We start from the raw sequence: 72,089 nt of genomic DNA, 5'->3' as shown, positions 1-72,089 counted from the left end.
GAAGTCTGATAAGGTATAGACCCCAAAAGGCTTCTAGAATGAAACTAAAAATTTAAATTCCTAAAATTTTAGAGTATGAGTAGTACTACCACTAACACTATGTGGTATTACCATTGCAACCAATAGCTTAGGTGGTTCTACCACCACCCTAGGTGGTACTACCATAGTATAGATGGTACCATTGTCGAAAATACCAAAATAACATAAATAGTGCATTTCGATTATCTCATGTGGTCTTACAACCTAGGCTTGGCGGTACCACTACCCAAGCCTAATTTAGGCCACTAATTTAACTTTCTAATGGGTATAATTATGCCCTAGTTCAAGCCCAATGAATTCATTAACAAGTTAGCATGGTTTTGACCCAAGACTAACTTAAATTAACTCAAAATAATCTTAATCAATACTATAACAAATCAACCACATATTTGACATTTACATAGCTTTTATCATATTATATGCTCTTCTGATATGTCATCTGATCTTTCGACACTTCGTCCAAACCTTTAGTACATCACCATTTCCTTCGGCATATTGTCAATTCAATTGGCATGTTGACTTTCCCATAATATCCAATCTTTCAATGCAATATTCGATCCTTCCGGCATGATGTCCAAACCTATAGCATAAAATTCGATCTTCAATACATCGACCAATCCTTCAGCTCGATGTCTAAGTTTTAGCATGATAATATTTTAGTGCAACATTCGACTCTCCTGCTCAATAGTTAGACCTTTGGTGATCAAGTCTGTGATCAAAATATTTTCTGTGTTACTTATCTCAAAAACATATTTAGTCCAATAAAATTATTAATTGATTTTATCATTAAAAAAATCTGAGATGGAGGATACATCATTTTTAGAAATAACAATAAAGGAAAAACCATTGACATCGAAAAATTGGCAATACATCCAACTTTATAACATAGAATAATTGGATATATAAAAACCAAGTATGTTGTATGGAGATTTGTCTAAGTATGATTTCATAAAAATAATTAATAATACATTAATAAAGAGTTGTTAGTTTATACAACATAAATAATTTGATTACATAAAAAATGATATAAACTTGTCATAGACAAGTGTATCAAATGTGAGAACATATTATTTTATCAATTTTTACAAATATTTTAAAAAATATCCTACATTAAAAATGTTTATGTGCATAAAGTTACTAATATTACTTTTGATGGATTTATTAAGCATAATTTCTTTATTTATGGATTCTCAGATATATCATACCTCAAAGTATTTGAATATTTTATGCTTAAGACTATGTTAAAAGTTTATATGCTCAATCTTAAGAAAATTATGATCCTAAAAGAAATGATTCATTCTTTTGATAAGCATTTTGATGATAAAATAAGTGAAAATTACAATATGGAGAAATTATCACTCAATGTCAATGATTTTGGGGGAGTATAGTATTTGGCATAATCATTTTATACTTTGTTTTTTATTTTTCTTTTAGCTAATAGCAAAAAGGGGGAAGTATCTTGATGATGATTTAAATCCTTCATAGTTTGAGTTTTCTTGATATCTAACTTGAATTGACTATTTTGGTTACAATGATAGCTTATTTACAATTATTGGGTCTTTTAGCTTACTTTATAAGTATTTTAAAAAGTAAATATCATATTTGAAAGATTGATGAAAATGATTTATCATTTGATGAAATAAAAGTTAAAAATTTTGTATCATTTGTGTGCTCCTCATTTGCTAATGATAAAGGGAAAGAAATATCCAAAGACTTGTGATTTATTAATCTTCTTTGTATTCATAACTTATGTTTGATTTCATGACTTCTTGATGTTTATAGCTTGTGACTTATGTTTCTCTCGACTTTATGATTTGAATGACCTGTGACTTATGACTTATGTTTTTCTTGAATTTATGGTGCTCATGGCTTGTGATCTATGATTTTTTTCTCTTATGATATTTTAATATTTATGACTAATGATTTCTTGATCATCATGACTTGAATTTATCTTTGATAACTTAATATTGAGATCTTTCATATACCATAATATCAAAATAATTTTTATTTTCACATAATGGATTATTGATATACTCTATTCTCTTTGCTAATGAAAAAGGGAGAGAAGTAATAACTCATGCTTTTTGTTGATGACTAAGGGAGAGCCTTATCCGGATCATGATCTATACTAGATTTTATGACTTATCGGTGTTCATGGCTTATGATTTGTCTTTATTTGTAACTCTTTTATATTTATGATTTGTATATTTCCTTCTTTTTTTTATGATAAAGGAGAAGAATATATGTCACTAAATACAATGAATGCAATGATGAACAAATAATATGATCTTTAAATATTAGGATACTTGCAAGTGTTCAAGTTATATTTCACTCGATATACCTTTTACTTAATACAATTTGAAAGTTTGTGATATCATTGAACTAAATATTATATTTTTATAACATGTAAATAAGGAGAGTTTGATTAAGACTCCATCATAATACCATAATATCATAATTGTAATCTTTTATGTTATCATGATTCTTGTGTTTCATTAATTATTTCTTTAATTTGATGTATTTTGATACTCATGATATAATTTATATGTATGATATATAGATATAGAGAGTTATATTAAGACCTCATTATCAATTGGTTATCATCATAAAAAAGAGAGATTATTAAATCCTAAATCTTAATGAATAAATCAATTGATGAATTTAATGAACTAATGTACTTTTGAGATAAGTGACCTAGGAAATACTTTGATCATAAACTTAAACCATCAAATGGCTATATGTCAAACTAGAGAGTTGGATGTTGTGTCAAGAGATCATCTTTCTAGAATTGGACATTGAGCTAGAGGATTAGTCGACATTTCAGAGGTCAAACTTTGTGCTATAGGTTCAAGTATTGTGTTGAAAAAAATGGATATTGTATTGAAAGATTAGATATTATGAGAAAGTCAACATATCAATAAAACAGGTGATATGCTGAAGGATAGGGCAATATGCTAGAGGTTTCGACGAAGTGTCAAAAGATCATATAATATGTTGAAAGAGTGTACAATGTGTCAAAAGCTTCAAAGATATGTTTGATGAGTAGTTGATGAATTAAAGTCTTGATCGAGGTTCTTTTGGGTCAGTATTAGGTGAAAATAAAGCTCATTAGTCATGAAAGTTATTGGGCCTGAAGCAATGTCGAATTGATCTTGTTAGAAGGCCAAATAAATGGCTTAAACTAGGCTTATGTAGTAGTACCTCTAGGCCCAAGCAGTAATACTAGTTAAGTTAGTTGATAAACACAAATAATGCTTTGTCAACCTTTCTAGTGGTAGTATCATTTATGATAGTACCACCTAGGGTGAAGGTAATACCATCCAAATTTTAAATTTTATGATAATGGAATGCTAGAGTCCAGGTTTGTGACTCATCATATGTTGCAATGGTAATACCACCCGATGTTAATGGTAGTACCACACGTATCTTAATATTTTAAAGATTTAAATTTTTAACTCTATTTTAAAAACCTTTTAGGGCATATAAATTCACTTAAGCTTGGTTGATTGAGCATATATTCTCAAGTTTGTGAAATATTATAGCTCAATTTTTAGTATTATTTGAGTCTCTTTCTCTCTCTTGAATTTAGTTATGATACTAAGTAGTAGGAAGTGAGAAGTCTCTTATAAAAGTGTGAGTATGAAGGTCCTCCTAGGTATGTAAAAGAAAAAAAGTTATAAATGATCGTTAATCTTCACCTGTTGAAAACAAGCTTGATACTAAAAGCTCATAGTCTCGAGAGAAAAGGAATTGGAAGTGGATGTAGGTTAAGAAAACCAAATTACTATAAATCAATTTGTATTTCTTCTCTTTTTTGTTACTTTTATTCATGTTTACTTGCTTATTATCATTTAATTTATTTGTAATCCTTATTAATACTCAATATTTTGTTGATCGTATTTTCATCATATATTTTTCTCAATTGAGTCGATTAAAATTTACTATAGTACTAATTCATCTCTTCTCTTAGCATCATTAAGATCCTAACACCTCTCAAATTACTTCTCCCTTCTCCTCCTCCCCCCCCCTTTCCCTTGGCCTCGTTCTCTACCTCCTTCTACTCTTCCTCTATTTCTCCCTCTCCCTCCTCCACATGTTGACACAAATATATATATATATATATATATATATATATATATATATACACACTTAAGTTACACTCAAATATTCTTATTCATAAAATATATTAGAAATTATATTAATTTTTATATAAAATTATCTTAAATTTATTATAAAATAGAAAACTATTACAATTCTTGCTAGAATCATATTCTTGTAGAATTCTACAGGTTATGATAAGTATTTATCTGAAGTCCTCTAAAGATATATATTATTAATTTAAAATAGGTTCATTGATCAAGGGTAACTTTGTCAACTTCAACCAAACTAACTCAAATTTTCACCAAACAATCTAGTGATGATTATAAAATGATTAGTACTATTTTTTTTTATAGAATTTTATGATATTTAATTATCAAGAATAAAAATATTTTGGATTGGTTATCTAATTGAGTATAATTTACTTCAATTTTGATGTAATTAGATCAGCTTTAACCAAACTAACTCAAACTTTCACCAAACTACATAACCATGATGATAAGAGATTAGTACTATTTTTTTTATTTATGTAAGAATTTATGATATTTAATTATCATAAAAATATTTTAGATATATTTTGTGAATGAGTGTAACTTAGTTTAATTTGAAGTGTAATTGGGTCAACTTCAACTCAAATTAACTTAAAGTATTTTTAATAATATTTAATTATCAAAATAGAGGATCTTTTGGATAAATTATATGATCGAGTATAACTGGTTCTACTTCGATTAAACAAAATCCAAATTACACAAAACCACTAAGACTTGATTCTAACATGATTAGAACCATTAATTGTAATTTTAAAAAAATTTAGGATAATTACTTATTAATTTCAAGAGATTTAGAATAGGTTCTCACCAAGTCTAAATCTCCTATAATTCAATAATTAATCATCTTAAAATCTTAAATAAAAAAACATGGTACTAATTATTTTAGAATCAAATTTTTGTGTCCTATTAAATGTTGATATCATTTAGTCGAAGTTGACCTAGTTACGCTAAATAAGTTACACTCAATCATATAATATATATCCAAAAAAATTCTATTTTAATAATTAAATATCATAAAATTATACATAATTTCAAAAGTATTACTAATTATCTTATAATTATAGCCAAATAGTTAGGTGAAAGTTTGACTTTGTTTTGTGAAAGTTGACCTAGCCACACTTGAAATTGAACTAAGTCATATGCAACGTATCCAAAATATTTTTTATTTTAACAATTAAATATCATAAATCTTACAAAAATAGAAAACATTATTTCTAATCATCTTATAATTATAGCTAGCTAGTTTGGTAGAAGTTTGAGTTAGTACGATTGAAGTAAACTTAGTTATACTCGAAATTGAACTAGATTATAAAGATAACATAATTTTTTTAAATTATTTAATTTTTTATTTTTTAAAAATTATCTATCAAAACTTCCATAATTCTACTAGAATCATGATATAAAAAGAATTATGCTATTTTTAATAATATATTTAAATAATTTTACATAGAAATTAATATATCTTTCAATGTGTTATGTGAATGAGCATATTTCAAGTATAACTCAAGTGTAATGGGGCATTTTTGGATAATCTATCAGGCGAACGAGGAGTGAGGGTGGGACGGTGGAGGATTAGATGAAGAAAAGGAGAAGAGGGGTAGGGGGAAGAGGAGTGAGGGTGGGAAGGTGGAAGGATTAGACGAAGAAAAGAAGAGGGGTAGGGGGAAGAGGATGAGGTGACGGAGGTGAACAAGAATACAACGAGAGAGAAGAAGGAAGAGGCAAAGGGGGAGATGGAGTAAGAGTAGGAGGGTTGACCAGAATGGGTCAAAATTGATTCAAAAAATTTTAAGATAATAAAAAAATTGATATTTATGAAAAAGGAGCACCATTCGATAAATAAGAATATGAGATATCATTTGGTAAAAAAGGAAGATGATATTTAACAAATTATCATAAAAAAAATTTCCCCGCATGAGATAGACATGAATGAGTACAAAAGCTGTAGAAATTATAGTCGACCACATTAAGAATTCATCACCAATCAAGGTTTTTTTCTTTCAAGTTTCAAAACAACAAGTACTACGTATTCTAAGCCACAGCCTCTCGTCTAGTATGTCTAATAGATGTAGAATAGTTGTGAATCACATTCCAACTGTCGTTTGATTATTATAAGATATAACCAACAAGGCAGGAACAAGAGTTGTACGCGTATGTGGGTTTTCGTCTATTCTATCTCCCTCACCATATATTTTGTTTCTGATTACATTGTTTTATTTGTCTAAAAAAAATTGCTTGAGATCTTTAGAAGCGTTGTCTGTGGTAGCTATTTGGAATTTTGTGAAATCATATGTTTGATTTGTTTACGGATGTTCTTATCTAAAACATAATTTCGATGTAAGAAAGAAGTTTCTGGACTCGTTTATAAGTAATATCCTTTGTCGACCACAGCTTTTTACTGTATATAGTCGTACGTAATTATCTTGTAGATTTTTTTCTATAATTAGATTATATACTATTGCGTCCAAGTGAATTTACGATAAGATCCTTAAGTGAAAAAATTAGAGGGGGCACAAAAATCTCAGGCTGATATTATATCATAATGAAAGTTATATTTAGTTTGTCATTTATCCCAAAAATATTGGGCTGTTAATAACTCTTCTAATCCATTTGTATATTCTGAACACTTGGAACCCGGCGTAGGTCATCGCAGCTGATTCGTTGGTCAAAATGCTGCCTTTGTTGACCCAATCATTACTCCATTTGAAGCTATGTTCTTGAATTTTCCACTAGTTTTCTTCTGGAAGACTCCAACCTGTGATTTTAATTTGCATTAGGAACCTGCAGGGTTGACTTTAGCGCTATCGTACTATCGTGGAAGGCTAGTAGAACAGATAACCTGCTGCCATTGTGTCCTCATGTCTGTGTACATATACTTCGCCGTGGCCTGATATTAAACAAAAGAAGAAAAAGAAGAAGATGGCAAGGATGTGGGTTGCTCTTTCTGAGGATGTTTATAGAGCCAATGCAACCTTAAGCATACCTGGGATTCTTTTCCTGTTTTTCATGGTCGCCGCGACGATCTCCATCATGGCTGTAATTATCTTCAACTGTGGCGACAGCGGTGGTGCACCACGGCAAAAGAAGAGAAAAGGTTTGGATGGCCATGACCCCATCGGTGAGCTTGGTGTTGGAGGCGAGAATGATGGTGATGATGGTGGTGATCAAAATGGCAGCGAAGGGTATGGTGATGATCACCAGCACCAGCACCAGCACCAGCACCACGTCGGTGGGCATCACCAGCACCACCACCACCACGTCGGTGGTCATTACCACCACCACCACCACGACGGCGGTGGTCATCACCATCACCACCACCACGACGTCGGTGGTCATCACCATAGTGGCGGGTTCCACCACATGTAGTCATATATCCCATAAATGAATTGTAATATTTTTTTAATATTTAACAAAACGATTCATGTTTTTGTAAAGATTATAATATATCTTTTCACTATTTATTTATAACCTTCTTTCTCCAAATAACGATTGCGTGGCCTTATGTTACCAGAAACATGATGTCAATGTAAGTAATATCATATGTGGATTTATCCCGACACTATTTGCAGAATCATCGACCAAATATCAGACTCGTGGATGTGTAATTTGTCGGCTACTACAATATCAATTGACTTGTGAAAGGTATAATAATAGAGGTAAAATATACAAAATCTTGTTGAGATAGCAGCGACTCGTGGATATATCAGCAACCCGCAGGAATTGATTTCACTGTTAGATCACAATTAACCTATTAGAAAATAAATTAGATTAGGAAATTGTCAGACGTCAACAAATGTTTGATCTGATCCTTGTCTTAAGTTGGACTAGAGTTCGGGTTATGCCACCTTAAAGTCCATTAATTAATAACAGTAATATACACATGTAAAGTGCCATTACCTCTTATTCATCTCTAAAAATTTTAAAATTATTTTTATATCGATGTGAATTTCAGAGACTTCTCTTTGACAACAGAATAATATTTTATTTTATTTTGGAGACGAAAGCAAGATACCTATAGCAGATAACTAAATACTTCATATCAGATAAGATTTTTCCATTTGCACAAGAAAATCTGAATGATCAGTTACGTAAAATCATCTCTTCTAATATCTATAAGTAGTTATTACATTCAACTAATTCAAAAGTGATTTATAATTACATTTCACTCTATCCTAGTGTTAGAGCAATGAAGATGAGCAGAGAATGGCATGCAACTAGAGGATCACGGTCGCCAGAGGAAGAGAAGCAGTAATAAATCTCAACCAAGATTTGTCGGTAAAGAGCTCTTCACTAGTGAGGAGGAGAGGCGATCAATTGCTTCCTACAAATCAGGCGATGACTATCAGCGAGGGAGAAGGGGGAGCAATGCTAGTGAGCATAGCACTAGAAGCATCACAGCAGGAGGGAACATAGTAGATGATATCCTATGTTGCTGACAAAGTGCATTTTAAGGCTACATGAGCAGACGCTGGAAGAAGATAGTCGTCGTTTGTTGAGGAGGAAAGCTTTGATCTGAACAGTGTCACCGAAGGTGGCAGATCATTGTCTTCCAAGTGATTCTTATTAGGAAAAGAGTCGGCACTAAGAGGGGGGGTGAATTAGTGCAGCGGATAAAAACGTCGATTTCAAAAAATTCTTTCATACGATAAAACCGAACTCGGAAATACTTAACTTTGAAAGCGAAGTAAGAGCGTATTGAAGGCAGTTTGCAATTAATGTAAATTGTAGGAAGTAAATGCAAACCAGAGAACATGCTAATTTTATAGTGGTTCGGTTGTCGTGACCTACATCCACTCTGTCGATTCCTCTTCCGTCGAGGCCATCAGCATCCACTATCGATCTTCCTTTAATAGGCAAAGACCAACTATCTTTTATACCCCTCTTTTCCTTTTCATAGGTTTAGAAGACAACCTTTACAAGCACACACACTCCTCTCTAAACAGATAAGTTTAAGCTAGAGGAGGGATTTCTCAAGTGATTTCTATGGCATTTTCTCACTTTAAAATTCTTTGCGCTTATGTGTTTTAACTAGGGATGAGAGGGGTATTTATAGGCTTCAAGTTGATTCAAACTTGGAGCCTAAAAATATCTCATCCCGGGTTTCCTAGGTCCGGACAGTACCATCGCCAATGTCAATCTGACACTGACACTACACTGGGCAGTGCCATTGCCTAGTCTGGTGGTATCACTACTTAGCACTAGACCACTGGGCGGTACCATCACCCAGACTGACGGTATCACCACCTGACATAGTCTCAAAAACTATGCCATGATGGTGCAATCTCTTGGGTCACTGTTTGGGCCTCTCATTGGGCCCAACACAGTCCTTACATGGGCTCAACTAGCCCCTAATTAGGTTGGCCCAAATCCAATCCCAATTACGTGCTAACTATGAATTCTAAGACATTTCCTAAGCTAAATAAGTTTGTAAGTCTAGTTTCTTCCAGCGATCTTCCGGCGAACTTCCGATGATCTCTCAACAATGTTCCAGCGGACTCCCGGCAAGCTCCTGGACTTCACGACGATCTTCTTGGCGAGTTCCGACGAGCTTCTCTAGCAAGTTCCGAGACTTGTCGGCTAGTTCCTGTAGAACTTCCGACGAACTCTCGAACTCCCAACAAAATCGCATTCTTGACTCCGGAACTCCATTTTGCTTTATGCCTTGCTATCGGAGTTAATCCTGCATATATAAAAATACACTTCGATCTAGATAATTAATGCTAAGCATGAATCATCTTGTTCGGCATGTCATTGGTCTATTGACGCTTCGTCCAATTCTTTAGCGCATCATCCTCTCTTACGGCCTATTACCCAATCGGTCAATTGACTCTGCAACTCTGATATCTTTGGCATAATATCCGCTCTTCTTGGCCCGATACCAGAATCCATGGCTCGAAGCTTTCTGTTGATACGTCGACTGATCCTTCGGCTCGATATCCAATCTTCTGACATGTTCCATCGACCCGACATGATTCTTCCTACTTTAATTATCTCATCTTGATCGAAGCATCTTGCATCACTAAAAACACGGATCAAATCATAAACACTTATCAATTAGTTTTATCATCAAAATATGAGATTCAACAATCTCTCCCTTTTTGATGATGACAGCCAATTGATGACGGAGTTAACCTTAACTCCTAGAGTTTAAACAAACTCCCCCTATTAATATGTCATATTGATAGAACCTTGAATTCAAGCTAAATTCAAGTCATTGCAAATTTCATCATTAATATTTGTAACACGTCATCATGCATAACATGATAATACTTCTCCCCCTTTGTCATTAACAAAAAGGAAAAGTTCTAACTATTAAGTGTTTAGATATACAAATTCAAATCATTGCATAATAAATCTCAAGTTTTATCATCATTGCAAGCTAGCAAATTTAAAGATGTGCAAGTTGGCATATTTGCTTTTCTTTACGATATTCAAAACTAGCAAGTTTTTGAAAAGTACAAGATAACACATTTTTGCATTTTCTTGAAATATGTAACTTAGCAAAATTTACAAGATAGCATAGTTCTTTCTTCTCTTTTGAGAAGTGCAAGCTTATCAATTTTGCTTTCTAGCAAATTTGCTCCCCTTTTGTCATTGTCAAATAGAAGGGAAGAATACAATGTTGTATCTCTTTTTCCCTTTACATCAATTTTCAAAGCATGACAAAGATAAGTAATTGTTCTTATTTGTGCATCATTATGTTTTTAAATTAAAACATGCACAATTTCAAAACCTTACATTTCATTTTTCATGCACAATACCAGAAAATAAATCAATCATCATTATGAGCATATCATACATGATACTAAAATATTAAATTTTTTAAGCATTTATCAATATTTTGATCATGATACCAAACATTCATCATTTAAAGCATTCATGATACATATCATATGCATCACATATATCATCATAATAAAAAGCATAAGTATTACATGCATCATTCCAAATCATAAATATTTCAAATCATGATGGTATCAAAATGTCAAATTATGTCATAGCATGTATGATCATAACTTTTCATTTGAATGCATCAAAATACTATCAAGAGTATTTCATGCATAATTTTATATCATCATATAAAAAATATCAAGAGAATTTTGGTGATGAGATACACAAATAATAAAGACAAATTGTAAAAATCAAAAGACATATTATAATTCTTTTTTAATAACTCAGTTAGCAAAAAGAAAGAATCATAGTAAACAATCTTGATTTGTAAAAAGAATTCTCAAGTTATAATTTCAAGAAATCAAGAGGCACCATGATTCATTTTAACAAATCTCCTATTAAATAAAATGATGAAAAGAATTCTTAGGAGATCATGAAAAATCTTGATTCATAAAAAATTTTCAAGTTATAATCAATTCATGAATACCGAAAGAACATTCATAATTCATTTGGATAATTTTCCTCTTTAGTAAATGACAAAAGGAAGCATAGGAGATCAAAAACCAAGATCTTGATTTATTGAAAAATTTTAAGTTATAAATCTCAAAAAATCAAGATAAACTCATTCAAATTCAAATCATCAAATCAAAATCATTTTTAAAAGATTCACAAAAGCATAATATACATGGATTCATTAATATTTTATAAAAAAATCAATAGAGATCGAAAATATATTCCCCCTTTTTTATGTGTTTCATTTTATGTGATTGATTTCATCTAAACATGCTCAAGTTTTTCTTATGAAAACTATATATTATAGTTTAAAATCAAAAGAGCAAATATCATCATGGAAATCATTAAAATCAATAAATCATAAATTACCCAAAACTCATCATTAATTCAAATCATCATGCATAATTTCAAAAAATAAATTTATTAGGCATATATCATCAAACATGATTTTATAAGGCATTTTTAATCAAAATCATTTTGTTTATATGTAATTTTCATGATTATTTTCAAAATTAATAGAATAATAAGCATGATTCCTAATTTTTTATATTTTCATTATTAAACATATAATTTTTAAGAAAATTAATTCTAAACTAAATTAAAAATAACTCATGAAAAGTATTATGTAATTTCAAAATAAATTAAAGGCATTTTGATTACCTCATCGTCGAATGTCATTAAGACGTAGTTTGCCATCTCGCCTTTGTTGATTTTCTCCTCATCTTCGGAGGAGCTCAATTCGTCTTTTGGCAACTTTTTCTTGCGTTCATAGTAAGTAGTTTCATTCTTTTTATTCTTTAATTTTTGTTTAATGAGCTTTTTAAATTTCATAGTGATGAGTTCAAGTTCACCATCACTTGAGCTTATGCTCGAGTGGTCTTCATATGTTTTAAGTTCAAAATCCTTCCTGTTCTTTGGAATGCGGTTTTCAAGTTCTTTACGTGCATTGCACGTCATTTCATAGGTCATCAAACACCCTATTAGTTCTTCAATCGGAAAGGTATTCAAATTTTTCGATTCTTGAATTGCCATTACTTTTGAATCCTAATTCTTATTAAGAAAACATAAAATTTTATTTACAAGTTTAAAATAAAAAAAACTTCTACCAAGTACTTTTAAACCATTGATAACATCTGTAAAACGAGTGTAAATGTCAACAATAGTTTCACTTGGCTTCATTCGAAAAAGTTTAAAATCATGCATTAAAAAGTTGATTTTGAATCTTTAACTTTGCTTGTGCCTTCATATGTGATTTCGAGAGTGCACCATATGTCAAAAGTCATTTCGCACGTAGAAACCCGATTTAACTCAATTTTGTCGAAGGCACAAAATAGAGCATTCATAGCTCTAGCATTTAAAGAAAATGTCTTCTTCTCCAAATCATTCCAATGATTCATTGGAAGAAAAGTCATTCGAAAATTGTTTTCCACAATACTCCATAAATTCAAATCCAAAGAAAGCAAGAAAACTCTCATTCGAGTTTTCCAATAAGTATAGTTCGTCTCATTGAAAAAGGCAAGACGAATAAGAGAGTGACCCTCTTGAAAGTCAAAAAGAGCAATTTCTCTCTGGGTGTTAAACCAAATGATAAAACGAGGCTCTGATACTAATTGTTAGGAAAAGAATCAGCACTAAGAGGGGGGGATTGAATTAGTACAGCGGATAAAAATGTCGGTATTGGAAAATCCTTTCGTACGATAAAACCGAACTCAGAAATACTTAACTTTGAAAGTGAAGTAAGAGCGTATTGAAGGCTATTTGTAGTTAATGTAAATTGCAGGAAGTAAATGCAAACCAGAGAATACGCCAATTCTATAGTGGTTCGGTCATCGTGACATATATCCACTCCGCCGATTCATCTTCCGTCGAGGCCACAGGTATCCACTATCGGTCTTCCTTCAAAAAGCGAAGACCAACTACCTTTTATACCCCTCTTCTCCTTTTCAAAGGTTTAGGAGACAACCTTTACAAGCACACACACTTCTCTCTAAACAGAACTCTAAGTTTAAGCTAGAGGAGGGATTTCTCAAGTGATTTCTACAGCGTTTTCTCACTTTAAAACTCTCTGTGCTTATATGTTTTAACCAGGGATGAGAGGGGTATTTATAGGCTTCAAGTTGATTCAAACTTGGAGGCTAAAAACATCTCATCCCGAGTTTCCTAGGTCCAGGCGGTACCATCGCTAGTGTCAGTCTGACACTGACACTGCACTGGGCGGTACCATCGGCCAATCTGGCAGTATCACCGCCTAGCACTGGACCACTGGGTGGTACCACCGCCTGGCACCCTACTAGGGGCGGTACCACCACCTGACAGAGTCTCGAAGACTATACCATGATGGTGCAATCTCTTGGGTCACTGTTTGGGCCTCTCATTAGGCCCAACACAGTCCTTACATAGGCCTAACTAGCCCTTAATTAGGTTGGCCCAAATCCAATCCCAATTACGTGCTAACTATAAATTCTAAGATATTTCCTAAGCTAAATAAGTCCATAAGTCTAGTTTCTTCCAATGATCTTCCTACGAACTTCTGACGATCTCTCAGCAATGTTCTAGCGGACTCCTGGCAATCTCCTATACTTCATGACGATCTTCTTGGTGAGTTCTGATGAGCTTCTTTAGCAAGCTCCGAGACTTTTCAGTTGGTTCCTGCAAAACTTCCGACGAACGTCTAGACTTTCGACGAACTCTCGAACTCCAGGACTCCATTTTGCTTTATGCCTTGCTATCGTAGTTACTCCTGCACATGTAAAAACATACTTCGATCTAGACAATTAATACTAAGCATGAATCATGTTGTCTGGCATGTCATTGGTCTATCGACACTTCGTCCGATTCTTAGGTGCATCGTCATCTCTTGCGGCTTATTGCCCAATCAGTCAGTTGACTCCGCAACTCCGATATCGTTGGCGCAATATCCACTCTTATTGGCCTAATGCCCGAATCCATGGCCCGAAGCCTTCTGTTGATGCTAGTCATAAGTGCCCAGCAAGCCAATCACGTGAGTGATGGCACGTGTGACTTGATACAGAATCTTTTTTGCTTATTATATTTTGGCGTATATCACTTTATAACTATTGCATAAATGCATATATATTGTGATGTCCTTGGATTTGTGCAATGGGAATCGGATCGTGATGAGATCACGATAATGAGATCGATTCACCTTTAAACACATATCCTAAATAATCCCGGTCATAGGTTACTCAAGAGGGACATCGTGATAACCGGATAGACTGGTGTGCTGTATACCCGTCCATATGATGGATGCAGCTGGTCTCATAGCTGCTCGTGTAGGGACACTAGGGATACAGTACAGGTGCTCATTGGAGAATGAGTTCACTGATTGATCCGCTTACGGAATGCTGGATGGTTGATGATGCCTTATTGTCAGACAACGATTCCGTAGTCTTAGTGGTGTATCTGGTTCTTAGACTTGAGACACCAAGGATGTCCTGTATGAGTGCTCCACTCTTTGATACCAGACTTATAGGTTTGGCTGTTCCCAGATCTAGTACAGCTGGTCATTGGGAGTGGTAGTCGACCTTACGAGGGCTATTGAGTGTCGATAGAGGATCATCCACTCTCGGTATCATGAGAGGAATATCCTATGTGTTCTTGCTCAGACAAATCCCTGGCCAGGGTCATTCGGGTTGAGAGAGAAAGAGTTCTCCGGGAGAATCCGATTAGAGCGAGACTCGAGTAGAAACCGTATGGGTCTGACAGCACCATGCTCGATATACGGTCTATGGGATATTAGATGGATGAGGGACTATAGGTACATGGTAACTGAGGACAGACAGGTCCAATGGATTGGATTCCCCTGTATCGTCTGGGGACTACGGCGTAGTGGCCTAGTACTTCCGTAGTCGATGAGTCGAGTGAATTATTACAGAGATAATAATCCACTGAGTTAGAAGGAGTTCTGACAGGTATGACTCACGGCCAGCTCGATATTGGGCCTAGAGGGTCACACACATATGGTAGGCATTGCGATGAGTAGAGGTTCGGATATGAGATATCCGACGGAGCCCTTGTCTTATTGGATGCAGATCCAATACCCACTAGGGAAAGGACCCATTAGGGTTTTGACACGGGATCTCTATAAATAGGAGGGATTCACAGCCTCATAGGCTAGAGTCTTTGCTTGCCCTTCCTATTCTCCTCTCCCTCTCCACCTCAGAGTAGGCCTGGAGTTTTGAGGAGCGTCGTCGCAACCCTACTGTGTGGATCACCGCTAGAGAGGAGGACGCTTGACCTCCTTCACCCTCTCCTAAGGATCTGCAAGGAAACAGGGATATACGATCTCCCTAAGTAACACAATCTTTATACGCAGTTTTGTGTTTTTTGCGGATTTTGCGCACCAATCTTCGCACGACGATGAACATCTTTTTGGGAATCGGGGATTTTTGTTTTCTTGTTCTTCCGCTGCGCATATGATGTCGCCCCCTATGATTTCCCAACAGTGGTATCAGAGCCAGGTTGTTCGTGCGAATGATTGGTTTTTGAACTGCGTGTGTTGTGTTTAGGAAGAATATTGACGTCAAAATCGTTGACGCAAAAGCGAGGAAGGGCAGCAACAGTTGCTGCCCTCGATCTGCATGCCTGCAGCCAGCCGCAGCCGCAGCCAGGCAGCACAGCGCCGGCGCATGCGCAAGCGCTGTGCCTGCAGCAGCCGGCCGGCGGTCTGCTTGCAGCAGGCTTGCGGCCGGCGGGGCTGGCAGCCCGCTCGGTAGAAGCGCCTGCGGCCACTGAGCCCGCGGGCAGAGGCGTCGCGGGGCAGCAGCGCGGGCTGAGGCACCGCAGGGCAGCGGCGCCTATGGCCGCTGCTCCCACGGGCAAAAACCCCGCAGGGGCGACCGCCAGCGAGGCAGCACCACCTGCGGGCGCTGACTCGCGGGCAGAACCGCCCGCGGAGGCGGCGGCGCCCGCGGGGGCGCCCACCTGCAGCGGCAGCGACCCCAGCGGGCGTGCCACCTGCAGGCGAGGGCAGTGCCCTCGCCCTCGCCGCACAGGCCGCCGCCAGCAGGGTGGCGGCGGCGGCGGCGCAGCAGCAAGGGGGAGAAGGGCATTAGGGTTTTCTGGGCAAAAGACAGTTTTGCCCCTCGGGAATTTGAGAAATTCTAGTTTCTGTCTTTTGTCCAAATTACGAAAATACCCTTAGGAATTGAGAAATTCTCTATATATCCCTGATTTCAGAAAATATTAATTAATTAAAAGGTTTAGTTGATTATTATTTTTATTATTATCTAGTAGTCCTACATGATGATGATTATTTATACATGTGATGTATGATGAGTGGACGGATGATCATGGACCGTGTGATGTGTGTACTTGTGATTATTATTATTGAGGTCTGCGAACCTCCATTATATTTCTCGTTTATTGTCGGGCCTGCGTGCCTATGATTAAGTTGTAATCACATGAGGAGGCGCAGCGGGAGCGTGGATGCCATAGCGGGACCCACGAGACGGACGATCGTGATGCATGGAGATGCATCAAGATGTCGACGGAACCGACGAGGACGAGATGGACGATCACAAGGCATGGAGATGCACCGTTGCACACATAGATCTTGATGTGAGTGATTAGGCCTACTGGCTCGGGCCTAATCATATTAGGTTGTGGTCCATGATCATCTGGTGTGATTGCTTATACACATACTAGATATGTATATATATTTGCATGCGATGTAGATATATATTAAATATGTATATGTGTGACATGTCATATTAGGAGACCAAATCATAGAAACATCTCTCGATAATATTAAGTCGGTAAACGTGAGGCAATTAGATTGACCCACGTGGCCTTCCATCGTTATGAGTAGGAACCGAATCCCGGTGTAGGTTGAGTTGGTCGAGTCCCTCGAGACTCACCTATATCGCGATTCGCTATCTTGCTTACGACATAGAGATGTCACCGGTGACCTGAGGGCATGATATGCTTGGTCGAGTCCCTCGAGGGTATATCATCAAATCAGACTCATCTTGTAACGAAGGTGTTGACTTAACCGAGCATCATGGTCGGTCGAGTCCCTCGAGGCCATGGTGATTCGGAGGCCGAACAGGACGGGAATCACAAGGAGTTGTGATCGGCAAGAGTTGTCTACCTTTTAGGCTTAGTGTGATTGGTCGAGTCCCTCGAGGTTACACTAAGACGCTGATTGGATCCTGATCCCCACTAGAAGTCTGCCGGAGACTTCCGTTTCACGTGCTGAGGGTGTCGCGTGACTCGTTAGTAAAATAGTGGGAGCATATTAAGATAGAAGTCCATATCTTGATAGTTTATTTCTTGCAAAATCTGCATGTTATTCATTTTTGCTACATCTTTATTTTCAGAAAATGTCGCTTTCAAATCCCTTACGTGGCATACTTGATGTCAACCGCCTCACTGGTCCAAATTATACGGATTGGCTCCGTAACTTGAGAATTGTTCTCACAGCGGAGAAAATCGTGTACGTCCTTGATACAGTGATGCCTACGCCCGAAGAAGGGGCAAGCGAGGATGAGATCGCTCGCTACGTGAAGTACATTGATGACTCCACTCTTGCTCAGTGCTATATGTTGGGCTCTATGACTCCAGAGTTACAGAGACAACATGAAAAGATGGATGCCAGATCCATTCTCCTACATGTCCGTAAATTGTTTGAGGAATAGGGAAGGACTCAACGATATGAGATATCCAAGAGCCTTTTCCGCGCTAGGATGACTGAGGGGACACCGGTTCAGAACCATGTCCTAAAGATGATTGAGTGGATAGAGAAACTCACAGGTCTAGGAATGGTCCTAGAGGATAACTTGTGTGTGGACATTGTGCTTCAGTCCCTACCAGATTCCTTTTCACAGTTCATAATGAATTTTAATATGAACAAGCTTGAGGTGACTCTCCCAGAGCTCCTCAATATGTTGAGGGATGCAGAGAGTACTATTAAGAAAGAGAAGCCAGTTCTCTACACTGATGAGACCGGAAAGAAAAGGAAAGCAGAAAGGTCCCTTAAGAAGGGAAAGGGCAAGGGCAAACAAGGTTGCTAAGAAAGACCCAACAAAGGACAAAGGCCAGTGCTTCCACTGTGGTAAAGATGGGCACTGGAAGAGAAACTGCAAAGAGTACCTTGCAGAAAGGGCGAAACAAAAGCTTGATGAAGCTTCAGGTACATTCATGATCAGTCTCCATTTGTCAGACTCTTATGATAACACATGGGTATTAGATACCGGTAGTGCTTATCATATATGCAATTCGTTGCAGGTTCTGGCAAGGCCTAGGAGACTAGAGAGAGGCGAGATGGACCTCAAGATGGGTAATGGAGCAAAAGTTGCTGTATTAGCTGTTGGCGAGGTCGCCCTACATCTGCCTAGTGGAGCTTTTATTGCATTAGATGCATGTTATTTTGTTCCTTCTATTATCAAAAACATTATCTCCATTTCATGTTTAACAGTTAGTGGATATAAATTTGTTTTTGAGAACAATGGTTGTTCGATATTATTAGATGATAAGATCATCACGAAAGGAACATTGCATAATGGTTTATTTATGTTAGACACCACTCCACATATCATGAATGTAAATGTGTCCAAAAGGAAACGAGATGAGTTGAACAGTGCATACCTGTGGCATTGTAGGCTAGGTCACATCCATGAAAGAAGGATTCAAAAGTTGCTAAATGATGGATATCTAGATCCATTCGACTATGTGTCATATGCAACTTGTGAGCCTTGCATTCGTGGAAAACTGACCAACTCTCCATTTAGTGGAACTGGAGAGAGAGCCACTGAGTTGTTGGAACTCATATATAGTGATGTATGTGGACCCATGTCAACTCATGCCATTGGAGGTTACTCCTACTTCATTACATTTACTGATGATTTCTCAAGGTATGGATATGTGTACTTAATGAAGTACAAGTCCGAGGCCTTTGAGAAATTCAGAGAGTATAAGAATGAGGTGGAGAACCAGACTGGAAAGAGTATCAAAACTCTTCGATCAGATCGAGGAGGTGAGTACTTAAGTACAGAGTTTACTCACTTCCTCAAGGACCATGGGATATTATCCCAATGGACACCTCCTTATACACCTCAGCTCAATGGTGTCTCTGAAAGGAGAAATCGTACATTATTAGATATGGTACGGTCCATGATGAGTTTCGCTGACCTACCCATCTCATTCTGGGGATATGCCCTAGAAACCGCAGCTTACCTTCTGAACAGAGTTCCAACTAAGTCGGTGGTGTCTACACCATATGAGATATGGAAAGGGAAGAAGCCTGATCTTAAGGTTGTTAAGATTTGGGGCTGCTCTGCCCATGTTAAAAGACACAACCCCGATAAGTTAGAATCAAGGACAGGGCGATGTAAATTTGTGGGATACCCCAAGGAAACTTGTGGGTATTACTTCTATCATCTCGAGGACCAAAAGGTCTTTGTAGCTAAGAGAGCAGTGTTCCTTGAGAAGGAACACATTCTTGACGGAGACAGTGGGAGAATGATAGAATTGAGCGAGGTTGGAGAACCAAGCTCAAGCACCACTCTACAGCCCGAGTCTGTTCAGGTATCTAATACACAAGTTTCAACTTTATGCAGGTCTGATAGAGTATCCCATCCTCCTGAGAGATATGTGGGACATATTAGAGCAGAGGATGTAGAGGATATTGATCCGCAGACCTACGAGGAGGCTATTATGAGTATAGACTCCGGGAAGTGGAAAGAAGCCATGAATTCTGAGATGGATTCTATGTACTCCAATAAGGTTTGGAACCTAGTTGATGCACCCGAAGGTATTGTACCCATCGGTTGCAAGTGGATCTTTAAGAAAAAGATCGGAGTAGATGGAAAGGTAGAGACCTATAAAGCAAGGCTAGTGGCTAAGGGGTATCGTCAAAGGCAAGGTGTTGACTACGACGAAACTTTCTCACCCGTAGCAATGCTAAAATCCATCAGAATTCTATTGGCTATTGCAGCACACTATGATTATGAGATCTGGCAGATGGATGTGAAAACCGCATTCCTCAACGGGAACCTGGAGGAGGAGGTGTATATGATGCAACCTGAGGGATTCGTGTCCAAGAACTGCCCAGATAAGGTGTGTAGGTTGCTTAGATCCATTTATGGACTAAAGCAAGCTTCCCGAAGTTGGAACATAAGATTTGATGAGGCAATCAGATCTTATGACTTCGTTAAGAACGAAAATGAGCCTTGTGTATACAGAAAGGTAAGTGGGAGCGCTATTAGCTTTTTGGTGTTATATGTGGATGACATCCTCATCATTGGGAATGACATAGGAATGCTATCCACAATAAAGGCTTGGTTATCTAGACACTTCTCCATGAAGGACTTAGGGGAAGCATCCTATATCTTGGGGATTAGAATCTATAGAGATAGATCCAAGAGGATGCTTGGCTTGTCCCAGTCCAAGTACATAGAAACTATTGTCAAAAGGTTTGGCATGGAAAATTCCAAAAGAGGTCTCATACCGATGAGACATGGGATATCGCTTTCTACGAGTATGTCCCCAAAGACTCCAGAAGAAAGGGCGAACATGGATATGATACCTTATGCCTCAGCAATAGGGTCTATCATGTATGCCATGCTATGTACTAGGCCTGATATAGCGCATGCTCTGAGTGTCACGAGCAGGTATCAGGCGGATCCAGGCTTGGAGCACTGGAAAGCAGTAAAGTGTATCCTTAAGTACTTGAGAAGGACTAAGGATCTTTTACTAGTATATGGAGGTAATAGCCTTAAGGTTGAAGGCTACACTGACTCAAGTTTTCAGTCTGATGTCGATGATAGCAAGTCGAATTCAGGGTATGTGTACACCTTGAATGGAGGAGCAGTGTGCTGGAAGAGTTCCAAGCAAGATACCACTGCTGACTCGACCACAGAGGCGGAGTACATTGCCGCATTAGATGCAGCAAAGGAGGGAGTTTGGGAGTCGATACAGATAGCGACAAGTCGACTTCCTTATATTACGACCACTATGTGGTGATTACTCAAATAAGGGAACCCGGGTCTTATCAGAAGTGTTCTGAGGAGGTTCCAGCTTATAAGAGAGATCGTAACCCGAGGAGATGTAGCAATGGAAAGAGTTCCATCCGAAGATAACATTGCAGATCCACTGACAAAGCCGTTGTCTCATTTTGTCTTTGAGCGTCACAGGGGTCTGATGGGGATCAGACACATAGGTGATTGGCTTTAGGTCAAGTGGGAGATTGCTAGTCATAAGTGCCCAGCAAGCCAATCACGTGAGTGATGGCACATGTGACTTGATACAGAATCTTTTTTGCTTATTATATTTTGGCGTATATCACTTTATAACTATTGCATAAATGCATATATATTGTGATGTCCTTGGATTTGTGCAATGGGAATCGGATCGTGATGAGATCACGATAATGAGATCGATTCACCTTTAAACACATATCCTAAATAATCCCGGTCATAGGTTACTCGAGAGGGACATCGTGATAACCGGATAGACTGGTGTGCTGTATACCCGTCCATATGATGGATGCAGCTGGTCTCATAGCTGCTCGTGTAGGGACACTAGGGATACAGTACAGGTGCTCATTGGAGAATGAGTTCACTGATTGATCCGCTTACGGAATGCTGGATGGTTGATGATGCCTTATTGTCAGACAACGATTCCGTAGTCCTAGTGGTGTATCTGGTTCTTAGACTTGAGACACCAAGGATGTCCTGTATGAGTGCTCCACTCTTTGATACCAGACTTATAGGTTTGGCTGTTCCCAGATCTAGTACAGCTGGTCATTGGGAGTGGTAGTCGACCTTACGAGGGCTATTGAGTGTCGATAGAGGATCATCCACTCTCGGTATCATGAGAGGAATATCCCATGTGTTCTTGCTCAGACAAATCCCTGGCCAGGGTCATTCGGGTTGAGAGAGAAAGAGTTCTCCGGGAGAATCCGATTAGAGCGAGACTCGAGTAGAAACCGTATGGGTCTGACAGCACCATGCTCGATATACGGTCTCTGGGATATTAGATGGATGAGGGACTATAGGTACATGGTAACTGAGGACAGACAGGTCCAATGGATTGGATTCCCCTGTATCGTCTGGGGACTACGGCGTAGTGGCCTAGTACTTCCGTAGTCGATGAGTCGAGTGAATTATTACAGAGATAATAATCCACTGAGTTAGAAGGAGTTCTGACAGGTATGACTCACGGCCAGCTCGATATTGGGCCTAGAGGGTCACACACATATGGTAGGCATTGCGATGAGTAGAGGTTCGGATATGAGATATCCGACGGAGCCCTTGTCTTATTGGATGCAGATCCAATACCCACTAGGGAAAGGACCCATTAGGGTTTTGACACGGGATCTCTATAAATAGGAGGGATTCACAGCCTCATAGGCTAGAGTCTTTGCTTGCCCTTCCTATTCTCCTCTCCCTCTCCACCTCAGAGTAGGCCTGGAGTTTTGAGGAGCGTCGTCGCAACCCTGCTCTGTGGATCACCGCTAGAGAGGAGGACGCTTGACCTCCTTCACCCTCTCCTAAGGATCTGCAAGGAAACAGGGATATACGATCTCCCTAGGTAACACAATCTTTATACGCAGTTTTGTGTTTTTTGCGGATTTTGCGCACCAATCTTCGCACGACGATGAACATCTTTTTGGGAATCGGGGATTTTTGTTTTCTTGTTCTTCCGCTGCGCATATGATGTCGCCCCCTATGATTTCCCAACAGTTGATACGTCGACCGATCCTTCGGCTCGACGTCTAATCTTCTGACATGTTCCATCGGCCCAACATAATTCTTCCTGCTTTAATTGTTTCATCCTGATCGAAACATCCTACGTCACTAAAAATGTAGATCAAATCATAAATATTTATCAATTGGTTTCATCATCAAAATTTGAGATTCAACAATTCTGCTATAATAAGGAGGGTGAGGCAGCACCTTTACTTGGTGATCCACCAGTTCTTGAAGTCGGTCACCATGAACTACACCTCTTCGTTGAATGGATGAGCGGTCAAGACGAGGGGAACGAGTAGGTCGCTAAAGTCATGGAGGAGGTTACTGGCATATCCGCCAGTGGAGAACATGATGGCCGGTGGATCGTGGTTGATTGTGCATGGAGGGGCCTCATTGCTTGCTTTGACCGCGAGTTCTTTGATACCTTTGAAGCAAGCCTCATCCCCTCTTGTGAGGATAAGGATGAATCTGCGACAGTTCTTTCTGCTCTATTTTCAATGCTCCTACGAATGTGCTCCTACGAATGTGATAGATGAGGAGTTCTTGGGTATGGCTAAGTTCCACTTCACATATCTCTCATTAAATGGCAACATAGTTGGTGAAAGTTTCGGAGACCACGATATTAGTACTAGGCCTAGCAATGATCTAGTCTGGAGATTGCTCTGGAGAGAGGAAAGTGGAGACTGCTCTGGAGAGAGCTACAGCACTATTTACAGTGCTGAAGAGAGCTACAGTAGTGCGACGTTGTTTGCAATGTGGTAGAGAAACTATTTGCAATGATCTTCAGCAGTTCTCTACACTAAGAAAGACCGCTAGCGAACCATCAGTTGCGATCGCTTGGTGAGGATGGTCTCTCGGAGAGCAGCAATGTGATAGGATCGGAGAGATACTCCAATGATATATATTTGTCAGGGTAGCCTATACAGTAGGATGGTTTTAAAAAAGAAATATAGACTCCATAAAATAACGTGATATGATATAAAGACTTTTTTAGGTTGGGTTCGTAACATCGGAAAATATTATGTTCAAGAGAGTATCCTATAAAAATATAGGGCTTAGATCGTGATGTCAGTTTATGTGAGGCATAAGGACGTAGCCATGGATAGCATAAACAACTAAAGGCTTTAAATTTTTGAAGATTTGGAAGCTTATAGAATAATTTTTCAAATGGTGACATTGTAGAACTGGAGTGAGTATACGATTAATGAGATAGACTATAGTTTGAAAAGCTACTAATAAAAAAGTTGGTAGCATAGATGTTTGATGTAAAAGTGATAGACCAGTTTCAACTATATGTCGATGTTTGTATTCGACAGAGCCAACTAATTAGGGAGTATCTGAGGGTGACTTGAGGTGTTATATATCACAAACCGAGAGGCAAGGAACTTTAATGATAAAACAACTATGTCATGATATGTTATCTTCCTTGGAGCTAATCTAATCAGTTGGAGTTCTAAAAAACAAAAGACAATTGCATGGTCTACAACTGCCAACACCACCGCTATTATTGAACTCAATTGGGTTACAAATTTGCTCAAGGAATTCAACATCAACTCTACCGTTACTTCGATAATATATTATAATAATGTTAGAGCTACTCACTTATATGCCAATCTAGTATTCCACTCACGCATGAAACACATTCTCATCAACTTCCACTTTGTACGAGATTAAGTTGTTAAACATCAAATATGTATTTCTCATGTGCATACGACTAATCAACTAGCAGACTCACGAAGCCTCTTGCCCGCAAACTATTTTCATTGCATTGGTCCAAAATCAACATCTTTGACAGAAGCTCAATCTTACGAGGGCATGATAACAGATAAGATTTTCCCAATTACATGAGGAAATCTCGTTGATCAGTGGAGGAAAATCCTCTTTTCTAACATGTATAAATAATCATTATATTCAACTAATTCAAGCATGCTTTATAATTACATTTCACTCTATCAATACTAATGCCATAATTCCACATCTCCACAGCAATCCAGAGAAGAATCCAGACCTATGGAATAAATGGAATAGCAGATAGTTCGGTCGCGCCTTTCCTTCCAAATCAGAGGACGAAAACGTCGCCGTTCCTTGTCGCCCCCCAACGTTTGACTGAGCATTCCCTCTTCTCATATATGCTGCTCTTTTCTTCTTCGTTCGTTCGTTTTTTTTGTTTTTTGGATTACATCAGGAAATTGTTGGAGGTTTCAGCGTCAGCAATAACATGATATCAACTCGTTCCAAGCATCCTTGTGTGGAGTTTTGGCATATATGTCTGGTTGATTTGCATTGGTGCTAGTAGCAAGCAGAAGAGGAGAAGAAGATGGCCAGGTTGTTGTTCGCCATGCTTGTGGATGATTCCCCTGGAGCCAATTCGACGTCAAAGACGCCCGGTGTTCTGTTCATGCTCGGCGTGGTAGCAGCGACGATATCGATCATGGCTGTAGTCATCTGCAACTGCGGCAAGAGTCATAAGAGGAGGCCTAAGCCACAGAACAGCGTTGTGTACTACGACAGCAGCGGCGGTGGTGCAACGAGGGATAGAAGGGGTTTGGGTGCTGATGTTGGTGTCGCTGCCGCTGCAGGTGCAGGTGCAGGTGCAGGTTCAGAATTCGCTGCCACCACCTCCGATGGTGGGGGATATCGTGGCGGTGGCGGTGGTGACTGAGGCCAGTCTCGAATACTCATTTATAACGAGCACGTTTAGCATTTACTTCGTACAACTTTTAGTCTAATATTGTTTACGGCCAAGTTATAAATGCAACAGTTTTCTCTGGGAAGAATTATTTTTTTCCTATTCATCATATCCAATTTGACAAAATGTTGTGATTAATGTGGGGCCGTAATTTCTAGGGCTCAATAAGACGTAAAAGTATATTTATTAGGTAGATTATGATAGAATTTTATGTCACACAAATGCGTAGTAAATATCCCATTCAGTAAACAGTGGTTCATTTGTCAAAGAAACCAATGTTGGGGCAATTTGTAAGGAGCTGAAGAGAGCTTCTAGTAATAACATATGTTTATCCTACAACGACCAAGCAAAGATCCCCAGCAAAATATACTCTTATTATTATCGACCGGAGACGCATCCCCCGCTAATAGAAACACTTTCAAACTTTGAAAGACGAGTCTTAACGTCAATTGTCTGTATGAACATTTGATGATTTAAAATAATTTCTATCTTTTACCCAAAAAAAAAAAAAAAAAGAATTATTTCATGTCTCCAGAAAACCAACTGGCCATGTCTTTACCCTTTCTATACACGAAGGCTCCAAATACCAAGTATAACATTTCTAACAGGCCAAGGAATAGGTATTTGGCATCGCAGAATCTGAACAAGAACAACGAAATCAGATCCAATGGTAAATCCACAAGTCATCACATGGCTTAAATGGTAAATCCATCCGACAGATTTGTGCTACCAACTTGTCACCAAAACAATGATTCAGCGTATCCAAATTTCATTCCTCCTCCAAAATAAAATCTGACACCATTGAAGAACAATTTGCAACAGAAACATTAACACAAGAAGGCAAAATTGTCAATGAAGTATATAAAATCCAATCATCAATAGCACGAATAGAGGAATCATTACCCACAAATTTCACAAAGCCAACATGAATGCTTTCCAAAGGAGCACGAATAGAGGAACCATTACCTATAAATTTCACAAACCCAACATGAAGATTTTCTAAAGCACACAAGAAAAATCTCCAACTCTAACTTGAATTCAATGAAAATTGAATTATCCAAATACCAAATTTAGCTCTATCAATCAAGACTAATAAATTATCATTATTATGTAAGCATAAAAGTAATATCATGCAGAATAACTTGGTGTCAAGATCGAAATCAAATAACATAAATTAAAGATTAGGTTTGCATATCTTGGATGCCATGATAGAATACCTTGGTCTCATCTCGTAACACACTATAGTTTGATCCATAAGAAGCAACAACATCGATACGTAAGAAGGTAACTAGATTCTACTCTTTTCTTTCTATCTTTCATAGGAACAAAGATGAGAATAGGTCTATGATCTATTATTTGTGTCTAATCCTTAGGAGTTCTCATGTAAGCATAAATAAGAGTAAAGAGTTTAGGACAACTAATTAGGAGAATCTTTCCCATCAAATTAATCTCCTAATAGATTTTAATATAAATGAACTTTCCTTCTATTGGCCGATAACTCTAATCAAAATTTAATTAGAAATTTAATATATTTAAACTGAGGTTAATTAGGACCAGATAATTTAACATTCTCTAACATAGCCAATTAACCAACAAGATATAAAACAAAAGGGTTCAAAATCAAAATAAATAAAATAAAATTTATTTAAAAATAACTTTACATAATTAGATTTTAAAATCTTAAAAATTATTTTATAAAATAAATCAATTAGTCTAATAAACATAATATTATTATTTTAAGTTCGATTATCAATACGAATAATAGTAATTGTATACCATCAATGTCATATTCACTTTTATGTACCATAATATTATTAATATTTTTTATTGTAATATATAATAATACTTATAATTTATCTTATCAAGACACTTTATTATCATATTTAATCATAATATGCATATATATATAAATATAAATAAGATAACAAAAATAAATAATTTAAAGTAAACAAAAAAATTCTAATAATAATATTCACTTAGATATGTTTTATTATGATTTTTATCAGTTACTCATAGGTCTTATTCTAAGAATATATTATTTAATTTTGATTAACAATCAATATAGTAAAACTTAAAATATCGATTGACATTGATTGTTTCTAGACTCTAACTATCAAGTACTTTATATGAATATACTTAGAACTACTAGAGTACTTATCATTTTTAGAGAAGAAAATTACTATAATGATCATAAAAATATCTTTATTGACTTAATAATTGAATCTGAACATACCAAGTCTTAAAATAAAATTTTTTAATTATAAAACTTAATTAATAACCTCAAAGTATACTACCAAATCAACTTCTATTATTAATAATATAATAATACATTCCTTTATATTTTTCTTTGTAAAATATCTCTTCAATTAATATAAATATAAATCAAAAAGTAAACTTTATACTATAGAGATAATTTAGAAAATTAGTATCTAAAAATTCTATAATTTCAAACTAATTTAATATCTTATATTTGATTATAAAATTCTTCATTCATTATAGATATCTTGTTATTTTCTTTGTAGCTCTCTAATATTTCATCCTAAATATTTCTAATATCTATCTAGTACTACAACTACAAACTTGATATTTGGTTTGATATAGGGTTAAGCATATAATATACTATTAAATGACTCATGCATAAGAAATATTTTTTATTTAATTATTTGACAAGTCATTTTAAAAATATAAGCTTTAACCAAAATTTTTTACTTATAACATTTATGGAACAAAGTTGTATACTAAATCTCTTCAAAATTGATTAATATATTTTTTTGAGATAATTTTAGCAGATGTATTCCTAGATATTTTTATGTCAATAATTTAAGTTGTCTCAATCATATCAACCATCTTAAAATTTTTAGTGAAATTTATTTTTTGGTTTCATATAATGAACCAAGATTACTATTAATAAATAAAATATTATTCATATTATAAAACTAATATAATAAACTAACTCCCATTGATTTTTTGATATAAACACTATTATAGTATTTTATTTAAATCTAAAAAAATAATGATAAAATGAGACCATTGTTTAGAAGATTATTTATGGTCATAAATATATTTCCTAAGTTTGTAACCCAAATGTTTATTTTTTTTCTTTTCTTTGTGAATTCTTTAGGTTGATCCATATAAATTTTCTTACCTAGATTTTCTTTTAGAAAAGTTATTTTCACATCCATATATTGTAACATAAGATCATAATAAATTATAAATGTTATGATGATTCTTAGCAAGTTCTTTTTAAAATTAAAGAAATGATCTCATTATAATTAATACATTATTTATAAAAAAAATTTAATCATAAGTCTAGTTTTATATCATTCAACATTATCTTTTGAGTCATATTTTCTTTTATAATTATTAGATAATTCAATAACTCTTCTTACATTGCATTATACAACCATTCAAAATCATTGTTTTATATAGCTTATGAAAATGATAAAAGTTATTTTTGATTATTAGATTATAATCAAATTCTTATAGATATATCAAATAATTATAAAAAATAAAAATCTCTTTTTTTGAGATATTTTAAAAATTATCGATTGTGATTATACTACATGTTCATCAATAGGGATATCAATATTATGTGAGATTATGTGAGAGTACATTAATTTTATTATTTGTCTTTATAAAATATTTAATTATTTAACAAACAACTTCTTGAATAAAAAATGATAAAGGAGCATCAACCTAAGGTTCCTTAATATAAATCAATTTTTAAAATAATTTTTACAACCATTTATTTTTTATTTTTAGAAAATTTTTATTACTATATTTGACTATTCTTCTACTATGATTAAGACAATAAAACATGTACACTTTAATATTTTCTAGATAACCAATAAAATATCTAAAATTAGTTCTAAAATTTATTTTTTTATGTATATTAAAGACTCTTATTTTTGTATGATAATTTTAAATATATAAATGTTTTGAGCTAAGTTTTCTATTAGTCCACAATTTAAATAGAATTGATATAACTGACTTACTAAAAATCATATTCAAGATTTACATAATTGTTCTTGGAGTTTCATCCACATTGATTTGGGTACAAAAGAATACTACATCATTCTTTTAATCATATCCATAAGAGTATGATTTTGCTTTCAGTAACATCATTCAACTAAGACAAACTTGTAAGGCATACTAAGTATAAATACTTTTTTATTTTTAATCTAGCAAAACAGTTTAGATTTTGATCTGATTTATCATGTCTACTATAAATTCACTATCATTATTGAATCTAACCATTTTAATATTTTTATCTAGTTGTCTTTCAATTTTATTTATACATATCTAAAAGTGTCAATAGCCTAAAACCTAACATAAATCATGTAAGTATAGTATAGGTCATTTATAAAGATGATAAAATACCTCTCCATCAAAATATAATACATAGAGTAATTTACAAATATAAGTATATAGAATATCAAGGAGTTCATAAAACTATATTTCATTCAAACATTTAAGTGTCGGATCATTTCAAACTCAAGATTCACATTAATTATATATAAACAATTATATAGAATTTGAAAACTAATTTTTATTAAATCATTCCTCCTCCAAAATAAAATCTAACACCGTTAAAGAACAATTTACAACAAAAACATAAACACAAGAAAGCAAACTTTTTAATGGAGCATATAAAATCCATGAATCATCAAAAACACAAATAAAGGAACTATTACCCACAAATTTCACAAAGCCAACACGAAGACTTTTGAAAACACACAAGAAAAGTCTCCAACTCCAACTTGAATAGATGAAAATTAGATATTCCAATGATCAAGGATACTAAATTTTGCTCTAACAATTAGGACTCATAAATTATCATTATCATCTAAGTATAAAAATAATATCATGCAAAATAATTTAATGCCAAGATCAAAATCAAATAATATAGATTAGGGATTGGTTTTGCATACCTTTCGATGCCATGATATAATACCTCAGTTTAATCTTGTAATGCACTATAATCTGATCCATAAGTAGCAACAATATCGATATATAAAAAGGTAACTACACTCTACTCTTCTCTTTCTATCTTTCATAGCATTATAATATTGATGTAGTAGGGGTAATAGAGAGATGAAAATAGATATATGATATATTATCTAGAGGTCTTATCTATACGTTAGGGAGAGCAAAGATCTTATAATTGCTAATTAAGAGAGTTTCTCTCATCAAGGTCATCTCTTAAGGGATCCTAATATAAGTGAACTTCCTTTCGATTGATCGATAACCCTAATCAAAATCTAATTAGAACTTTAATATATCTTAACTAAGGTTAATCAAGGTCATATAATTTAACATTCTCTCACTTGGCCTATTAATCGGTAAGATATCAAATAAAAGAGTTTAAAATTAAAATAAATAAAGTAAAATTTTATTTAAAAAATAAGTTTACCTAATTGGATTTTAAAATCTTGAAAAGTATTTTACACATGTGCACGAATTTTATAAAATAAGTCAAAAAGTCTAATAAACACAATAATACCATATTAAGTTCGACTACTAATACAAATAATAGTAGTTTTATGTCATTAATGATATACTCATTTCTATGTACTATAATATTATTAGTTTTTCCTAATACAATCCATAATAACACCTGTAATTTATCTTGTCAAGACATTCCTATTATCATATTTAATCATTATATATATATATGTATATACATATGTATATACATATATATACATATGTATATATATACATATATATATACATATGTATATATATACATATGTATATACATATGTATATATATGTATATACATATGTATATATATGTATATATATACATATATATATATATATGTATATATGTATATATATATATATATATATATATAAAAGATAATAGAAACAAATAGTTTAAAGTTAGCAAAAGAAAATGCCAATAATAACGTTCACTTAGACATGTCATTATATTTTTTTAGTGGTTGCTCTAAGTCTTGTTCTAAAAATATGTTCTTTAATTTTAGATTGTAAGGTCTTATTAAATTAATTAGTAATAAATATAATAATACTTAGAAAATCAATTGATACTAACTTTTTTTTAAATTCTTAACTCTAACCATCAAGTACTTTAAGTATATGCTTAGGATCACTAAAATATTTATTATTTTTAGAGAAGAAAACTACTATAGTGATCGCAAAAATATCTTTAATGACTTGATAATTGAATCTAATACTATCAGGAGGTCATGAGATAAAGTTTTGTAATCATACTTTTTTTTTTTCCCTTTCTTTGCAAATTCTTTAGGTTGATCTATATAATTTTTTTTTATCTAGATTTTCATTCAAAAAAAATATTTTCACATTCATTTATTATAACTTAAGATCATAATAAGTTACAAATATTATGATGATTCTCAATAATTTTTTTTAATTAAAAAAAATCTCATTATAATCGATGTCTTCTTTTTGAAAAAAAATTTTGATCATAATTTTTTATTTATTTACATTATTTGTTAATTACTATTTTTCTTGGCCAAAATATACTTAAGGATCCACTTTAGAATATGAAAAAAAAATAAGTGTAAAGGCCTCATGATTAACTCTATTAACTAGTTTTATTTGAAAATAGTAAAATTAGCTTTTTAGAGACATTTAGCATCTCAAAATTAATATATTTGCTTTAAAAGCTTCATGAATAGTGTTAAATTCTATTTTTCGAAAATTTTCTTTTATTAAATGACCATTTTAATATTTTAAAACTAAAAGATTATATAAATACATTAAAATTTCGTTTAAAATTATTTATAAATAATTTTAGGTTTATCTGTGTCTAATCCTGCAAAAACATATCAAGAATTAATCAAGCTTTATAAATTATTTTATATTATAAAACTATAGAATTGAACTATATTTAAATGATCTAAAACATCATTTAACATTATAAATATTTGATATTTATGTTTGTATGTATTAGTAAATTATTCTAATTCTACAAACAGCATTTCAATATTTTTATTCTCAAACTTAAATTTTGTTCCATAATATTATTATCAATTTTTAAATTATAAAATTAGAAAATAGAGTTTATTTGAACCACTTTGAAATTTGCTTAACCAATCCATCGACTAGATGTATGAGGGAAACCAAGAAAAGACTTTTGTTTTTCTCTTTTTCGGTGGAGGTCCAATGGAGGAATTAAATTATAAATTATAGGAATAATATAGAAATTTTATATATGAAGGACCCTGATTTAAAAATTTATCTACCATCATCATATATTTCAATCTCCATAAATTTCGCATCTGATTTGTTAGGAAGTCATTAGTAATATATATACATCAAACCGATAACATTAAGACTATGAATTTAACTAGGTCTTAATCAGGCTTACACGATACAAAATTAAAACCACATAAAATTGATTGTGATATCATTTGTGATGTCCTTAAAACAATCTACAATTTATATTTTAAACATTTTAATTTAATTAAAGTTTTTATCTTAATCACTTTAATCAAATTAAATGATTAAACACTGATGTCAAGCCCGCTTTGGTATGATAAACTTAAATGATTCAAAGAAAGAAGATAATAATGAAACACAAAAACGTTCAACTTTGATTGAATTAGAAGACCACGAAGGGAAATTAAAAAATTTATACAATTTTTTTATGTTAATTCTAGAGATCCATAATTATTGTTTAATTGATGAATTTAATACTTTAATTTACTTCTCTTTGAGACAAATATTTCTTTTTTTCTTGTGAAAGTGTCCATTATCTCTTGCTTTATATCATTTGTCATATCTTTAAAATTATCTACGATTGATTTTTTAAATATTTTATTTAAATGAAAATTCATATTTTAATATTTAATTTTTCATCAATTTAAGTAAAAGACAGATAACCAAAACTCATACTTTAATTTTATTCTTCTCGAGGTTCATCTTTTCTTTGATGGTTATCCTAATCGAATTTTGTTATTTATCAATCACTTGAATGGACTTACACTTGAAATTCTCCAGAACCAAATATACTTTTTAATGATTCCCAATACCAACCCGGCTTTGATATTTTGCAAGATTAAAATAAATGAAAGATGATAATTCACAGAAAGAATACAACAGACAGTACACTACAATGTTAACCTCTATTCATCTTCGTAACTCATCTCTTTCAATATTTTTATGATGTTCTGCAGAATCAACATCAGATGATGCCTAACACAAGTCATTTTCTTTTCTTTCATAAATTACCTTAACTTTCTAAACACAAGTCAAAAATATTTCAAGCTACCATGCCTTCTATTGATTTTGAGATCTTTTACGTTGATTTCCTTTCATAAATATTACATTTAATTATTGTAAACACTTTTATACAGACTCCACAAGAGAGATCTATTCGGGTGTTGCTGCGGGCGAGCGCCAGCCCTGCAGGCGTCTTGCCTGCAAGTGTTGTGCTCGTGGGCTATGTCGCCCTTGCGGGCGCCACTCCTGCAGTTGCAGGTGGCCTGCCTACAAGCACTTTGCTCGCATGCATCACCGATACAGTTGGCCGCTGGCCGCCCGCATGCAGGTGGCGGCCAAGGCTACAAGCAGCCTTTGACCAATCTGCAAGGGCAGAGGGCAGCAATTAGGGCAACAATAATTGCTGCCCTTTCTTACCTTTGTGTCAACAATTTTGACGTCAAAAACCTTTCTAAAACACAGCACACATAATTTAAAATTCAATCTTTTGCACGAATAACTTGGCTCTGATATTACTGTAGAAAAATCTAGGGATGACATCATATACATAGCGGAAGAACAAAAAGAAAAATCTTATATTTCCATAAAAATATTTCATCGTCGTGCGAAAATTAGTGCGTAAAGTTATGATGATTTGAAAACTCGTTTGATCAAACACGTATCGGAAATGTGTTTAACTTAAAAATGTTCAGTAGTAAGCAAGTAGATCAATTTGTAATATGAATTAAAAATATAAAGTAAATGTAAACCAATTTTTCAATGGTTTGTTCATCGCGACCTACGTTCACTCCTGATTCCTCTTCCTTCAAGGCCACCGACATTTGCTAACGATCTTCTTTCAATGGATGAAGATCGAGGCCATCGCCTTCAACATATGAACATTTGTGTTAATTATGATCTATTGTTGCTTTTATTTATATTATGTCAGGAACACGGAGTGCTCCTATTCGATGATCATTGTTAACTTTCAACGCACACAAAGACGATAACATTTAATATAACATGTTGATTAAGACATTGAGCCTTCATCGATCGATTGGAAAGCGATGCCCGATCTATTACGTTGCTGGCTTGACAATATCCATTCATGCAGTACTCGTCAATTCAGAAAACGAGACTCGAAAAAAGATTAAAATACAACCAACACATTTTTAATGCAGTCGAGAGCAACGCCCCAACCTGGTGTGCTGCTGACCCTTTCAGTATTGTTCAAACTTCTTGGGAAGACAACAACGAAGCTTGCCAAGAAAGCAAAATCAAACAAAGGTTTTTATGATGTTTTAACTTATATAATTGACGTTTTCTGCTCCGATAACTCACACCGTCGCCCCCTAAATCCACATCTCCTGCGAGAGACAAATTCCCCATGAGGAGGCCATCTTCAACCTCTCCTTACTATTGTTGTCTCTTGCTACTGCTTTTCTTCTTCTCGGTGAAGACGGGTGCATTCAGCATCCACAACCATAGCAACCATAACGGTAACTCAAATGATCTCGGAGCACTGTACGATTTCTCACGCAGCCTCGACACCCAAATCTGGCAAGTCTCACATAGTCTCACATCGAAAAAATCGAGCTTATTATCTCCTATTACAATTATAAATAATGACCTAGGCTTTGAAGCCAGATACACCATAAGAAAACCTAATTGTTTGTTTTAGGCTTTTTTTGTTTAGTAGTTTCAGGTGTTGGCTTAGGAATATTTTCCTAAGGTATTTGTAATTATCCCTTTTATAGTAGAGTTTTGCTCCTCCTTCGTTATCAAAGCCTGGTTTCAGAATCTTTTAGTAATGATGATAATAACAAAGATCGTTGTCGAGAAATTCGACAGAAATGTCAACTTCGGCATATGGCAGCTCAAGATGAAGGTCATTTTGATTCAAGATGGAGTTGATTTGGCATTACAGGGAGTTAAGAACATTCTAGATGATATGTCAAAGGAAAATCTTGCAGGTATGGATAAGAAGGCCCGATCAAGCATTATTCTAAATCTTTCTAACAAGGTTTTACGGGAGGTAGCTATGGAGACTACGGCTAAGAGCATGTGGGACAAGCTTAAAGCCTTGTATATGAAGAGAACAGTGAAGAATTGTCTCTACTTGAAGCAGAGTTTATATATGCTTCGGATGACTGAAGATACATCTATACTCTCACATCTTGATAAATTTAATTCCTTAGTTATAGATTTGGAGATTATAGATGTGAAAATTGTTGACGAGGATAAGGCTCTGTTACTTTTGTGTTCTCTTCTCCAATCCTTTAAGTATTTTCGTGATACTATGATTTATGAAAAAATAATAATTTTATATTAGGAAATTAAATCTACACTAAAATCTAAGGAGTAAAGAGATAGGGATATCACTGGGAAAGTAGAGAGAATCAGGTTGAGGGTTTGGTTGTCAGGGTAGAACGAATAAAAGAAAATTTGATAGTGGTAGATCTAAATCTAGATCTAAATCCAGACATAGAAATTTAGAGTGCAGATATTATCATAAAATGGGGCACATTAAGGCTGATTGCTTTAAATTAAAAAATAAATTAAAGTAAAAGGGAAAAATTATTGAGAAAACTACTAAGTCCGCTGAAGCTAGTGTAGCAACTGATGAGAATATTAAAAATATTTTCTTTGCTACTGATGATAGAACGAGGTCTAAAACTGAATGAATTTTAGATTCGGGTTGTTCTTATCACATGTGTCCCAATAGAGATTTATTTTCCGCATATGAATCTTGTAATGGTGGAATTATTTTGATGGGCAATAATGTCGCGTTTAATGTTGTTAGTAGAGGCATAATCCGAATTAAAATACATGATGGTATTATGAGGACGCTCATTAATATTAGACGTTCTTGATTTAAAAAAGAATCTCATCTCTTTAGGCACCCTAGAGGCTCTTGGGTGTAAATACGTAGCTGAAGGTGGAGTTATGAAAGTTTCTAGAAGTGCCCTTATTGTTATGAAAGTTTGTAGGTCTGGTAGCTTGTATATTTTATAGGGAACTACTGTCACAGGCTCGGTTGCAGTCTTGTTATCATCATTGTCTGATTCTGACATCACCAAATTATAACATATGCGTTTGGATCATATGCGCGAAAAATGTTTGAGTATATTAAGCAAAATAGGTCTTCTTTATGGACAGAGTACTAGGCTACTGAATTTCTGTGAACATTATATTTTTGGAAAGCAGAAAAGAGTCAGATTTAATTCTCCAACAGTTCACAAAATTAAAGGTACTCTTGACTATATTCATTCAGACATTTGCGGTCCAGCTCGTGTTTAGTCTAAGGGTGGTGCCAGGTATATGTTGACTTTCATTGACGATTATTCCAAGAAAGTTTGGGTTTATTTTCTAAAGCATAAAAATGATGTTTTTCTAACCTTTAAACAATGGAAGGCTTTGATTTAGAAGCAAACATGTAAAGAGATTAAGCGGCTTCGAACAGATAATAGTATGAAATTTTGTGAAGGTGACTTTGATGAATTTTGCAAAAATAAAGGAATTGTTGTTGAATCTCGGATTTTGATGATAAAATCAATTGATGGGTTAATTGATCTAATCCATATTATTGAGTTAAGGGTGCAGGATTAACTATGATAACCAGAAAACACAAAGCAAGGATACCAGAGTCAAGTTCGATGGACGTTTAAGAGTCCGAAGAATCGTCGGAGATGCTGCCGGAACCAACCGAGAAGAAATCGGGAACTTGTCGGAATTTTCGGAAGTTCGCCGAAGAGATCGTCGGAGGTTCACGGAGATCACCGAGAAGGCTCAGCTACTCATTAAAGTCATCACAAGTTCGGGAGCTTGCTGGGAGCCGTCGGAAGAAGTTCGTCGGAAAGCTCGTCGGAACAAGACTCGACATTCGCGGTTGAAAAATTGCTTAGGATGTGTTTTGTTATGTAGTTAACTTGTAATTAGGATTATGATTAAGAGATAATCCTATATCCTGGTTATGGGCCAACTGGGCCCAAAATTAGACTTGGTTTGGGCTAAGTTTGAAGCCCAACAAGTCAACCGAAGAGTCTGGTGGTGGCACTGACTGGGCGGTTGCACCGCCCAGCACTGTTAGCGCTTGACACTGACAAGCGGTGGCACCGCCCAGCACTGTCAGCGCCTGACACTGACAGGCGGTGGCACCGCCACTGACAAGCGGTGGCACCGCCAGCATCGGGAACTCCAAGAGAATTCAAATTTGGAGCCCAAATTTGAATTATCTTGAGGCCTATAAATACCCCTCAAATTTCAGCTGAGATTACAACTTTTTGAGCAGCAATTGTTGAAGAGAAATGCCTTAGAAAAGTCATAGCTAGTCTTGTTTTCAATTTGCTAGTGTTCACCTCCTTCTTTCTTGTTGAAAATCTGTAAGAGAGTGAACCGCTTGTAAAAGAGTTGTAAGAGGGGTATTCACCCTTCCCTTTCAAGAGATTTGCTAGTGGAAGGTGGGAGCCTCATCGAAGAGGGGCCTCGCAAGTAGATGTAGGTGACTTGACCGAACCACTTCAAAAACGGCGTAATCTCTGGTTTGCATTTCATTACTGCTATTTGTTAGGATCAAGAGCACTAATTTGTTTGGACTAATTTTCATGAATGGACAATAATGCGTCTTGTGTCCAAATTTGCAACAAAAGTTGCATTTGTTTTGATGTCGAACATGTAAGATAGGGCCTTTTATGAAGGTGGTTGGATTTTGGTGAGGACTTCTCACAAATCCAATTCCACTTCTTTAGGGAACGTGACCCTTGTTTGCAAGGATCATGTTTAATGACTTGCTACCAATCTCGAATTTCTTCAAGGTGTCCTTAAGTAGCAAGTTTTCCTTTTGGAGAGTTTCTAGATCATGGCATTTTATGCATGAGCTTAAACTATCATGATGTTCAGCTTTTAACTTGTCAAAATTACAAATAAGACTATCATGCTCCTTTTTTAGCAATTTGTATTTTCTACTAATTGTCTTACATTCATCAAATAATTCATGGAAAGCATTTAATAATTCATGATAAGGTAAATCTGCATCAATTAAATTTGTTACCTCATCTCCGATGGCCATTAAGGTGTAATGAGCAACTTGCTCGGTGTTGGACTCCTCTTCTTCGGATGCGCTCGAATCATCCCATGTTGCTTTGAGCGCCTTCTTCTTTGATGTTCTCTTCTTGGCTTGGGGACAATCACTCTTGTAGTGTCCCGGCTTTTTGCACTCATAGCAAATAACTTGGTCCTTCTTGGGATCATGTTTATTTTTTGCGTCATTCTTAAACTTGTTTCTTTTAAAGAATTTTTTAAAATTTCTTATTAGAAGTGCCGAGTCATCATCACAGTCCTCATCACTTGAGTTTTCTCTCAAGTGGCCTTCTGAAGTTTTAAGTGTCATATCCTTCCTGTTCTTTGGAAGGATGTCTTCTTGCTCTTCATGAGCTTTACAAGTCATCTCGTAGGTCATTAATGACCCGATTAGTTCTTCAAGAGGGAAGTTGCGTAGATCTTTTGCCTCTTGAATAGCAGTGACTTTAGCATCCCAACTCTTGGGAAGGGATCTTAGAATCTTATTTACGAGCTCAAAATCTGAAAATCTTTTTCCGAGTCCTTTTAGACCGTTGACGACATCTGTGAAACGAGTAAACATGTCGCCAATGGTTTCACTCGGTTTCATCCGGAAAAGTTTGAAAGAATGTAACAGAAGATTGATTTTTGACTCTTTCACTCTACTTGTGCCTTCGTGAGTCACTTTGAGTGTGTGCCAAATATCAAATGCGGTTTCACAAGTTGAAACACGGTTAAACTCATTTTTATCAAGTGCACAAAATAAGGCATTCATAGCCTTTGCATTAAGAGCGAAAGCCTTCTTCTCCAATTCATTCCAATCGATCATTGGAAGAGAAGACTTCGAAAATCCGTTTTCGACAAGATTCCAAAGTTCAAAATCCATATAAATAAGAAAGATCCTCATTTGGGTCTTCCAATAGGTGTAGTACGTCCCACTGAACATGGATGGACGTGTAATAGAATGACCCTCTTGGTTTCCAGCGTATGCCATCTCTCTTGGGTTTTACTCCGTTAGAGAGTTAACCCTGCTCTGATACCAATTGTTAGGATCAAGAGCACTAAGAGAAGGGGGGGGGGGGGGGGGGTGAATTAGTGCTGCGGAAAACTTTCTGCGATTAAAACGAAACTGCGTTCGAACGATAAAAATGATTTCTGTTTGAAAGCCGATTCTAAGATTACTTTAACTTAAGATCAAACAAGATGATGTTAAAGTCAATCTATGAAGGCAGTTTGCAGTTATGATGAAAACCAGAATATAAGCGCAAATTGAAATACGATGTTCGTACGAAGAAACTGATTTACGTCTAAATGCTGATTCGTAAATCACTTGATTAGGCAAGATGCTGTTTAAGCAAGGGTATAAAGGCAGTTTGCAATTATGGTAAAAATCAAAACGTAAACGTAATTTGAAATATGATGATCATACGAAAAAGCAGATTTACGTCTAAACGCTGATTCAGAAAGTGCAAATCTTGAAACCCGATCGTATATGCACAGAAAGCAGTAAGCTTCAGAGGAGGTTTGCAGTAAAGATAATATGCTCAAAGTAAATGCAAACCGAGATTTAGAGTGGTTCGGTCAATCTTGACCTACTCCACTTTTGGCTTCCTCAACCGACGAGGTCACCGACGTTAACTAGAGGCCTTCCTTCAATAGGCGAAGGCCAACCACCCTTTTATAGTTTCACTCCTTTTGATGGGCTTAGGAGACAACCCTTACAGAAATTTTCTCTCCTCTCTTTACAACTCAAAACTTTGAAGAACAGAGGGAGGAGAACTTTTGGCCTTTACAACAATTTTGAGCTCTAAGAATCATAGAAAGAGATCAAGATTTCGAGTGTGTGTTCTGTTCTTTCAGTGCTGAATGGGTGGGGTACTTATAGGCCCCAACCCAGTTCAAATTTGGAGCTCAAAACTGTCAATTCCTAGAATTCCGGGATCAGGCGGTTGCACCTCCTGACTGGGGCGGTTGCACCGCCTGGCAGAGCTCGAAGACTGAGCCTCTGGGCGGTGCCACCTCTGTCAGGGGCGGTTGCACCTCTCTGCCATAGCTCGAAGACCGAGCTCAGGCGGTTGCACCTCCTGACTGGGGCGGTTGCACCGCCTGCTAGAGCTCGAAGACCGAGCTCAAGCGGTGCTACCTCCTGTTAGGGGAGGTTGCACCGCCCAGTCTCGCTCGGAGACTGAGCCCAGGCGGTGCTACCTCCTGGCTAGGGCGGTTGCACTGCCTAGTCTCCCTGGGAGACTTAGCCCAGGCGGTGCTACCTCCTGGTTTGGGCGGTTGCACCTCCCACAGCAATTAGGGTCCGAATGGGTAGATCCATTCGGCCCAATTTGGGTTTTTCAGGGGCCCAATTGCCCCAAGATTAAGCTAATGGGATCACCTCCCATTTCCAACTTAATCATTGTGCTAACTACGATAAATCCTAATATAATTTCTGCAGCTTGCTCCGGTGCGTCAATCGCTTCTTCCGGCGAGTTTCCGTCGAACTTCCATCGATTATCTGATGAACCCTCGGTGATGCTCCTACTGACTTCCGGCAAACTCCTGGACTTGCGACGATCCACTTGGCGAGTTCCGACGAGCTTCTTTTGGCAAGCTTATGGACTTCTCGGATTTGTTCCCGTAGAACCTCTGACGACTCTCCGAACTTCCGTCGAACTCTTGAACTCCCAACGTGATTATTGTCTTAACTCCAGCGCAACTCCTACTGCATGTCTAACTTTCATCGTAGTTAATCCTGCACACTTATCTCAACACATAGATTAGACAACAAATGACAATTGACTTCATCATCAAAATCCGAGATTCAACAATCTCCCTCTTTTTTATGATGACAATCAATTGATAATGGAGTTAACCTTAACTCCCCCTTTCTATATGCCATACTTGAGATAAGTCATTCTTGAATTCAAGACCTAAGAATTCAAGCAACATATTGATAAGTTAAATTATTTGAACTTATCAATACTCCCATTATGATTCCCATCATGATGCATCTCTTTGAAGATGATGTCAAGGCTTGACATTCACTTTCAGATTTTACATTACAAGTTTGAATGATGGTAATAGTAACAATTCATCATATTATAAGATATCAACATGTAAAGCTGTGAAGTAAGATTTTGATATCATTACTTGATGTACACATTTCAAATATTTTAGCAAGTGTTGCATTTCTTCACATGGTAAGATATCAACTCAAGGCATAATACAAATTATAGCATCTGTTCATATATCTCTTGGTGATGCAAGCATGACATAATCATAGCATCAGTGTTTATAGCATCAATTCATATATTTCTCCCCCTTTGTCATCAACAAAAAGCATGGTAGTTGTGATACCAAGAAAACAATATAAGCAAGTTATCAAGCATATAAAGGAAGGCATGATATGTAGATTGCTTTGAATACTTCTTCATTCATTTTTTTTGTTATAATCCTTTGTGCACGAAGGAGGAAAGTCATTTGTGATTCCAGCTATTTGTGAGTTTACTTTGAGTCAAGATATGTGTTTGAAACAGCTTTTTGCAAATAAAAATACTATCATCCATATTTCAAGATGGAATTCATAAGCAGGAATCATTTTATCAAATCCATTTCAGAAAAAAAATATTTTTCATAAGAGTGTATGAGAAAATTTGATTTTTAGCATTCCAACTGTTAAGCGAATCTGAAAATGAGATGAACTCTTTCATGCATTCGGACAAGACTATGCTACAGATTTTCAAATACAATCATGAAGACAAAACATTTCAACACATGTTATGTAATGGCAATCAAGTGATTTGATAATTCAATAAAGTCCAAAAAATAATTTTAACTAGTTTATCTATTCGGACACATCAACATTCCTAATTCTCTTCTTATGAAATCAAACTGTTCTTCACTTAGAGGTTTTGTAAAAATGTCAGCTAGTTGATGTTTAGTATCAATGAACTCTATGGTTACGTCATGATTAGTAACATGATCTCGTATAAAGTGATGTCTAATATCAATATGTTTTGTTCTTGAGTGTTGTATAGGATTCTTAGTTAAGCATATTGCACTTGTGTTATCACATTTAATGAGAATATTTTTAAGATTAACTTTGTAATCTTCTAAGGTGTTTTTCATCCATACAACTTGTGCACAGCATGCACTTGCTGCAATATATTCAGCTTCGGTTGTTGATAGTGCAACCGAGTTTTGTTTCTTAGATGACCAGGAAACAAGGGTATGTCCTAAAAATTGACATGATCCTGATGTATTTTTTCTATCTAGTCTACAGCCAGCAAAGTCCACATCAGCATAAGCAATTAACTCAAAATTCTCTGATTTTGGGTACCATAATCCTAGATTTGTGGTACCATTAAGATATCTAAGTATTCTTTTAACTGCTTTGAGATGAGATATCTTAGGGTTTGATTGAAATCTAGCACAAAGTCCTACACTGAACATGATGTCTGGTCTAGTTGCAGTGAGGTAAAGTAAACTTCCTATCATACCCCTATAAGTTTTTTGATTGAAGCTTTCTCCACTTTCATCAATTTCTAACTTAGTGGAGGTGCTCATAGGAGTGTTAATAGCCTTTGAGTTGTTCATATTAAACTTTTTTAATAAATTCATAGCATATTTAGTTTGACTAATAAAGATGTCATTGCTTAGTTGTTTGATTTGTAAGCCTAAGAAGAATGTTAATTCTCCCATTAAGCTCATTTCGAATTCAAGACTCATAGTTTTAGCAAAAGATTCACAAAGAGATTCATTCGTAGAGCCAAAGATAATATCATCAACATAAATCTGAACAATGAGAAAATTATTTTCAAAATTCTTGATGAACAATGTAGTATCAACCTTGCCTTTTGTGAAATTATTTTCGATAAAAAAAGAACTAAGTCTCTCGTACCAAGCCCTTGAGGCTTGTTTTAAACCATAGAGAACTTTAGTTAATCTAAACACATGATTAGGGAGACTATTATTTTCAAATCCAGGAGGTTGTTCAACATAAACTTCTTCGGAAATAAAGTCATTTAGAAAAGCGCTTTTAACATCCATTTGAAACAACTTAAAATTATTACTACTAGCGTAGGCAAGGAGCATCCTTATGGCTTCCAATCGAGCTACAGGAGCGAAGGTTTCTTCGTAATCGATACCTTCTTCTTGGTTGAAACCTTTGGCCACTAATCTAGCCTTGTTTCTAACCACGATACCATTTTCATCTTGCTTGTTTCTGAAGACCCATTTAGTACCAATAACTAAATGGTCATTTGGCCTAGGAACAAGCTTCCACACCTCATTTCTCTCAAATTGATTCAATTCATCTTGCATTGCGATAATTCATGAATCATCTTTCATGGCTTCGTCAACACATTTGGGTTCAATTTGGGAGAGAAAGGCGGCGTTCGCACAAAAATTTTTAAGAGAAGATCGTGTTTAAACCCCCTTTGACGTGTCTCCTAAGATTAGCTCCTTGGGATGAGCATCTACATACTTCCAATCCTTGGGTAAGGATGTTTCGGGAGTGGATGCATCCAAGTTGCTAGTTAGAGAAGGGGTTTCATTTAAATTCAAGGAATCAAAATTAACATCATCATCAAAATCATTTTTCCTGATTTCAGAAATCTCATTGAAAACAACATGAATGGATTCTTCGATAATTAAAGTTCTTTTATTGAAGATACGAAAGGCTTTAGAAACTGAAGAATAACCAAGAAAGATTCCTTCATCAGATTTAGCATCAAATTTTCCTAAGTTATCCTTTTCATTCAAGATAAAACACTTACACCCAAAGACTTTAAAATATGAAACATTGGGTTTTTTGTTGTTCCATAACTCATAGGGAGTTTTGGTTAGTAGGGGTCTTACTAGAACTCTATTCAAAATGTAGCATGCAGTATTTACGGCTTCGGCCCAAAAATATTTGGGTAGGTTGTGTTCATTCAACATGGTTCTTGCCATTTCTTGTAAATTTTGATTTTTTCTTTCTACTACTCCATTTTGTTGAGGATTTCTAGGAGTAGAGAAATTATGGTTGTATCCATTGAGTTCACAAACTTCCTGGAAATCATGGTTTTGAAATTCACCACCATGATCACTTCTAATTGACGAAATCATAGAACCTTTCTCATTCTGAACAAGTTTACAAAACTTGGTAAAATATCTAAGGCATTCACTTTTCTGTTTTAAGAAGTAAGTCCATGTGTATCTGCTATAGTCATCCACAATGACGAAGGCGTATTTGCTATCTCCTAGGCTTGATATGGAGATTGGTCCGAACAAGTCCATATGGATCAATTGTAAGGGCCTAGAGGTGCTTATTTGATTCTTAGATTTGAAACTACCCTTAATTTGTTTACCTAATTGGCAAGCATCACATACATTATCTTTGATGAACTTGATATAAGGAATTCCTCTTACAAGTTCTTTAGATGATATTTGAGTGATTAGTTTCATGCTAGCATGACCTAATCTTCTATGCCATATCCAAGCATCCTCATTCAAAACAGAAAAACACATTTCATTACACAAATCATTGATGTCAATAGTGTATACGTTATTTTGTTTCAATGAAATCATAGATATGTTTTTGTATGGTTTTTCAATGATGCAAGCATTAGATTCAAATCTGACAATATATCCTTTATCATATAATTGACTAATGCTCAAGAGGTTATGTTTTAAACCATCAACTAACAAAACATCTTCAATAAAGAAGTTGGATTTGTTACCTATGGTTCCTTTGCCAATGATTTTACCCTTGTTGTTGTCTCCGAAGGTGACATAGCCTTCGTCTATGCTAGTGAGCTTAGAGAATTGAGATGGATCTCCGGTCATATGCCTTGAGCATCCACTATCAAGGTACCATCTCTTGCTCCTAGCTTGCGATGGTTTAGTTTTCTACAAGAAAGGATGATTTTTAGGTACCCATTTGCTTTTGGGTGCCTCATAAATAGATCTACATTGTCTATCATGTTGCATAGAATTTATCATGATTCATTTAGGAACCCAGATCAATTTGTTTGGACTAATTTTCTTGAATGGACAATAATGCGTCTTGTGTCCAAATTTGTAACAAAAGTTGCATTTGTTTTGATGTCGAACATATAAGATGGGGCCTTTTATGAAGGTGGTTGGATTTTGGTGAGGACTTCTCACAAATCCAATTCCACTTCTTTTGGGAACGTGACCCTTGTTTGCAAGGATCATGTTTAATGACTTGCTACCAACCTCGAATTTCTTCAAGGTGTCCTTAAGTAGCAAGTTTTCCTTTTGGAGAGTTTCTAGATCATGGTATTTTATGCATGAGCTTAAACTATCATGATGTTTTTAACTTATCAAAATTACAAATAAGACTATCATGCTCCTTTTTTAGCAATTTGTATTTTCTACTAATTGTCTTACATTCATCAAATAATTCATGGAAAGCATTTAATAATTTATGATAAGGTAAATCTGCATCAATTAAATTTGTTACCACATCTCCGATGGCCATTAAGGCGTAATGAGCAACTTGCTCGGTGTTGGACTCCTCTTCTTCGGATGCGCTCGAATCATCCCATGTTGCTTTGAGCGCCTTCTTCTTTGATGTTCTCTTCTTGGCTTGGGAACAATCACTCTTGTAGTATCCCGGCTTTTTCCACTCATAGCGAATAACTTGGTCCTTCTTGGGTTCAAGTTTATTTTTTGCGTCATTCTTAAACTTGTTTCTTTTAAAGAATTTTTTAAATTTTCTTATTAGAAGTGCCAAGTCATCATCACAGTCATCATCACTTGAGTTTTCTCTCAAGTGGCCTTCTGAAGCTTTAAGTGTCATATCCTTCCTGTTCTTTGGAAGGATGTCTTCTTGCTCTTCATGAGCTTTACAAGTCATCTCGTAGGTCATTAATGACCCGATTAGTTCTTTAAGAGGGAAGTTTCGTAGATCTTTTGTCTCTTGAATAGTAGTGACTTTAGGATCCCAACTCTTAGGAAGGGATCTTAGAATCTTATTTACGAGCTCAAAATCTGAAAAACTTTTTCTGAGTCCTTTTAGACCGTTGACGACATCCGTGAAACGGGTAAACATGTCGCCAATGGTTTCACTCGGTTTCATCCGGAAAAGTTCGAAAGAATGTAACAGAAGATTGATTTTTGACTCTTTCACTCTACTTGTGCCTTCGTGAGCCACTTCGAGTGTGTGCCAAATATCAAATATGGTTTCACAAGTTAAAACACGGTTAAACTCGTTTTTATCAAGTGCACAAAATAAGACATTCATAGCCTTTGCATTAAGAGCGAAAGCCTTCTTCTCCAATTCATTCCAATCGATCATTGGAAGAGAAGACTTCAAAAATCCGTTTTCGACAAGATTCCAAAGTTCAAAATCCATAGAAATAAGAAAGATCCTCATTCGGGTCTTCCAATAGGTGTAGTACGTCCCACTGAACATGGGTGGACGTGTAATAGAATGACCCTCTTGGTTTCTAGCATATGTCATCTCTCTTGGGTTTTAATCCGTTAGAGAGTTAACCCTGCTCTGATACCAATTGTTAGGATCAAGAGCACTAAGAGGAGGGGGGGGGGGGGGGGTGAATTAGTGCAGTGGAAAACTTTCTGCGATTAAAACGAAACTGTGTTCGAACGATAAAAACAATTTCTGTTTGAAAGCCGATTCTAAGATTACTTTAACTTAAGATCAAGCAAGATGATGCTAAAGTCAATCTATGAAGGCAGTTTGCAATTATGATGAAAACAAGAATATAAGCGCAAACTGAAATATGACGTTCGTACGAAGAAACTGATTTACGTCTAAATGCTGATTCGTAAATCACTTGATTAGGCGAGATGCTGTTTAAGCAAGGGTATAATGGCAGTTTACAATTATGGTAAAAATCAAAATGTAAACGTAATCTGAAATATGATGATCGTACGAAAAAGTAGATTTATGTCTAAACGCTGATTCAGAAAGTGCAAAGCTTGAAACCCGATCGTATATACGCAGAAAGCAGTAAGCTTCAGAGGAGGTTTGTAGTAAAGATAATATGCTCAAAGTAAATGCAAACCGAGATTTAGAGTGGTTCGTTCAATCTTGACCTACTCCACTTTTGGCTTCCTCCACCGACGAGGTCACCAACGTCAACTAGAGGCCTTCCTTCAATAGGCGAAGGCCAACCACCCTTTTACAGTTTCACTCCTTTTGATGGGCTTAGGAGACAACCCTTACAGAAATTTTCTCTCCTCTCTTTACAACTCAAAACTTTGAAGAACAGAGGGAGGAGAACTTTTGGCCTTTACAACAATTTTGAGCTCTAAGAATCACAGAAAGAGATCAAGATTTCGAGTGTGTGTTCTATTCTTTCAGTGCTGAATTGGTGGGGTATTTATAGGCCCCAACCCAGTTCAAATTTGGAGCTCAAAACTATCAATTCTCGGAATTCCGGGATCAGGCGGTTGCACCTCCTAATTGGGGCGGTTGCACCGCCTGGCAGAGCTCGATGACTAAGCCTCTGGGCGGTGCCACCTCTATCAAGGGCAGTTGCACCTCTCTGCCAGAGCTCGAAGACCGAGCTCAGGCGGTTGCACCTCCTGACTGGGGTAGTTGCACTGCCTGCCAGAGCTCGAAGACCGAGCTCCGGCGGTGCTATCTCCTGTCAAGGGAGGTTGCACCGCCCAATCTCGCTCGGAGACTGAGCCGAGGCGGTGCTACCTCCTGGCTAGGGCGGTTGCACCGCCCAGTCTCCTTGGGAGACTTAGCCCAGGCGATGCTACCTCCTGGCTTGGGTGGTTGCACCTCCCACAACAATCAGGGTCCGAATGGGTAGATCCATTCGGCCCAATTTGGGTTTTTCAGGGGCCCAATTGCCCCAAGATTAAGCTAATGGGATCACCTCCCATTTCCAACTTAATTATTGTGCTAACTACGATAAATCCTAAGACAATTTCTGTAGCTTGCTCCGGTGCGTCAATCGCTTCTTTCGGCGAGTTTCCGGCGAACTTCCGTTGATCATCCGATGAACCCTCGGTGATGCTCCTGCGGACTTCCGGCAAACTCCTGGACTTGCGACGATCCACTTGGCGAGTTCCGACGAGCTTCTTTTGGCAAGCTTATGGACTTCTCGGATTTGTTCCCGTAGAACCTCCGACAACTGTCCGAACTTCCGTCAAACTCTCGAACTCCCAACGTGATCATTGTCTTGACTCTAGCGCAACTCCTACTGCATGTCTAACTTTCATCGTAGTTAATCCTGCACACTTATCTCAACACATAGATTAGACAACAAATGACAATTGACTTCAGCATCAAAATCCGAGATTCAACACTATTTACATTACTGCAAACCTTCTTACTTGCTTTATTTCATCATTACCTTTGCTGCACAACTTTGCGAATACGCTTTCAAGTTAAGCACTTCCGATTCCGATTTTTATCGTACGAAAGATTTGTTGAAACCAACGTTTTAATCCGCTACACTAATTCACCCCCCCCCTCTTAGTGCCACTCCGATCCTAACAATTGGTATCAGAGTAAGGCTCACTCTCATATCTGGTTTAATACCCAAGAGAGATGGCTTACTCCGGCATGCATGAGGGACACTCTATCACACGTCCACCTATGTTTAATGGGTCGGATTACACATATTGGAAGACTCGGATGAGGATCTTCCTCATTTCTATGGATTTCAAGCTTTGGACTATTGTTAAAAACGGATTTCAAAAATCTTCTCTTCCGATGAGCGAATGGAATGAATCGGAGAAGAAGGTTTTTGCTTTAAATGCAAAGGCTATGAATGCCTTATTTTGTGCACTAGACAAAAATGAATTTAATCGTGTTTCAATTTGTGATTCGGCTTTTGATATTTGGAGAACTCTTGAGGTCACTCATAAAGGCACTAGCCGAGTGAAAGAGTCCAAAATCAACATCCTTGTGCACTCTTACGAACTTTTCCGAATGAAACCAAGTGAGTCCATCGGACACATGTACACCTGGTTTACGGATGTCATCAATGGACTCAAAGCTCTTGGTAAAGATTTTACTAACTTTGAACTAGTAACTAAAATCTTAAGATCCCTCCCTAAAAGTTAGGATCCAAAAGTTACGGTCATTCAAGAGGCCGAAGACCTTAAAACATTCCCTCTTGAAGAACTCATTGGGTCTCTAATGACCTACGAAATGACATGTCAAGCTCATGACGAGCTTGAGAACCCCCTTCCAAAGAACAGGAAGGATATGACACTCAAATCACAAGAAGACCACTTGAAATGAACATCAAGTGATGAGGACAGTGACAATGACATTGCACTTTTGACTCAAAAATTTAAAAAATATTTAAGGAAGAACAAATTTAAAAATAATACAAAAAATAAAGTTGAACAAAAGAAGGACCAAGTGATTTGCTATGAGTGTAAAAAATCGGGACACTACAAGAACGATTGTCCTCAAGCCAAAAAGAGAACATCAAAGAAGAAGGCACTCAAGGCAACGTGGGATGATTCAAGCGCGTTCAAAGAAGAGGAGTCCAACACCGAGCAAGTTGCTCGTTACGCACTAATGGCTTTAGGAGAAGAGGTATGTAATTTATTTAATGAAGATTTATCTTTTGAAGAACTCTCTATCGCTTTTCATGAATTATTTGATGAATGTAGAACTATTAGCAAAAAGTTAAGTATCTTAAAGAAAGAGCATACTTTGCTACAAGATAAGTTTGATAGTCTTCAAACTCCTCCATGCTCTAAGTGTGAGCATTTAGAAGTAATAAAAAATAAAAATTTGCTTCTTAAAGAAACCTTAAACAAGTTTAAGGTTGGTAGCAAAGGATTAGATATGATCCTTGCACACAAGGGTCACGTCGCAAATAGAAATGGAATTGGATTTGTAAAAGGATTACATCAAAATCCTGCCACTTTCATAAAAGGACTTACATTACATGTTTCCTCTTATATGAAATGCAACTTCTATTGCAAATCCGGACATATTGCATACAAATATCCATTTAGGAAAATTAGTTCACAAAAATTAATATGGGTTCCTAAAGGAACTATAAAGGATTCAATAATAAATAACAAAGTTAGTGGATCAATTTTTGAGGCACCCAAAATCAAATGGGTACCTAAAAGTCATCCTCTTTTATAGATAAACCCACAAGCTAGGAGCAAGATATGGTATCTTGATAGTAGATGCTCAAGACATATGACTGGAGATCCATCTAATTTCTCTATGCTCACTAGCAAAGAAGAAGGGTACATCACATTCGGAGACAATAACAAAGGCAAAATCATTGGCAAGGGAACTATTAGTAACAAATTTAGTTTTTCCATTGATGATGTTTTACTAGTTGATGGATTGAAACATAATCTCTTGAGTATTAGTCAACTATGCGATAAAGGTTATATCGTTAGATTCAAATCAAATATGTGTATTATCGAAAAACCTAACAATAACTTGACTATGATTGCATTAAAACAAAATAATGTCTACACCATCAACCTTGATGGACTAAGTAATGAAATGTGCTTCTCTGCTTTAAATGATGATGCTTGGCTTTGGCATAGGAGACTAGGCCATGCAAGCATGAAACTAATATCTAAGATCTCATCTAGAGAATTAGTGCGAGGAATTCCAAATATAAAGTTTATTAAGGACAAAGTATGCGATGCATGTTAACTAGGTAAACAAATAAAAACTAGTTTCAAATCAAAAACTCAAATTAGCACCACTATACCATTATAATTGATTCATTTGGACTTATTTGGACCAATTGATACGACAAGTCTATGAGGAAGCAAATATGCATTTGTAATTATGGATGACTATACTAGATACACTTGGACCTATTTCTTAGCTCACAAAAGTGATTATTTCAAGTGTTTCTCTAAATTTTGTAAACTCACTCAAAACGAAAAAGGTTTCATGATTTCATCAATTCGGAGTGATCACGGTGGCGAATTTCAAAACCGTGACTTTCAAAATTTTTGTGAAGTTAATGGATACAATCACAACTTCTTCACTCCGAGGAATCCCCAATAAAATGGAGTAGTTGAAAGAAAAAATAGAAACCTATAAGAAATGGCAAGAACTATGTTAAATGAACATAGTTTACCTAAGTATTTTTGGGTCGAAGCCGTAAATACGGCTTGCTACATCATGAATAGAGTCCTAATAAGACCATCCTTATCAAAAACTCCCTATGAATTATGGAATAACAAAAAATCAAATATTTCCTATTTTAAAGTTTTCGGTTGTAAATGCTTTATTTTAAATGAAAGGGATGCCTTAGGAAAATTTGATGCTAAATCCGATGAAGGCATCTTTCTTGGTTACTCTTCCGTTTCTAAGGCTTTTCGGGTTTTTAACAAAAGAACCTTAGTAATAGAAGAGTCTATTCATGTGGTTTTTAATGAAGTTTCAAATTTAAAGAAAAATGATTTTGATGATGATATTGGTTTTGATAATTTGAATTTAAATGAACCCCCTCCTCAAAATAGCAACTTGGATGCACCTTCTTCCGAAATTTCCTTACCTAAGGAATGGAAGTATATAGATGCTCATCCAAAGCAGCTAATTATAGGGCATACATCAAAAGGGGTTCAAACTCGTTCCTCTTTCAAGAATTTTTGTGCTAATGCCGCCTTCCTTTCTCAAATCGAACCTAAGTGCATTGACGATGCCATAAAAGATGATTTTTGGGTTATTGCAATGCAAGAGGAATTGAATCAATTTGAGAGGAATAAGGTGTGGGAGCTTGTTCCTAGACCTAGTGACCATTTAGTCATTGGTACTAAATGGGTCTTTAGAAACAAGCAAGACGAAAATGGTATCGTGGTTAGAAACAAGGCTAGATTAGTGGCCAAAGGTTTCAACTAAGAAGAAGGTATCGATTACGAAGAAACCTTCGCTCTCGTGGCTCAATTAGAAGCCATAAGGATGCTCCTTGCCTATGCTAGTAGTTATAATTTTAAACTATTTCAAATGGATGTCAAAAGTGCCTTCTTGAATGGTTTTATTTCCGAAAAAGTATATGTCGAACAACCTCCCGGATTTGAAAATTCTCTTCTTCCTAATCATGTATTCAAATTGACTAAGGCCCTCTATGGCTTGAAACAAGCTCCTAGAGCTTGGTATGAAAGGCTTAGTTCCTTTCTTATTTTAAATAATTTTACCAAAGGCAAGGTTGATACTACATTGATTATTAAATATTTTGAAAATAATTTTCTTATTGTGCAAATTTATGTTGATGATATTATTTTTGGCTCTTCGGATGAATCACTATGTGAATCATTTGCCAAATGTATGAGTCATGAATTTGAAATGAGTTTAATGGGTGAATTAACGTTATTTTTAGAATTACAAATCAAACAACTTAGGGATGGTATATTTCTTAACCAATCTAAATATACATTAGAATTGTTAAAATGATTTAACATGGATAATTCAAAAGCAATAAACACCCCTATGAGTACTACGACTAAGTTAGATATGGATGAAAATAGTGAAAATTTTGATCAAAAAACATATAGTGGAATGATAGGTAGTCTACTCTACCTTACCGCGACTAGACCGGATATTATGTTTAGTGTAGGACTTTACGCTAGGTTTCAATCAAATCCTAAATTATCTCATCTTAAAAGTGTTAAAAGAATATTTAGGTATCTTAAAGGAACTCCAAATTTAGGATTGTGGTATCCAAAATCTGAAAAATTTTATTTAATAGCTTATGCGGATGCCAATTTTGGTGGATGCAGGATAGATAGAAAAAGTACATCTGGAACATGCCAATTTTTAGGACATGCACTTGTTTCTTGAACCTCCAAGAAACAAAATTCAGTTGCACTATCTACGGCGGAAGCCGAATACATTGCTGCAAGTGCATGCTGTTCACAAGTTGTTTGGATGAAAAATACTTTAGAAGACTATGGAATTCACTTTAAAAACATTCCCATAAAATGTGATAATACTAGTGCCATATGTTTTACTAAAAATCCAATTCAGCACTCTAGAACTAAGCACATCGACATTAGGCATCATTTCATATGTGATCATGTCCTTAACAATGATGTTGTTCTAGAATTCATTGACACAAAGCATCAATTAGCAGATATATTTACAAAAGCCTTGAATGAAGACCAATTTGAATTCATTATAAGGGAATTAGTTATGTTAAATTGTCCCTAAACAATAAACTTGTTTGAATGGATTTTCCGTAAAGTTTTTTTTTATTCTCTCTCCATTCCTCGGTGAACTGATCCTTCTCTTTCGATTCTAATGACATGTTAAATTTTCTTATCCTATCTTGAGTTAAACACCGCCCCCATCTGATCAAGATTAATGATTTTATGATATTTTGAATCTCGAAATTGATTTTGATGGCTTGATTATGAGTTTCAAGTTGACGAATTGAATTTGAATGAATTTGTATTCGAATTATGATCTTGACTTATTGGAGTTACTACTTGAAACATTTTTTGTCTTATCCTAATCTCTTTCTTGTACATCTACAATTTCTGTTATTTATAGAAAGAAGAGATTAGATAATATGGATGCATGCTGAATTTTCCTTTAAAATGAACTCTGCGTAAATATTTTTGCATACTTAATTTTCAATGATAAAATCTTTGTATGACAAAATATGTGCTTCAAGTCTCATTTACCTTTTTGTTGATGACAAAGGGGGAGAAAAGTGATGACTTGTATCATTTTAATAGCATGACTAATATGAATTGCAAAAGCTTTTCAAAATCTTTGAGAATATGCCTTGCAAAATCTTTGAGAAAAATGATCGATCGATGAATGTCTAATATGTCTTGCAAATCTTTGAGAATATCGCAAGATCAATTGATCATATTGAAAGCATGTCTAACATGTATAATCATGAAATTCATATTGAAAATCTTTATCTCCTATCGTAGTAAAAATTGTCTCTTATCATTCGAGTTGAAAAGGATTTTCATCGAAGTTTAGCATTTACATTATGCTTAATGAGAATAACGATAAGTTCTACTGTTAGAACTTATCGGTTTATGCTTGAATTCAATGGGATGGAATTCAAGTGTTTTCATCTTCTCATAATATGGCATATAGATAGGGGGAGTTATGTTTAACTCCGTCATCAATTGATTGTCATCATAAAAAAGGGGGAGATTGTTGAATCTCGGATTTTGATGATAAAATCAATTGATGGGTTAATTGATCTAATCCATATTATTGAGTTAAGTGTGCAGGATTAACTACGATAACTAGAAAACACAAAGCAAGGATACCGGAGTCAAGTTCGATGGACGTTTAAGAGTCCGAAGAATCATCGGAGATGCTGCCGGAACCAACCGAGAAGAAATCGGGAACCTGTCGGAATTTTCGGAAGTTCGTCGAAGAGATCGTCGGAGGTTCACGGAGATCACCGAGAAGGCTCAGCTACTCATTAAAGTCATCACAAGTTCGGGAGCTTGCTAGGAGCCCATCGGAAGAAGTTCGTCGGAAAGCTCGCCGGAACAAGACTCAACGTTTGCGGTTGAAAAATTGCTTAGGATGTGTTTTATTATGTAGTTAACTTGTAATTAGGATTAGGATTAAGAGATAATCCTATATCCTGGTTAGGGGCCAACTGGGCCCAAAATTAGACTTGGTTTGGTCTAAGTTTGAAGCCCAACCAGTCAACCGAAGAGTCTGGCGGTGGCACTGCCAGACTAGGCGATTGCACCGCCCAGCACCCGAGAGCTGGGCGGTGACACCGCCTGGGCCGGGCGGTGGCACCGCCCAGCACTGTCAGCGCTTGACACTGACAGGCAGTGGCACCGCCAGCATCGGGAACTCCAAGAGAATTCAAATTTGGAGCCCAAATTTGAATCCTCTTGAGGCCTATAAATGCTCCTCAAATCTTAGCTGAGATTATAACTTTTTGAGCAGCAATTGTTGAAGAGAAAGGCCTTAGAAAAGTCATAGCTAGTCTTGTTTTCAATTTTCTAGTGTTCACCTCCTTCTTTCTTGCTGAAAATCTGTAAGAGAGTGAATCGCTTGTAAAAGAGTTGCAAGAGGAGTATTCACCCTTCCCTTTCAAGAGATTTGCTAGTGGAAGGTGGGAGCCTCATCGAAGAGGGGCCTCGCAAGTGGATGTAGGTCACTTGACCGAACCACTTCAAAAACGGCGTAATCTCTGGTTTGCATTTCATTACTGCTATTTACATTACTGCAAACCTTCTTACTTGCTTTATTTCATCATTACCTTTGCTGCACAACTTTGCGAATACGCTTTCAAGCTAAGCACTTCTGATTCCGATTTTTATCGTACGAAAGATTTGTTGAAACCAACGTTTTAATCCGCTGCACTAATTCACCCCCCCCCCCCTCTTAGTGCCGCTCCGATCCTAACAATTGTTCGGCATCACATTGTTAGGATGACGCCTTAGTAAAATAGTATGACCGAACATATGAACAGAATACTCTTCGAGAGAGCAAGGTGTATGATCTCAAATGCAAGGTTGACAAATGACTTTTGGGCAGAGGCGATTAATATGGCATATTAAGTTGTCAACTGCGCTCCTTCTACAATACTTAATTTTAAAACTCTAGAGGAAGTTTGGTCAGGTACTCCTGCTGATTACACTGATTTAAAAATTTTTGAGTATCTAGTATAAATGCATGTAAATGAAGGAAAATTAGAACCTCGAGCTAAAAAGTGTATTTTCCTTGGGTATGCTTCTAGGGTAAAAGGATACAGATTATGGTGTTCTGATCCCAAATCCCAAAAATTTATAATCAGTAAAGATGTTACTTTTGATGAATTGTCTATGTTATCTTCCAAAGAGGAATATACTAATTGTATAAATGATAGTGCGCAGAAACAGGTGGAGCTTGAGATTGGTAGTTCTGATTCTTCTATTTAAAGAATGCCAGTAGATGGTCCTGAGTCTACTAATAAAGATGATCCAGAGGAAGAGAAATATTCCATAGCCAAGGATAGATCATAGAGAGATATTCGACCACCACAAAGATATGCAAATTTGGTTGCATATGCTTTGTCTATTGCAGAAGAAACAAGTGAAGTTAAAATTGAATCTCTCAATCAGAATAGAACTTGGGATCTTGTGAAGCCGCCTTTGGGTAAGAAAATTGTTAGATGCAAATGAGTCTTCAAAAGGAAGAAAGGTATTCCAAGGGTTGAAGATGCAAGATACAAAGCACGATTAGTTGCAAAGGGCTATAGTCAAGTACATGGTGTTGATTTTAATGACGTAATTTCACTTGTTGTTAAACATAGCTCTATTCGTATTTTGCTTACTTTAGTTGTCATGTATGATTTGGAATTGGAGCAACTTGATGTCCAGACATCTTACTTACATGGTGAACTTGAAGAATAAATTTACATGGAGCAACCTCACAGATTTGAAGTTGACGGTAAGGAAGATCATGTTTACTTGTTAAAGAAATCCTTGTACAGATTGAAGCAGTCTTCAAGACAATGGTATAAGAGGTTTGATTCCTTTATATTGGGTCATGGTTGTAAGGAGCATGTATGATAGCTGTGTCTACTTCCGGAAGTTAACTGATAGCTCTTTTGTGTATTTGTTGCTTTATGTTGATGACATGCTTATTGCAGCTAATAATTTGTTAGAAATTCACACTTTGAAAATGCAACTGAATAGTAAATTTGAAATGAAAGATTTGGGAGCAGCTAAGAAAATTCTTAGGCATGGAGATCAAAAGAGAACGAGGAGTTGGAAAATTATTTCTAACCTAGAAAAATTACATCGAGAAAGTCTTGGAGAGGTTTGGCATGAAAAACGCTAAGCCAATGAGTACTCCTCTTACTAGCCATTTTTGGCTATCTACTCCTCAGTCACCATAGTTAATTAAAGAGGAAGAATATATGGTGCAAGTTTCATATTCTAGTGCCATCGGTAGTATTATGTATGTAATGGTTTGTACTCGTCCAGATATTTCACAAGTAGTCAGTGTGGTTAGCAGATATATGTCTCACCTGGGTAAAACACATTGGCAAGCTGTGAAGTGGATTCTCATATACTTGCAAGGGACTTCAGATGCTTGTTTGGAGTTTAGGAAAAATCATGACACTTTGGTTGATTTCGTCGACTCTGATTATGCCACGGATCTTGATAAACGAAGATCTTTAACAAGCTATGTTTTTTGCGTTGGCGGTTATGCAGTTAGTTGGAAAGCTTCCTTACAACCTGTCGTGGCTTTATCTACTACAGAGGCAGAATATATGACAATGATAGAGGTGATTAAAGAAGTTTTATGGTTAAGAGGTTTGTTCGGCGAATTATGTTTGCATCAAGGTGTTACTACAATTTACTGTGATAGTCAAAGTATTATTCATTTGACTAAAGACCAGATGTTTCATGAGAGGACGAAACACATTGATGTGAAGTTTCATTTTATTCGGGATATCATTGCTGAGGGAAAGGTTCTTGTTCATAAAATTCATACGAAGGACAATCCGACTGATATTCTTACGAAGCCCCTTTTAGTTTACAAGTTCAACCAGTGCTTGGACTTGGTTGGTGTTCATTATTGGTGATTGCCCGTTGGGGCTTTTGTGAAGAAGTTGGAGCAAGTTTTGTTAATTGTCAATATTGGAACATACTAAGGTGGAGCAAGTTTTGTTAATTATCAATATTGGAACATACTAAGGTAGAGATTTGTTAGTTTGACAAGTCCCACATAGTCCCACATCGGGAAAATTAAGCTTGTTATCTTTAATTGTAACTATAAATAAAGGTCTGGGCTTTGAAGTTATATGCATCACAAGATAACATAATTCTTTGCTTTGGGCTTTTCTAGTTTTATGTGTTTTATGGCATAGGAATATTTTTCTAAGGTATTTATAATTATCCCTTTTATAGTAGAGTTTTGCTTCTCCTTCGTCCGTGGATATAGGTCAATTGATCGAACTACGTAAATTTGATGTTCTTATCTCTTTTATTTTTTATTTTTTTATTTTTATTGGATTGCCAAATTACACTGTGCTTTGTTTTAACGTACCCGACATCGTCATATTCGACTCTAGCTTGGTTAGCAACGCACGCAAGAGTCATCGGTCTCGATCTATTGGGAAAAGGCCTCGAAGGGGTTCTCTCACCGTCCGTGTCTGGTTTGGACAAGCTTAGTTTCCTCAACCTCTCCCTCAGTTCTTTCCGAGGCCCCATCCCACCCGAGCTGTTCCACCTGAAGCTCTTGGCGGTGATCGACTTGAGCAACAATCACTTGTTAGGCGAGATGCCACCGGGTATAGGAAACCTCTCAAGCCTGTCCCTATTGGATATCTCCAACAACAGGTTCACCGGGATGATCCCTGATGTCTTTCACGGCTTGACAAAGCTCGAGGTTTTCTCGGCTGAGTCTATTGGATTCGTTGGCCGGCTGCCCACTTCCTTGTCCTCGTGCTCGATGCTTACGTCGCTTTATCTGTGGAACAATTCTCTCAACGGTAGCATCGACCTCGACTTTGGACGATTACTTCGTCTTACAGTCCTCAACCTGGAATAGATTGCACGGGCTCATCCCGGAGAGCCTTTCTTCTTGCAAGGCACTACAGATCCTGAATCTGAATCGCAACAACCTAAGTGGTCTGGTTCCACAGAAGCTTCGCAATCTTCGTTCCCTTTCCTTCCTTGCCCTCGAGCAAAATAATCTCTCCAACATTTCCAACGCATTGGCAGTTCTTCAGGGGTGTCACAACTTGACCGTTAAAAATGAAGAAATGCCAACTAATGGAATCCGAGGATTTGGAAGCCTACGTGCTCTCAGCATGGCAAACTGTGGTTTTAGAGGTTCTATGCCCTTGTGGTTACGAAAATGCAGAGAACTTCGAGCTATAAATCTAGCATGGAATCTTTTTAGCGGAGAGATACCATCGTGGTTTGAAGGTTTTGATCATCTGTTTGTCATGGACTTGTCGAACAACTCGTTCTACGGGGAGATCCCAATTTCCTTGATGCAATTGAAGAGTTAGACTTTGGGGAAATCCCTGCAGGATGATGTTTCTTCTTTGGAACCGCCATTGTATTACTGGCACAGGGGTAAGCAGATTAACGAGACACTATTTTACAAGCACGACACGGATTTTCCACCAATGCTAAACTTCAGCCATAACAAATTGAATGGATCAATATGTAAAGAATTTGGGAAATTGAAGTATCTTCATCACCTGGATCTAAGTTGGAACAACTTCTCCGGTTCTATTCCTGAAGAACTGTCAAACATGATCAACATAGAGAAGTTGGACTTATCTTTCAACAATTTATCAGGTAGCATTCCGTCTTCTCTGACTAGGCTTACTTTTCTGTCTTTCTTCAGTGTTGCCTACAATCATTTGCAAGGACTGATCCCAAGTGGAGGTCAGTTCTTGAGCTTTCCCTGTTCGAGCTTTGAAGGAAATCCTGGACTCTACAGTAATCCGAAACGCTTGTGCAACTCAACCTTGAATACAACTGACCACAAGGAAGGTGATGATAACGATGAAGATAAATTCGTTTTCTTGGGATTGCCATTTGCAATTGGATTGGTGGTGAACTTTTCGCCTACAGTTTTCCTCGTAATGTGTTGCTTGGACGACAACTACAATTATGATCGAGGAGAAAACTGAACGGCATACTACGAAAGTCCCATAACAATGTTAAAGAGCTTATGAACTTTGCATAGATGCATGTAAAATCTTTTCGAACCGTTGATAGATTAACTTTGTAGTTTCCAATACAAATTCTACAATTACAGACTACGGTATGAAAAGGAATTCAGCCACAACTTCTTAACTTGACTATAGAAACCACCTACATCATGTTTGTGATCATGCAAGTGACGAAATCTTATCTGGCATTAAAATGGCTATTTTATTTGTCGCTAACAGCCACACTTTTTGTCATGTTTTTGTATGGATTCAGACTTAAAACATAGATCCATCAATTGTACAATAGTGTGTCTATCTCTCTATCCTTTACGGGTTCGATGATCTATTGATCTGATATCATCTTTCAGATAAAAAATTTTAACGAAGGAGAAAAATATCACGTGTAAAACCAATAGAGACAACCTTTATTGTTTTGAAATCAAAAGTGTCAACTACAAGGGACTAAGCCATGGAAAATAAAAGTGTGAAGACTCAACTAGGTGTGTAAGAACGGAAGTTGTCTTTGACAGCACCTCAGTCTCTCGATAGATTAAAGTTTGTAATCGATTTTAGTATTCCCCTTCTCTCTTGTTGTTGGAACCTTCTATTGAGATTTGGATAGTGAGCAATAAAGCTTGTGAACTTCTTTCAATAGCTGGACTAAGCTTCAAAAGACAACCTTAGCTGTTGGACTTTGAAAGAGAGGGGCTTCGGTTTGAAGAACTCAATAGCACATTCTTCTCTCTTTGGCTCTCTGCACCAATTGGAACTAGGGTCGGCTAACCTCCCTTTGGGAATCTTCGAGGCTTCTTTCCTACTGCTTTGGAATTCTTTGATGTGTCTTCCTCAAGGGAACTCCTCCTCTTTTGTAGCAGAGCAAGGTATAGTCCTTGGTGGTTTAGGACTCCACAAACAATGGCTAGTGCCCCCTTGTCCTGCTCCTATTAGGAGTTGATGCTATCCTTTCCTTATGACTGATCTAGTCAGTTAGGAGGTACTCTAATTTTAGTCCAATTAGGTTTAGGATTGAGATTAGTGGGTTTGGATCTAGTTGACCAAAGGGTCCTTGGAGAGTGAGCTTGAGTTTGGCCAAATTATAATGACTTCATGGCTCGATTAAGGCTTCAACTAAGGGTTGATAGGATTAACCCTAATCACAATTCCCTCAATTAGGGGATTCACGTTCAGTTAAATCTCACTTTGGAGAACCATCTCATACTTGGTCTTTGCCCTTTGCATCTGATTTAGAAAATACCTTTATGCCTCATTGGTTTATAGTAGATTTATTTTCAATGTTAATATCTTTTCTAGTAGATTTATTCACACCAAGTCTTCAATTGATGGTAGTATCTTGTTCGACTCATCATCTAGCATCAAAGGCTTGAATAACTTTAAGTTCTTGACATTCACAACAAAGTAAATCTTCAAGTAGCATGAGAACCCATATCAAATGGGCTTTAGCTTCTTTCCTTTTTCTTTGAGTCATTATTTTTCATGGTATAACCAAACAAAGTGTCTTTTATGGAATTGTCCTTCAACACAATATTAATTATATTAATCTTTGTACTTTTGCTAGCTTTGTTGAAGTTGGCCCTCAACTTTTTTATGCACCTTATAGATTTCTTAATACTTTTGTTGGGCTTGTTGTGTTGCATTACTTTTGTTAAAGGTGATGGGGATATAAAGCAGAATAACCTTTGTATATGAACAAATACTAGCAGGTCATGATATGCAGCGGAATTAAATGAAATCACAATCAAATATAACACCAAGATATACGTGAAAAATCCCTCAAATGTGAAGGGTAAAAATTACGGGACAAACTAGAGATAATCCACTATGAAAATAATGAATATACAAATCTCAATCTCTTGCCCTAAACCCTAGCAACAATCACAAGAGAATAACTGAGATATAAGGATCACGTCATTGTCCACGATATCTAAAACCTCCCCAAGTAATCCCAGCAAGAGTCTACTGTAGATTTGATCTAACTTGAGATAAGAACACTGCTAGATGATTGAGAACAATCTCTCTGTGTTGTCCTTGTTTTTTTCTCTTTCTTTCTCTTATTTTTCTACCTTTTTCTTCTCCTCTTTGCTGTTGCTAAGATCACCATGTTGCTGCCCTTTTCTGCCCAAAAAATGTAGCCACCTTATTTTAAAAACGCAGCCACCACACCTTCCTTATATTGATTTAAGGTTAGGTTAAGAAGGGGTATGGGCTGTGCTAGTCATAGGTGCTCAGCAAGCCAATCACGTGAGTGATGGCATGTGTGAATTGATACATAATCTTTTTGCTTATTATATTTTTGATCCGCTTATGGAATGTTGGACGGTTGATGATGCCTTATTGTTAGACAGTGATTCCATAGTCCTAGTTGTATATCTGGTTCTTAGACTTGAGACACCAAAGATGTCTTGTTTGAATGCTCCACTCTTCGATACCAGACTTATAGGTTTGGTTGTCCCAGATCTAATACAGTTGGTCATTGGGAGTGGTAGTCGACCTTACGAGGGCTATTGAGTGTCGATAGAGGATTATCCACTCTCTGTGTCATGAGAGGAATATCTCATGTATTCTTGCTCAGACAAATCCTTGGCCAGGGTCATTCGGGTTGAGAGAAAAAGAGTTCTCCGGGAGAATCCGATTAGAGCGAGACTCGAGTAGAAACCGTATAGGTCTGATAGCACCATGCTCGATATAAGGTCTCTGGGATAGTAGATGGATGAGGGACTATAGGTACACGGTAACTGAGGACAGACAGGTCCAATAGATTGGATTCCCCTGTATCGTCTGGGGACTACGGCGTAGTGGCCTAATACATCCGTAGTCGATGAGTCAAGTGAATTATTATAGAGATAATAATTTACTAGTTTAGAAGGAGTTCTGACAGGTATGACTCACGGCCAGCTCAATATTGAGCCTAAAGGGTCACACACATATAGTAGGCATTGCGATGAGTAGAGATTCGGATATGAGATATCCGACGGAGCCATTGTCTTATTGGGTATCCAATAAGCCCTTGAATTATTGGATCCCATGAACGAGATCCAATAAGAGCCCATGAGAGATTATTGGATAGAGATCCACTAATCTAAAAGGCTTAGGTTATTGGATGCAGATCCAATACCCACTAGGGGATGATCCATTAGGGTTTGACAAAGGACCTCTATAAATATGAGGGATTCAGAGCCTCATAGGCTAGAGCCTTTGCTTGCCTCTCCTATTCTCTTTCCCCTCTCCATCTCAAAGCAAGCTTTGAGTTTTGAGGAGCGTCGTCACAGCCCTGTTGTGTGGATCATCGTTAAAGAGGAGGACGCTTGACCTCCTTCACTCTCTCCTAAAGATCTGCAAGGAAACAGGGATATACAATCTCCCTAGGTAACATAATCTACTCTATACGTAGTTGTTCAGTTTCGCAGATTTTGCGCACCAATATTCGCACGACGACGAACATCTCTTTGGGAATTGAGGATTTTATTTTCTTGTTCTTCCGCTGCGCATCTGATGTTACCCCCAAGATTTCCCAATAGTGGTATCAAAGCCAGATTGTTCGTGCGAATGATTAGTTTTAAACTACATGTGTTGTGTTTAGGAAGAATTTTGATGTCAAAATCATTGACGCAAAAATAAGGAAGGGCAGCAATAGTTGCTGCTCTCGATCTACGTGCCTACAGCCACCTAGAGCGGCAACCGCAGCCAGGCAGCACAGCGCCGATGCATGCGCAAGTGCTGTGCCTGCAACAAGCTTGCGGTCGGTGGGGCTGGCAGCCAGTGGGCAGAGGTACCGCAGGGCAGTGGCGCCTATGGTCGCTGCTCACGCAGGGTGATGCGCTGCAGGGCAGCGGCACCTATGGCCGTTGCTCCCGAGGGCAAAACCCCCGGCGAGGCAGCACCGCCTGCAAGCGCTGCTTCGCGAGCAGAACCACCCACGGAAGGGGCGGCGCCTGCCTACGGGGGCAACGCTACCCACGGGGGCGCCCACTTGCAAGGGCGGCGCCCCGACCCCGTTGCACCTACCGCCACCGGCAAGGTGGCGGCGGTAGCAACAACAGCGAAAAGGGAGAGGGGCTTAGGGTTTTTTTGGCAAAAAGACAGTTTTTCCCTTGTGAATTTAAGAAATTTTAGTTTATGTCTTTTGTCCAAATTATGAAAATACCCCTATGAATTCAGAAATTCCCTATATATCCCTAATTTCATAAAATACTAATTAATTAAAAAGTTTAGTTGATTATTATTTTTATTATTATCTAGTAGTCCTATATGATGATGATTATTTATACATGTGATGTATGATGTGTGGACGGATGATCATGAACCGTGTGATGTGTGTACTTGTGATTTTTATTATTGGGGTCTACGAGCCTCCATTATATTTCTCGTTTATTGTCGGGCCTACGTGTCTATGATTAAGTTGTAATCACATAAGGAGGTGCAGCGGGAGCGTGGATGCGATAGGGACCCACGAGATAGACGATCGCGATGCATGAAGATGCATCGAGATGTCGACGAAACTAACGAGGATGAGATGGACGATCACAGGGCATGAAAATGCACCATTGCACACATAGATCTTAATGTGAGTGATTAGGCCTACTAGCTTGGGCCTAATCACATTGTTAGGATCCGAGTGGCACTAAGAGGGGGGCGTGAATTAGTGCAGCGAATTAAAACTTCGATTTTGAAAAAATCTTTCGTACGATAAAAAATCGAACTCGGAAGTGCTTAACTTGAAAGCATGCTCGTAAAGGTATGCAGCAAAAGTAATGAGGAAGTAAAGCACGTATGAAGGTTTGCAGTAAGGTAAATAACAATAAGTAAATGCAAACCAGAGAACAGACCAATTTAAAGTGGTTCGGTCAAAATGACCTACATCCACTTGCGAAGCCTTCTTCGAAGAGGCTCCCAACTTCCACTAGCAAATCACTTTGAAGGGGAAGGACAAATACCCCTCTTACAACCTTTTACAAGTGGTTCACACTCTTATAAATTTTTAAAGAGAAAGAGGGAGGTGAACACTCAAGCTATTGAAAACAAAAACTTGCTAAAGGCTTTGCTAAGACTTTTATCTCAATCTCTTGCTTCTCAAAGGTTGTGATCTCAGCTAAGAATTGAGGGGTATTTATAAGCCCCGAGAGGATTCAAATTTGGGCTCCAAAATTTAAATTCTCTTGGGTTTCCGAGATTGGCAGTGACACCGCCTATCGATGGCGGTGCCATCGCCCGTCAATATCTATCAGACGGTGTACTGGCGGTGCCACCGCCTGTCAGTGGCTGTGCCACCGCTTGTCAATGGCTGTGCCACCGCCTGGTCTCGGGTGCTGGGTGGTGCCACCACCTAGTCTGGCGGTGCCACCGCTTGACACTTTGGGCTCTCGGCGGTGTCACCGCCCAGTTCGACAGTTCCACCGCCTACACTATTGCAGCTCACTGGTTGGGCTCCAAACTTGGCCCAAACCAGGCCGAACTCGGGCCCAATTGGCCCCTACTTGGGTTATAGGATTAACAACTAATCTTAACCCTAATTAACGTACTAACTATGAATTTAAAGACATTTCCTAATGTATTACAAAGTCCTCAAGTCAAGACTTCTTCCGGCGAACTTTCGGCGGTCTTCCGATAAACTCTCGGAAACTATTCTGCGGACTCCCAGCAAGCTCCTAGACTTCACGATTTAATCTTGGCGAGTTCCAACGAGCTTCTTCAGCAAGCTCCGATCTTTCTCGGCGAGCTCCGCGAACTTCCAATGAACCTTCCGGCGAGCTTTCGAAAAACCCTTTGGCAAGCTCCCTACTCATTCTTGGCTAGTTCCGGCAGCATTCTCGACGAACCTTCGGACTTTTGTCAAATTCTCGAACTCCCAACGAATCCTTCACGCTTGACTCCGACACTTTGTTTCGCTTTATGTCTTCATCGTTATTGTAGTTAATCCTGCACACACAGGCTAAAACTCTACTCCGATCTAGATAATTATTACAATGCATATTGACATTCTATTGCCCGGCACGTCATTGGTTGGCGCTTCAACCGATTCTTCAGTGCATCGTCCTCTCTTATGGCTTGTTGCCCAATCGGTGGTTGACTTCCGTAACCCCGATATCCTTAGCACATTTCCGCTCTCCTTGGCCCGATGCCCGACGTCCGAAGCCTTCTGCCGTCCAATATCCTGACGTGATCTCCTTCAGCGCAACGTTAATTCCTCCTACGTCAACTATCTAATCCTGATTGAGTAGTCCTGCATCACTCAAAATGTAGTTAAACATCTAAACACAATCAATTAGTTTCATCATAAAAATCTGAGATTCAACACACATTAGGTTGTGGTCCATGATCATCTGGTGTGATTGCTTATACACATACTAGATATATATATATATTTGCATGCGATGTAGATATATATTAAATATGTATATGTGTGACTTGTCATATTAGGAGACTAAATCATAGAAACATCTCCCTCGATGATATAAAGTCGGTAAATGTGAGACAATTAGATTGACTCACGTGGCCTTCCATCGTTATAAGTAGGAACTGATTTCCGATGTAGGTTGAGTTGGTCGAGTCCCTCGAGACTCACCTATATCGTGATTCGCTATTTTGCTTACGATATAGAGATGTCACCGGTGACCTGAGGACATGGTATGCTTGGTCGAGTCCCTCGAGGGTATATCATCAAATCAGACTCATCTTGTAACGAAGTTGTTGACTTAACCGAGCATCATGGTTGGTCGAGTCCCTCGAGACCATGGTGATTCGGAGGCCGAACAGGACAAGAATCACAAGGAGTTATGATCGGCAAGAGTTGCCTACCTTTTATGCTTAGTGTGATTGGTCGAGTCCCTCGAGGTTACACTAAGATGCTGATTGGATCCTGATCCCCACTAGAAGTCTGTCGGAGACTTCCGTTTCACGTGCTGAGGGTGTCGCGTGACTCGTTAGTAAAATAGTAGGAGCATATTAAGATAGAAGTCCATATCTTGATAGTTTATTTCTTACAAAATCTTCATATTATTCATTTCTGCTGCATCTTTATTTTAAAAAAATGTCGCTTTCAAATCCCTTACGTGGCATACTTGATGTCAACCGCCTCACTAGTCCAAATTATACGGATTGGCTCCGTAACTTGAGAATTATTCTCACGGCGGAGAAAATCATATACGTCCTTAATACAGTGATGCCTACGCCCCAAGAAGAGGCAAGCAAGGATGAGATCGCTCGCTACGTGAAGTACATTGATGACTCCACTCTTGCTCAGTGCTATATGTTGGGTTCTATGACTCCTGAGTTACAGAGACAACATGAAAAGATGGATGCCATATCTATTCTCCTACATGTCCGTAAATTGTTTGAGGAACAGGGAAGGACTCAGCGATATGAGATATCCAAGAGCCTCTTCCGCGCTAGGATGATTGAGGGGACACCGGTTCAGAACCATGTCCTAAAGATGATTGAATGGATAGAGAAACTCACAGGTCTAGGAATGGTCTTAGAGGATAACTTGTGTGTGGACATTGTGCTTCAGTCCTTACCAGATTCCTTTTCACAATTCATAATGAATTTTAATATGAACAAGCTTGAGGTGACTCTCCTAGAGCTCCTCAATATGTTGAAGGAGGTAGAGAGTACTATTAAGAAAGAGAAGCTAGTTCTCTACACTAGTGAGACCAGAAAGAAAAGGAAAGCAGAAAGGTCCCTTAAGAAGGGAAAGGGCAAGGGTAGACTAGGTAAAGCAAAGGTTGCTAAGAAAGACCCAGCAAAGGACAAAGGCTAGTGCTTCTACTATGGCAAAGATGGGCACTAGAAGAGGAACTGCAAAGAGTACCTTGCAGAAAGGGCGAAACAAAAGCTTGATGAAGATTCAGGTACATTCATGATCAGCCTCCATTTGTCAAACTCTTATTATAACACATGGGTATTGGATACCAGTAGTGCTTATCATATATGCAATTTGTTGCAAGTTCTGGCAAGGCCTAGGAGACTAGAGAGAGGCAAGATGGACCTCAAGATGGGTAATGTGTTAGGATCAAGAGCACTAAGAGGGGGGTGGGGTGGGGGGGGTGAATTAGTGTAGCGAAAAACTTTCGACGATTAAAACTACGTTCATACGTTAAAATCCGATTCCGACGTAAAAGTCGTTACGTTCAAATAATAACTTTGAAAGCTTACGGAAATATATTTGAAGTAAAGTAAGGAAGGCAGTTTGCAGTTAAGATAGAAATCAAAATGTAAGCGCAAATTGAAATATGATGTTCGTACGATAAAACCGATTTCCGTCTTAACACCGATTCGGAAAATACTTAACTATGAAACACGTTCGTAAATGAGCAGAAGGTAGTAAGCTATTGAGGAGGTTTGCAGTAAAGATAAAATGCTCAAAGTAAATGCAAACCGAGATTTAGAGTGGTTCGGTTAATTTTGACCTACATCCACTTTTGGCTTTCTCCACCACCGAGGTCATCGACGTCCATTAGAGGCCTTCCTTCAATAGGCGAAGGCCAACTACCCTTTTACAGTTTCACTCCTTTTGACGGGCTTGGGAGACAACCCTTACAAACTTTTCTCTCCTCTCTTGAAAGATCAAAACTTGAAAAAAGAGGGAGGAGAACTTCTAGCCTTTACAACACTTTTGAGCTCTAAAAATCACAGAGTAAGATTGGATTTTCGGTGCCCTTTCATGCAGGAAAGTGTGGGGTATATATAGGCCCTAAACTAGTTTGAATTTGGAGCTCAAAAATATCTTTTTCTGGATTTCCGGGGTCCTGGCGATACCACCTCCTGACTAGGGCGGTACAATCGCTTGGCAGCTCCGAGACTGAGCCTCTGGGCAGTGCCACCGCCTGATAGGGGTGGTTGCACCGCCTGGCAGAGCTCGGAGACTGAGCTCAGGCGGTTCCACCGCTTGTTAGGGGCGATTGTACCGCCCGAATGGGTTGATCCATTCGGCCCAATTTGGGTTTGTCAAGGGCCCAATTGCCCCCAGATTAAGTTAATGGGATCACCTCCCATTCCTAACTTAATCTACATGCTAACTATGACATTTCTTAAAACATTTATTGCAACTTGCTTCGGTGCGTCAATCGCTTCTTTCGGCGAACTTCCGTCGATCATCCGATGAACCCTCGGTGATGCTCCTGCGGACTTCCGGCAAACTCCTGGACTTACGACGATCCACTTGGCGAGTTCCGACGAGCTTCTTTGGCAAGCTCCTAGACTTTTCGGATTTGTTCCCGCAGAACCTCCAACGATCGTCCGAATTTTCGTCGAACTCTCGAACTCCCAACGTGATCATAGTCTTGACTCCGTCGTAACTCCTGCTGCATGTCTTACTTCCATCGTAATTAATCCTGCACATGTAAAACAAAACTTCGATCGAGACAGTTAATCCTAAGCAATTAACCAAGTTGTCTGGCATGTCATTGGTCCCTCGACGCTTTGTTCGATTCTTCGACGCATCGTCCTCTCTTGCGGCCTATTGCTCAATCGGCCAGTTGACTCCGTAACTCTGATATCCTTAGCACAATACCCACTCTTCTTGGCCCGATGCCCGAGTCCATGGCCCGAAGCTTTCTATCGATACGTCGACCGATCCACTGGCCCGACGTCCAATCTTCTAACATGTTCCTCCAGCACAACATGATTTTTCCTGCTTTAATTGTCTCATCCTGATCGAAGCATCCTGCATCACTCAAAATGCAGATTAAATCATAAATATATATCAAGTGATTTCATCATCAAAATACGAGATTCAATAATCTCCCCTTTTTTATGATGACAACCACTTGATGACGGAGTTAACCTTAACTCCTGGTGTTTTAAACAAACTCCCCCTATCAATATGCCATATTGATAGAAACTCTTGGATTCAAAAATTCAAGCAACTTGTCATCATAAACTTATGCATAACATGTCAAGTCATCAACATACTTCTCCCCCTTTGTCATCAACAAAAAGGAGAAGTACAACTATTCTTGTGTTTGTGATATTAATTCAACTTATTGCATGAAAAACATAATATCAAGTTTTATCATCATGCAGTTTTGAAGCTAGAAAATTTAGCAAGTGTTACATCATTCTTAGAACATTCAAGCTATCAAGTTTTAGATATGCAAGTTTTACAACATACAAGATAACACTTTTGCTTCTTTTGAGATAGCAACTTCTACATCATGTAAGCTAGCAAATTAGAGATATTCAAGAAGGCAACTCTTGCTTCTTGAATATGCAAGTTTCAAGCTAGCAAATTTTTACTTCCTTTGCAATGTTTGAGCTCGTAATTTTGCTTCCGTTGCAAAGTGCAAGTTTAGCATGTTTAGCTTTTCTTGAGATAGCGACTGTTTGCTTCTCTTTAGACTACAAGCTAGTAATTTTTACAATATGCAAGTTTTACTACATATAAGATAGCTTTTCATCACAACATATAAGCACAAAAGCATAGCAAGATTCTTAAGTTCAATCATGGCAATTCAACACTTGCTTCTTATGCAAGATTGCACTTTGCTTTTCTTTACATGTTTTGACTAGCAAAAGCTTTCTCCCCTTTGTTTTTGTCAAAAAGAAGGGAAGAGTACAAGCTAGCTAGCATTTGCCTTGAGCTAGCAATCTTTCTCCCCCTATGTCATTGCCGAAAAGAAGGAGAGGAACCAATGATTTAGATTTTTACATAAACTATGAATTTGCATCAATCAATATTTCAATCATCACATGATATATAAAAGACAACAATGCAAAGAAATCATGTCATGAAAGACATCAATTGTTAAACATGACATGATAATAGTCTCAAAAATTTCAATTTGTGATACATGTGATACATTGCGATACACTAAAAAATTTAATGCGATGCTTTTAAGGATATCAATCTATTTTTTATACAAAGCATGGCAAGAGCAATTATATTGCAAGTTTTCTAAGTTTTACATTTTTTGCTTCTTTCGAGATAGCAATTCTTTGCTTCTCTTTATATTGCAAGATTTGCAATTCATTGGTAGTGTTCATGATAGCAAGTTCTTTCAATGAAATGATCGAGTTAGCAAATTTTCCTTCTATTGAAATATGCAGACCAGTAAACTAACTCCCCCTTTATCATTATCGAAAAGAAGGGAGAAATCAATGGCTAAAAATTTAATCATTATACAAGCCATATTACAAAATCATGTCATGATATCAAGAAAATTCAAGAAGGACATGATTCATTTGACAAATCTTTTTAATAAAGCAAAAGAATTATACAACCAAGGATCATGATTGAAATATATCTATA

General features: G+C 37.0%; 1 protein-coding gene across 1 annotated transcript; it reads left to right on the top strand.

Annotated features, from left to right (window-relative positions):
- The first annotated feature begins 36,000 nt into the window (after positions 1–36,000).
- Positions 36,001–60,805, top strand: LOC135639211 (phytosulfokine receptor 1-like). The gene is made up of 4 exons (XM_065153012.1): positions 36,001–36,160; positions 59,228–59,600; positions 59,707–60,103; positions 60,194–60,805. The coding sequence occupies exons 1-4, from the start codon at positions 36,001–36,003 to the stop codon at positions 60,803–60,805; spliced, it is 1,542 nt and encodes a 513-aa protein (XP_065009084.1).
- The last annotated feature ends 11,284 nt before the right edge of the window (positions 60,806–72,089 follow it).

This window comes from Musa acuminata, chromosome BXJ3-5 (assembly GCF_036884655.1).
Source record: "Musa acuminata AAA Group cultivar baxijiao chromosome BXJ3-5, Cavendish_Baxijiao_AAA, whole genome shotgun sequence".
Classification (NCBI taxonomy): domain Eukaryota; kingdom Viridiplantae; phylum Streptophyta; class Magnoliopsida; order Zingiberales; family Musaceae; genus Musa; species Musa acuminata.
Note: the sequence above shows the minus strand (reverse complement) of the source record. Positions and strands in the feature narration are given on the sequence as shown.

Excerpts from the sequence above, each read along its gene's own strand:
- LOC135639211 (XM_065153012.1), top strand. The coding sequence starts at position 36,001 with ATGATAATAACAAAGATCGTTGTCGAGAAATTCGACAGAAATGTCAAC. Across the intron at positions 59,601-59,706 it reads CTGCCCACTTCCTTGTCCTC|ATTGCACGGGCTCATCCCGG; the intron begins GTGCTCGATGCT and ends AACCTGGAATAG. Across the intron at positions 60,104-60,193 it reads AAGGTTTTGATCATCTGTTT|GATGATGTTTCTTCTTTGGA; the intron begins GTCATGGACTTG and ends AAATCCCTGCAG.